The sequence below is a fragment of the Miscanthus floridulus genome, chromosome 4 (genome assembly GCF_019320115.1).
Source record: "Miscanthus floridulus cultivar M001 chromosome 4, ASM1932011v1, whole genome shotgun sequence".
In the NCBI taxonomy this organism is placed as follows: Eukaryota; Viridiplantae; Streptophyta; class Magnoliopsida; order Poales; family Poaceae; genus Miscanthus; species Miscanthus floridulus.
Window position 1 is genome coordinate 112509749 of NC_089583.1, and position 71925 is coordinate 112581673.

Genomic DNA, 71925 nt, shown 5'->3' on the forward strand with positions numbered 1-71925 from the left:
GCCAAACGATATTGTGACGTAGCAGAATGATCCAAATGGGGCGATGAAAGATGTCACTGGCTGGTCGAACTCTTTCATCATGATTTGATGGTACCTGGAGTACACATCAAGGAAGCAAAGGGTTTCACACCCTGAGGTCAAGTCGACTACTTGGTCTATGCGTGGCAAAGGAAACAGATCCTTTGGACACGCTTTATTGAGACCCGTATAGTCAACACACATTCTCCATTTCCCACTCTTTTTTCATACAAGAACGAGACTGGCTAACCACTCAGGGGTGCTATACTTTCTTGATGAATCCAACCGCCAAAAGCTTCGCAATCTCCTCGACGATGGCCCTGCGTTTATCCTCATCAAAGCGACACATGCCACTAGCTTGGAGCCTGGCCTAATCTTCAAGGTGTGCTCGATGACTTCTCTTGGAATGCTTGGCATGTTTGAGGGTCTCCACGCAAAGATGTCTCTATTGGCGTGGAGGAAGTCAGCGAGCGTGCTTTCCTATTTGGAGGAAAGTGTGGTGCTGATGCGCACCACTTTGCCCTTGGAACCGCTAGGGTCTATGAGGACCTCCTTGGCACCCTCTACAGGTTCAAAAGACCCGACTGACCGCTTGGGGTTGGGCACTTCTTCGACGACCTCCTCCCTAATGGCGATAACCTCTTTGGAGGTGACAATTGCCACGACATGTTTGCAACACTCGACCTCGCACTCGTAGGCGCGCTGGAAGGAGGTGCCAATGGTGATGACCCCGCATGGACCCGACATCTTCAACTTCATATAGGTGTAGTTAGGGACGACCATAAACTTCACGTAGCATGGACGTCCTAGGATGGTGTGGTAGGTCCCGTGGAACCCAACCACCTCGAAGGTAAGGGTCTCCATCCTATAATTGGTCGAATTCCTGAAGGTGATAGGTAGATCGATTTGTCCAAGTGGCACGACCTGCTTTCTAAACACAATGCCGTGGAAAGGCACCCTGGTCAGTTGGATGCGTGATTGGTTGATGCCCATGGCATTGAGCGTTTCAGCACACATGATGTTGAGGCCGCTGCCTCCATCCATCAGCACCTTGGTGAGCCACTTCATGTTGATGATTGGGTCGACCATGAGTGGGTATCTTCCTGGCTATGGGACACTTTCCTGGTGGTTGGTCCGGTCAAAGGTTATGATGGACTCCGACCATCGGAGGAAGGAAGGTGTGGCTGGCTCAGCCATATAGACCTCATGGTGCCCAAGCTTCTGGTGGCGCTTGGAGTCATAGGCCACCGACCCTCCGAAGATCATGAGACAGCCATCTAGCATTGGAAATCCACCATCCTTCCCCTTAGCGGCGTTTGTGGCGGGCTTGGGCACCTTCCTATGCTCCCCCTTACTGGAGCCTCCAGAGAAGAACTGCTTCATGAGGACACAGTCCTTGTATAGGTGCTTGATGGGGAAAGCATGATTCGGCATGCCCCTTCGAGCAGCTTCTCAAAGTGGTCCAAGGTACCCTCGGTGGGCTTTTAACCCCCTTGTAGTCGGCAGTGGCCACGAGCGAGCTCTCATGTCATTGCTTGTTCTTCTTCTTATTGGGGCGGTTGGAGCTGCCTTCATCGGTGTCCTTGTCCTGTTTCACCTTGCCCTTGAGTCGGTCAAAGATCGCTCCAACCGCCTCCTCACCTGAGGCATGGCTAGTGGCAATGTTGAGGAGCTCTTTGGTGGTTTGTGGTCCCTTACGTCCAAGCATATAGACTAGGGACTCATAGGTGGTCCCAGATAGGAAAGCTCCTATGACATTGGCATCAACAACGTTAGGCAGCTCATTCCACTGCCGGAAGAAGCGCCGGATGTACCCACGAAGGGTTTCCCTGGCCTTCTGTTGATAGTTTTTGAGATCCCATAGGTTCCCAGGACGCTTGCATGTGCCCTAGAAGTTTCCCACGAAGATCTCCTTTAGGTGCGCCCAACTTTGGATTCTGTTGGGCGAAAGGTGTTTCAACCATGTTCGTACCAAATCGGCTAGGAATAATGGAAGGTTGCGGATAATGAAATCATCATTATCCGCTCCACTGGCCTGGCAAGCAAGTCGATAATCCTCGAGCCATAGTCCAGGGTTTGTTTCCCCATAGTATTTTGGGATGCTGGTTTGTGGTCGGTACCATGGTGGGAAGGCGGCGTTGAGGATGTGTCGGCCAAAGGTCTGAGGTCTCGGTAAGTCGAGGCTCAGGCTTTGGTCCTCGTCACTGTCATAGCGTCTACCACGACGAGGGTGGTAGCCATGGCTAGCCTCCTCCCTCTTGTTGCCACAAGCACGCCTATGGGCATCTAGGGTGTCACACACATCACGATAGAGGCTGAGACACTCATGCATTGGGATTGCGGCACGCGGCCTACCGCCTCGCTACGCCTGGTGGACTGACACTTCCCTATCGGGTCGCTTTGAGGGCGCGCGCTGGCTGGCGTCAAGCTCACATCGTCGGGACAATGAGCTCTTAGCCTATTGCGCCGCCGCACACTCAAGTAGCGTGCGAATCTCACGATGGGCCCGACGATCCTCGGGCGTCATGGGCCCTAGAAGCCCCCGGAGCAAAGCTGCCGCGGCAGTGATGTTCTAGCTTGCCCGGGTGAAGCGTGGGAGGGCTTTGTCATCCTCGATGATCCTCTGGTTCACATCGTGGGCCATGGCACGCACACGCCCACCGTCTCCGTGGCGCTCGATCTCTCACTTGAGCTCCATGCGTTTCTACTCGAGCTAGAGTCGTGCTTCTTTGAGCTCTTGGTGTTGTGCCCACAGCTGCTCTACCCGCAGGTGAGGTGGGGCCCCTGTGTCCCCCTAGACCTCATCGTCGAGGTCGTCTATTGGGGTAGCACCTCCCTCATGGATGCTTTCAATGTATCCCTCAGTGGTACCTGCCATGAAACATTTTTGCGGGGGGTAATGGCTCCCCCTGCTGGAGTCAGAGTCAGAGGGCGACTCCGATTCTCCCACGAGAAGGTTGTGAAAATATTCCACGACGTATTCAGTCATTCCCACGAACTCGTCATTCATAGAGGATGGGGGCGTGCGCTGTGCCATAAGATGGCCAATAGTCTCTACGACGTGGCATAAACCGAATGGGAGCGCTGTCGGGGCGCTCCAGATGAGGTATTCTGGGGAGAGCGGCTCTCTTTCGGTAAGCTATGTCATAACATTGGTGAACGAGAAGGCGAGGCGACGTAGGTCCTCCTGGGATGGTCGGGGTCCTAGGAAGGCGCCGAGCTGGCGCTTCAGCCTCCCGTAATCGAAGCTGAGAAGCTGGTCACTCCCGGGGGCGTGGGCCTCCGGTGCGTCTAGCTACAGCTCCCCAAGCACCTCGACGGTCATGTTGAGGCCAGCAGAGTGGAGAGATTGGACAGTGATGGGAACCTGCGCCAACTCTCCCTCCATCGTAACGATGAAGTCCAAGTTCCTGAAGCGCACGTGCATGCCTGGGACCCAGCTAACGTCATGACTAGCCATCTGAGGCCTGATGTGGACGTCGAGATGTGCAAAAAGCCCCTACCTGATGCGCCAACTGTTGGTGTTTTCAGACCACCAGCGAGTAAATTTGTATTTACGTGTCTGGCTTAGATGGTGTGCTCAGAGGACACAAGGGTTTACACTGGTTCGGGTGGAATGTCCCTACATCCAGTTGGCAACTGCTCGTGTTACCGGCACTTGATTTGCAGTAGGGGTTACAAACAGGTGAGAGATGGAGAGGATCCCAAGTCTCTGGTGGAAGGAGTGAACGGGTGCTGAGAGCTCGATTGCCGCTCAGTTGTGTGCTCGTGTCGTGCTCTTGTGTTCTGATCTCGTCCTCCTCCTTTATGGGGTGCCCTGCTTTCTCTTTTATCGACGAAGAGAAAGCGTGAGTTACAGTGGAGGAAAAAGGAGAAGAACAAGAGAGAGAAGAAGGCTTCCAGGGTTACTAGGTCCTTCTCCTTCATGCGGGTCCTGCTGATCCTGTAGATGTCAACAGGGATGGCTCCATGTCATGGCCCTATTCATCACAGGCGCCATGCGTAGACGTCATCTGCCGGTCATGGTGTTCCACTCCGTCCTGGCAGATGTTGTGGTGAACTGACGCGCCTGTCAGCGTTCATACGAGGGTTAGGTAGAATAGCACCGACACGCCCGGCACTGTTCTTGATGTGAATCCCTAGGTATGGCCCATCATGGTCATGGGTTACATTGGGGGCATGCCAGCCTCTTCCCTAGCGTCAGAGTTTTGACCCAGACCCATACGCTTGGACCTAGAGTGGTTGGTGGCGGTATGGTTCCCCGTTGGACGAGACGAAACCCGCGTCCTTAGGATCGGGCGAGATGGAGCCCGTACCCAAGGGGTTAGGCGAGATGGAGCCCGTGGCTTCGAGGTTAGGCAAGACGGAGCCCGCGGCCTCGAGGTCGAGCGAGACGGATCCCGCGGCCTTGGGCGAGATGGAACCCACGTCCTTGGGGTCGGACGAGACGGAGTCAGCACCCAAGGGGTCGGGCGAGACGGAGCCTGCGACCATGGGGTTCAGGCGAGACCTTTTAATACGTCTCAAGCCATTCGGGGAAATCAGCGTGGGCGCTAACTTCCTTGCTTTGGGTATCCCTAATATCGATACCCTGACACTTTAGTATAAACAAAATTTCCTTCACTGGCTTTTGCACGCCATGGCCACGATGAGCGAAGTGGATGGGTCGCGACAGTGGACGCCCCGTGCGGCGCGGCATGGGGCGTGATGTGGCGTGAGATTGGGGCGGGTGTGGCGTGGGATGGGACGCGGTGGTGAGGCAGAGTAGGCGGGCGGACGACGCAGTTGACACGGCCCTGCGGGCGTACGGCGCGGTGAAAGGAGTAGTGGTCGCGAGCGGGGAAAATGTTCGGGAGTAGAAGATCGGCGCGTTGTCTGTTGGGCCCAATCGATTCGCAGGCCCTGGAACCGAGGCGCCGGGACGCATGTCCTCATCATAGAATTATGGTTTCTACATACGTTGTATTTGATATGCATAAAAGAAATATATATAGAAAAAATAAAATATCTTATAATTTAGAACGGATTTAGTAGGAATTTTGCAACATTTCACGGCATAACAACCACAAGCTGATCCCACTATAATAAAGAATGAATCTGTTCTTGGATGAACAACCCATCCACAAGAGCCCACTAAGACTATCTCCAAGAGTACAGATCTAAATATGAGACCCATTCGATGGTTTAGGTCACGTTGTGGCAAAGAGTCACATACCTAAAAGTTCTCTTTTTCAACAACGAACGCAAAAGACATGGTAATAACAGTTTCTCGACCGTTTTTATCCCTATCTAGGCAACACCGGAATATTTTGTGTTTTCTATAAAAAAAACGAGCTGAGTTTTTTTTTCGAAGTATTTTTGCGTTTCAAAGAGGCCTAGATTTTCACGTTGAGCATGGTCAGTATCCAAATTACGGAAGCACCCTCCAACGCGGCACTCTGCTCTTCCATTCCTGACCCCATCACGCCCGCCCATGTCAAGATCTCAGCCGCCGTCTTCTCCCTCGCTCGCCCCCCCCCCCCCCCCCCCCCCCCCCCACTCCACTAAAACCCTAATCCCTCGCCGCCATGGTTGCTGCGGCGGCGGAGGCGGCGGCCACCTCGCTTCTACTACGCCACCACCGCAACCCCCACCTCCTCCTCCGCGCCGCGATCTTCTCCTCCCGCGCGCTGCCCCAGCAGCCGGAGCTGTCCCCTGACCCGACCGCCGGCGCCCCCGACCCCGCCCCACTCCCCCCAAACCCCAGCACGGGGAGCCCCTTCTACAGCCAGAACTGGCGCAACCCCGCCGCCGCCAATCCTTCCTCCTCGCTTCTGCCCACCGTCGTCGCCGGCAGCCACTTCGGGGCGCAGCACCGCATGGCTGCCTTCTACGATACGCCCGACGCCGCGGGGCTCAAGGAGACGTTTGCCAAGTATATGGCGGAGCAGCGGTGGGAGGACATGAAGCATCTGTTCGACCACTGGGTGCGCTCCCTCGACGCCACCACGGGGAAGCCCAACCATCCCGACGTCGACCTCTTCAATCACTACCTCCGCGCCAACCTCATGTCGGGGGCCCTGCCGCACGAGATGCTCGATCTCGCTGACCACATGCGCGAGTTCGAGCTCGAGCCCAACACTGCATCGTACAACCTCGTGCTCAAGAGCATGGTCGCTGGGCAGGAGTCCGAGGGCGCCGAGAAGCTCATTGAACGGTTAGTGCGCTATTCTTGTATTGGCAGCATTGTCGTTGCCAAATGCACTGGATGAGGTATTCTGATTTCTGTTCCGGCACCTAGTTTATTTACTATACTTTTAGGTGCGGACCTATAAAACTATATAATGGTATAACCATACAAGTATCTGCTGGGAACCTATGGATTACACTGTTGATTTATCTTTTGTGATACCAGGATGTGGTTGATTCCGATGACGGTTGCCAAGTCTGATATGATTACTTGCATAGTTTCCTGTTTTACTTTGGATATTGGTATGTTAATAGGCTAATAGATTGATAGCTTGACCTAAGGTACACGGCATGGTCCGCATATAATTTGGATTGACACACGTAATGATTGGAAATGGAAATATCATGATCTCTCATGCTTGATGTCGGCTGGTTTTGCATTTTGTTTTATGGATGTGTGGAGATTGTTGATTCATGAGGTTCTATGAAAATTGGTTTGCTCAGACTACCTCTATATTATGGATTTGTGATGTGTGGTCGATAGGAACTCTGTATCCTTTACATTACATAGTGTATACTTACTTATTAAAGCGCCTTTTAGGTTGGGTTTTTAATTCCAGAAACTGGTCTTACCTACACTGCTGTAGTTTACTTCTTAAAGAAATATGTGCAGCATTGATATAACAAAGGTAGTATTGGAATTTTTATGCACATTAAATTTCTTGTATTCCTAACAACCTATACTATAATTTGTACCAAAATTTGTTGTTGTTTCAAGGTCACTTTGTGACTCTACTACATTACATTTGACTCTGAAATGATTCTCTATTTGTTGAAATCAGGATGCTGCAAACAGGAACATTTCCAGATGATGAATCCTACAATTTGGTTGTAGGCCTGCTTATTAGGCAGAACCTTGTTGACTCATCTCTGAAGTATTTGGATCTGATTCTTAAATCAGGCTACACGCTATCACTAACTGTTTTCACTGATTATATCCGAGCATGTATGAGATCCGGGAGGTTGGACACGTTGACATCAATTATAGAGAAATGCAAGGTACATATTCTTGGAATGCTTAATCTAGTGGACCTGAGTTATTTGATATTGTTAATTGCAGCTGGTCTCGGTTCTCTGTGTTATTTTTTTGGTTATGCACCTTTGAACCTTTGGCATTCTCATTTTTGGAATATAACCTTTTGCATATTTATGTCAACTTCAAAAATATCTGTCTGCCTTGTTTATGATGCTGTCTTTTTTTTGTACCAGACAACGGATAAGAACAAAGTTTTGTGTCCACAATGGGCCTGGTGCATTGACACAGCAGAAGCTGCATTTGAAGCTAATAATAGCAAATTAGCTCTTTTTGCTTTGGAATTTCTTGCAAGATGGATTGCTCGTGGTGAGAATGTTAATCCTCCTGTTCAGCTGTCAGTTACTGAAGGTCTTGTAATATCAGCTCTGAGTGCTGCTGGCAGAACTTTTAGTACTGACCTCTTGAATGCTGCCTGGTCGCTATTACGGAAGTCCCTGCGCCAGAAAAAGGCACCCACCCCAGAGACATATCTTGCCAAGATCTATGCTCATTCATCAATTGGCCAGCTTCAAAGGGCTTTTGGTACATTGCGTGAATTTGAAAATGCCTATGGGAACTCTGAGGACATTGATTTAGAGCTCTTCTCACCATTTACTTCCTTGCATCCTCTTGTTGTTGCTTGCTGCAAAGATGGCTTTAGCACACTGGATTCGGTACATTCACGCCACTTGTTATACATGATTCATTAAGATGGCCATTTGTACTTTTATTTTGCAAAGTACTCCCTCTGTTCCAAATTTTAAGTTGTTTTGGCGTTTCTAGATACATAGCTTTTGCTACGCACCTAGATATACATTATGTCTAGATACGTAATAAAAGCTATGTATATAGAAAAGCCAGAACGACTTACAATTGGAATGGAGGGAGTAGGACGGAATACCCTAATCGCATAAATTCCTCTCCGCAGGTTTATGTTAAGTTGGAGAATCTGAGTCGTGCAGATCCACCATACAAATCTGTTGCTGCTCTCAACATATGTGTCCATTTGACATGCGAAATTTGTGGCCATTGAACTGACATACATACATGCCTTTGGTACTTGGAAGTGACAGGAGAAGCCTTTTAACTTGTTCTGCAACAATTCCTTCAAATCCATTTGCCCTTTTGTATTGCAGACAGGAGAAGCATGTAATGTGTTCCAGCATGTATTAACTCTTGGTGTTAAGCCAAATGCAACAACATACTCCCTGCTTGTCGATGCCCATCTTGCAAACAAAGATCCAAAAGCTGCTCTTGCCATAATTGATGAGATGGTTTGTCCAAACTACAATTTAAAATGCATTTTCACATGGAAATTTTTTCTCTAATTATGTTCGGTTCAGGTTGATGCTGGCTTCACTCCTTCCAAGGATACCCTAAGGAAGGTTCGAAGACGGTGCTCTCGTGAATCAGACTTTGACAGTGACGAGAAAGTCCAATCCCTGTCTAAGCAGTTCAACTACCGAATGGGTGGTGAGAATCGTAGAGAGATGCTTTATAGCATAGAATACAATCCTGTGTACTGAAGCAGTAAGTACTGGCCCATCTACTGGATTTCACCCCATGTAGTGGTTCTGTTTTCACCCTGACAATTAGTGTTGCATCTTGCTAGTTTTGCTTTCCTGGCTGTTTCACCTGACTTTATATGACGCTGGTGTTCTTTTCATTTTGATAGGCAGTTCGTGCTGAGTTTGCTGGCCGTTGGGAGAGCACGGACATTGTAGCTTGTAAATTACTTGGATGTACCAGGATTCTTAAGCAATTTTCAGTTTCTCAATCATCATTTTTGCTCGCAGGGTTGATGCTAGGACTTGCTAATAAGGCTGTCATACTAGTTGTTTGTTTGAAAATCCGAAAATGTCATTTTTTTTTCCATAAATTGTAGCATCTGCATGGCCCCACTTCTTACGTGACTTCTAGTTGTTTTTTTGGCTTTGTTTACATTTGTAGCTAACGAAGAAGTCCTGGGATGATTGGGTCCCAGCTTATGCTATTCTTGTTCTGGAAATTTAATTATGTGAATGACTACGGCGTGTCCACTAATTTTTCGGAAAGGGAAAATTGTGTTCTTGCCCTTGTCCAGTACTCCAATTGTGATTTTGTCCCTATTTTTTTAACTTTGTGTTTTTGTCCTTGTTATTTTGAACTGAACTGTCTGCTCTTGCTTTGGATGTCCGTCAGATGCGCATTGAATAGATGAATTAAAAAAAAACCAAACCTGAAAAGAAAAGTCCAAATGCCCACACTGCCCGTTATCTGTTTCTAGACTCCACCAAGACACCGACCGCATCAGAGAGGGAGGGAGCGGGCGGCGCTGTTCCAGGTGGCGGAGCGTGCGGCGGCTCGAAGCAGCGTCGGCATCAGGGCGGGCGGAGCAGGTGTGGCATCGGGGCGACTGTGGGCGCGGAGCGGCCTAGGACGCGGGGGCGGGCGGCGGCGGTGCTTGGCGACGTGGACGCGGAGCGGGCCGGGGCGGGCGGCTCTGGTGCCTGGACGTGGCTCCCGGCGGCGCCTGGCCACGACTCTCCGCGGCGCCCGTCTGCGGCTCCCGGCGCGTCTCTTCTCGGCGTGGCTCGGGGCACCCGGCTTTCTTCTTGAAGGTGCTGCAGGAAATCAGGCCGCCGCCCCGCCGGAGGGTGGCGCGTTGGCTGAGCTGCCGGCAGGCGCCTTGGCGACGGATCTTACCTTGGATGGCTTCTTGGCGGGCGCGGACTTCACCGATGTGTTTGTCACGTTTTGTCCAGGTACCTCTGGTATTAGGACTTCTGTTTTCTGTTGTAAAAGTATGATACTGCTGTTTGTGTCCCCATGGAAGATGCGTTGCTGCCAGTTACATTCGTTGTGATACCTGTTGCATCTTGGTATATATATCCTACCTGCTGCATCTTGGTATATATATCCCAGATTGTTAGCAAGACAAATAGCAGCAATTTGTGCCTTTTGTACCATACAAATAGCAACAATTTGTTATTTTTAATAAAATTCCAGTAGGGGGTAAAACCCCTCCTGTTTCATCAAAAAAAAAAAAAAAATTGTGCCTTTTGTTCCATGATGAGGTGCTGGTGTATTGTCTTATTCTGTCAACGTGCTCAATACATGAGGTTTATCAGTTTTGTTCTGGATATCACAATTAGGCGAGCCAACTGCAAGCAAGCAAGATATTTTATATATCGATGAAATCACATGCCTGCTGGCACAAAGGTCAGATCTTGCATTGTTCTTTGTTTACCCACACATTTTCTGGTTGGCCTGCATATAGATGTTGAGCTAGTGTGCTGCAATTGGACTTGCGCTCTGATTATGTTGCAACTCCTTGTTTGAATATGTAGTTTACTAGTTTCCGGGTATATAGTCAGGTGCCTGTCTTTTTAAACATGTGGCTGTGCACAGTTACATGCCCGACAGAGTGGAATCTGCTCATCGTTACATGTGTTGGCTCTTGACATGCTGCCATGTGTTCCATTTGGGCAGGAAATATCTCTAATTTGATGCTCACTTCGTTTGTTCCTTTTCTGGTACATTGTTTTGTTTTTGTGGGGTCTTCTGAATTGTGAATCATGCTTTGAAGCAGCATCCTGTGTTGTGCAAGTGTGCTGCTGTCGTTTGTGCCCTGCGTTCCTTGATTACACTGTCTTTTCACTTGTGTTTCATAAGCTGGATGGTTGTTTGCACGTGCTTTTAGTAGAGCACAAGGGGCAGCACAGGACCATTGGATGTCCTTTCACTTTCTGTGTTTCATTAGTCCTTTGTCTTGTTCAATTTTTGATGCTTTATCTCTGATATGATTTTTCATGTTCTCCGTCCTTGCACAATGTTTCTCCAGTCTGCATATAGATTACATATATGCTGATATGCCACTTGTTTCAAACCAATTATCAATAACTGGCAGCTCATCCTGATTTCCTGCAGCACCTTCAAGAAGAAAGCCCCCAATGGGCACCACGGACGTCAGGATCGATGTGAAGCTCAACAAGCACGTCTGGAGCAGTGGTATCCGGAGTGTGCTGAGGCGCGTCCGCGTCAGGATCGCACGCAAGAGGAATGATGAGGAAGACGGGGAAGAGCTCTACTCTTTGGTCACCGTTGCTGAGATCCCCCCGGAAGGGCCTCTCTGGTCAGGATCGCAGAAGCAGAGGAAGGTGGAGGCGTCACGTTCGGACGGCGCCGCCGACTCGGCGGTCGTGCTGGTGTTGCCTACGACCCGGAGCCGCCGCCCTCCTGCGCCCGCGCATGCGCTGACGGCGAGGAGCCACCACGGGGCTGACCTGCCGGCTCGTGCATGCGGCCGCGGCCAAGCTGCTGGACCCGGGCGCATGCGCAGGCGCCAGACTGGCACTCGCGTACGCTTGCTCTTCCCGCAGCACCGCAAGGATGGCCACGCCGGCGCCTTGCTTCACGGCTCGTCGGGAATGGCCTCCCGACGACTTCCTGTCTTGCTCTGACAGCTTGCCATTGGAGCGTTCCGCACGGCTATAGGTACAGCTTCCTGGTCTTTCTGCGGAGACAGATTGTGACACGTTTATCAGTGCATGTATTTACTTATACAGTTTGTTAACCGATGTTCTACATGCATTCTTATATATTGAAGATTTTTGGTCCCACATAAAAGATTATATCAAAATATTTCTTATGGCGTTACATCTGTCATCATTATTGTTACTAGTGAATGTAAATGAACAAGATGTGGAAGAACAGTTGCTTTCATTGATCTTAGAAATATATTTATATAAGTAGAGGGGTGTCTCAAAGGGATATGACTGTTCTTAAAAGATATGTTCTTTGGAACTAAAATTAACTGTCTAATTCTATCCACTAATCCTGTGCTTGATGGATGAGATCACTCGTGAAGAGACACATGTTCGTCTGTAGACGTCCGTTCCTTGAGATCAATGCAGCTGTAAGCTGAAATTTCTCGAAAAACCCTATGGGAAAAATTTGAGAAATATATGATATGTCATAAAAACTTCTTTAAACCTTATTGAAAAATAAGGAGAAAATAGCATATTTATTTATGATTTAAATAAACCACTATGTCATTGGTATCCTATTAAAAACCCCAATGGAGAAAAATATTGGATATACGACATAAAGATAACTTCCCCCAAAAATCTTTCGGGAAAAATATGAGGAGTAATATAAAGTGATATGCTGCTAAAACTCCTAATAAAAATCTAGTGGGAAAAATTAGGAGAAAATATGACGACATATTATTGGTATTGCCTCTTGAATAACTCACATGAAAAACCTTTTCAGGGAAAAACCATGATTGAGTTGTGAGGGCAATATGCGTCTTTGATATTTTTTATAAAAAAAACCTAATGGGAAAAATAGAAAATATGACACATGCTTAGGTTAATATTACCTCATTAAAAACTTTAACAAGAAACCTTATGAGTAAAACTTATGAAAAAAAGAGTATAATATGATACTAGTACAAGTTAACATCTAGGAGATGTCTCCTCCTGATTCTTACAAATTTCGACGTCGTCGCATACCAATCTTATATAGAATTTTTTTAAACATAGAAGTTGGTAAGGACTTAGTAAATAGTTCAGTGAGATTATCACATGCGGTGATTTGCAAGATGTTTTATTTCCCCACTTTCTTGTAACTTATGGGAAATAAAACAGCTTAGGGACAATGTCCTTAGCGATATTACTCTTTATGTAACCTATTTCCATCTATGTAACATAAGCGAAATTATCTTCATAGATAATTGTAGGTGATTTAATCGAACCAATACCACATGCCTGTTGTATGTGGTTAATTATTCTGTGAAGTCATACACATTCATGTGATGCCTCGTATAGAGCAATAATTTCAGAATGATTAGTAGAGGTCGTCGTCAGAGTCTGTTTAGAAGACTTCATGAAATAGCTGTACCTCCATATAAGAATACAAATCCAGTTTGGGATGGGGACCAGATAAGTAACCAGCATTCGTGTATCCAATTATATTGGGATCATGATTTCTCTTAAAGAATAAACCAAGATCCTTTGTGCCACTAAGATATCTGAGGATATACTTCGCTCACGTCTAATGATGGTGAGTTGGATTTACACTATGTCTAACTAGTATGTTCACTGTAAATGCGATATCAGATCTGGTGTAATTTGCAAGATACATAAGTGCTCCAATGACACTAAGATATGGAACCTTGGTCCCAATATCTTTTCTCCAATATCTCATGGTCTAAATGGATCTTTCTCTATTTCTAAAGAACGAACAACAATCGGAGTTTTGTTATGATATGATTTGTCTATATTGAATTTCTCCAATATTTTCTGGATATAGACTGATTGATGCACTAAAATCCTTGAGGGACGGTGCTCAAGTTGTAAGCCTAGGCAATATTTGGTCTTACCCAAATCCTCCATCTTGAATCCACATGATGGAAATTATATCTTAAATGATTGCATAATTATTTTTGTATCTTGATGATATCAAAATAACCAATATACACAATCATGCTTAATTATACACAATGTATGTTGCGATTTATATTTGGATTCAGAATATGAAGTCCATTGGGACTTATACGTCCGAATCTATCAAATTCATTTGATATGCCAATTATTGAATTTGGAAAACTTCATTTTCACACATACCATGGGGTATGCTATGCTGGGTCTCTACGTGAAACCATACGCTATAAGCTCTCATTGTTCACCACTTTGCTTCTGAAAAGAAACTCTGTGAGAGAAGATATTACTGTGGTAATACTTCTCATCATTAAACAAGAGCAATCTCCTTAATTGCCACCTTTTAGTTTGATCAAATTTGAGTATGAAGACACTCTGTCTAGGACTTTTGGTTTGGATCCAGTAAGGTAAAAAAAACAATATTTGAGGAGTATATGCCGCGGTAATTTATAGTCTTTAAATGATTGATTCGGTTCTTGAAATCAATATAGCATGTGAAAGTGTTAACCCTTTTGGACTCTGAGTCATTTCTCATATGGAGTCAGGGTGTTCCAATGACCTAGGATCAGAATTTGGGTGCACCATTGATCTGGGTGGATTTTGATCCGGGTTTTGAATGCTCATCGATTTTGGGTGTCTACCAACTTGAGGTTGGCTTGAATTTACTGATTTGGAGGATATTGTCCTCGGTATCCTCGGATGCTTACTTGGAGCATTATCCTTAGGAGCGGTCGTACTTCTCCCCCTCTTCTTTGGGAGTGGGAGTTGAATGGTTTTAATTGGTACCTCTATTCTTTCGGACGCATTATAAGTAGGATAAGAGGATTTTGTGACACCCTTATTATCAGTAAATATTTCTGACAGATTCTTTGCAATATGATACAAATATAAGATATTCTAAACGATTAGGTTTAGAATTTTTGGTACGTGGATGTGAGGATTGCTCTTTTGATTCCTAGCATTCTTAATGTGGTCTAAATCTCCCCCTAATGTCTGGAATTGTCCTCAAATGTGATCAACATACGAGCAATTTATAAATCTCCTATAGAGTTACCTCTTAGGATCCCTAATGCTCATTGATGTGTTGGGGTAGTGATATGGGTATGTGAAAACATACTCGATGCGCAGATGGAAAATGTTTGGATGTGGCCAAAGTTTCACGTACATACTGCAATGGAGGGAGTTGTATAAGTGTAGCTTGATGAATTTAAATTAACGATGCTGTGTGTAAGGGCCACATGAAAATAACTTAGTTCTAGTAAATTATAATTCTATTTTAATATGTCATGCAATTTGATTTTCAATAAGAGACTCAATAAAACCATTATTGGTATGGACATAAGGTACTTGATATATAGTACCCAAAAACCAAACTGTTCCATATAAAATGGATTTGATCCCGCATCTAGGATAATTTGCTCTAAATTAAAGATTTTGAGCAATGAGTTTGGTATAATGATGATTCTCATGACTAAGAGACACACCTGGGACTATATTATAGATGCATAAATATGCATTACATAGTGTCTTTATGGTCCATAAAATGGTAAATAGAGTCATATGCATGTTCTTGAATTTCTTCAAGAAATGTAGTGGCTCATATTGATGCTATGACCAATAGAATTAACAATAATTCTGAAGTTATCTTTATAGTTGAATAACTAAGGCAAATGTGCCAAGTCTTATTGACATCAAGAGAGAGAATTATTTGTACGCAACATTGGATACAGGTAATGTATATGTAGTCAAATCCAACTGAGAATATTTTATTTAAGTATTGTTATATCCGTTGTTAAGAGAAAAATACTCCTCTTAGTTGTCATCTTAGGGTTTCCATATGAAAATCACATTGATAGATATCTCTATAATTTTAATTGGGTACATTTTGGAATCAGAATATAAGAATAAATTCATGATTATTATTTAAGTACCAATAGGGAGTATGATAGTAGGACAACCAAAGCCCACTATCATGACATCGCGTCAAGCGATTAACAAAATATTTCTTTGTTTCTATGTAAGAGTTTAGAAATATTTTGCTTCCCTATGTATAGAGTTTGTGATGCAACTATCCACTAAGCAAAATTTCTCTTTGCATTTGGATTGACTCCCATATAGGTCTATATATAGCATGAAGAATATAATAACATTCTTTGCAAATATATAGATTACATACAAGTTAATTAATGGAATATCAAATGTGATGGTACATTATTGTGATATTCAATTAAAATTGATGATAACATTTTATATTACAACACCAAAATGGGACATAGATACTAGGTATCTTTGTAAATGGAAGACAAATTTGATCTCCAAAATGGATCAAGCGAAGTAAATTCGATGATCGTGCTCTCCATGCTCATAAACCCACTTATTAATTAAGTGTTTGGTTGCTACTTGGTTTTTTCATGAAACTTGTTGTGAACAACTGGCCTTCCTGGTGGTGTCAGGTTGAAGATAGAAGCATGCTTCATATCTTTATTGTTGAGCCAGATATTTATGTCCAATGGATTTGTAATACCGATCAATTAAATGTTTCAAGGCATGACATTTCCAAGTTGTGTGGCTGTAACATACATAATTAGGATAAAATATGGTTCTGTCATATTTGGGAAATGCCTTGACCCTAAGGAATGCACGGGGTTGCTACTTCTTTTTGCGTTAAATTTTACCATTAAAGTTCTATGGATGTCATTATTACATGGCATCGAACTTGTTATGATTCTAAAAATTCAATGTACTTCAGATGATAGAGCATCACTATAATGCTAATGATGATTCCTCGATAAGAGTTTATCATACACTTAGACCTGAAGTAATATAGGAATTAATCTAGAATACATTTGGTAAGTAGTGTGCTTTCGTGAAAACGCAATGTTGGGAGATATTTTGGAACAACATAATTATATTCTTAAGTGGACTTAAGATCATAAAGATAAAGTTGTGGCCAATCATAGTTAGCATTGGGCAGAATGACTGTCTTGTGTTGTTTGTATCACTCATTGAAAGCTAGCCATATAGTGCTTATCAGCCGTAGCCGGCTTATCAGCCGTAAAAACTATCGGCTAAATAGTGTCATATACTCATTTTTCGTACCAAACTATGCCAGTGTGGCTTTGATTTACTCGCCACACTTTTTGTGGCAGCCATAGTTTGTCAAAGGTTGGACGTGGCAAACTACGGCATAACCAAATAGGCCATACATCTATAAGTCTGCCATGAATGTGTATCTTTTTTTAGTTCTTTTTAAAAAAAAACTTTAGGGTTTTACGTATCCATAAAAAAGGCTTACAAAGAATATTTTCCCCAATTAAGATGGGGTTGAACGTCTAATGGCTAATGCCCATATCACATATCATCCCTTTGACACCGGTTCTAGTCCTAACTTCACGCTTAGCTTCCGTGGAGCCTTGCCACACACTTAAAATGTAACTGGATACTGGTGGAGAGCTAACGAGATTTACTTCTCCATTTACACTACGAGCTGAAAGCTTAAAAAATGCTCCACCACTTCCCACTGCTCCCCATTCATTTGCCACAGGAATTACTTCAAAATCGATTCTTAGCTGCTCCCCACCTTAGAGCATATCCAAAAGTATCCTATTTCCCTTTCCAATCATTAGTTTTTAGCCAGACGAAAAAACCCTCTACAACAACTCCTAATCCATGCTCCTAAAATTTACGCACTTGGAAAATCCTTCCCCGTCACGGTAACATTGTGCGTAGTCACGATCGCACGGATACTGCTTTCCCGTGCATATCGGTCAGTCAGTCTAAAGGTGGAAGTGTAACACCCTCGGTGTTACATAGTGAATCACTTGCTAAAACATGTCATGAGCATCATACTTAAGTGATATTGCATGTGGTGTGATGGATAGATAAAGCATTGTAACCTAAACGAGTCATAAAAACATAAAACAAAAAGTTAATTCATGGTTTATAAAGTTAGCAAGTAGAGATGTCAACTAATTTTTATTGAACAAAAATGCTATAAAATATATATGGGACACCTTAATAAAGTTTGAAGTACATATTTTGTAGAAGATAGTGTAACTTTTATTTTAACAAGATAATAACGCTAGCTAACATTTCTAATAGCTTAGAAATCAAATTCGAAGCAAATCCAACTCAAGACTTACTCAATTTCTTAAATCTGAAAACAGATTGACAAAGCTATGTTTGGTAATTTATTCTGTAATAAATTAGTTTAGGAGTGGTGTCATTCTTTAGCTCTTGTTGATAGCCTAAGGTGCCCTCTTTAGAGTAGTGAAGGTGGTTTGGGGATTGGATCAACTGTGTAGTTGTTTCAAACGCTTTAAAATCCATGCACAGCGTGTTCTCGGGCTATTTTTCCCGACTGGATACGATCACCATGCCGAGTGGCCTCGACGTCGTGGCTCTCCGTGCGCGCAAGCGCGTGCGCTGTTGGCCAGAGCTGCCCGTGCTCTGGCCACATCACTGGCCGCCTCGGGCTGCCGCCACGTGGAGCCGTGGCTGCCCGACTCGCCACGTCGCATTGCCCCTGCCTGCTGCTGGTGCCGCGCGTTGCTGCTGCCCTCCGTGCCGCGCCACGACAACGCCACTGCCGCTGTCGTCGCATTGCTGCGCTACGCCACTAGCCCGCCTAGACGCTGCACGCACGAGACCAAACTGCCGTCGCCATGCCATTTATGGCACTGCGGCGCGCGGGCCACGCCGACCTCGAGCGCGTGTCGTCAGCTAGTGTCGGCCGTGGTCGCTTCGGTCACATCAACCGCGTCCCGCCAAGCAAGCACAGGGCGAGCCTTGACTGCGTCCCCACCGTCTCCCACCCCTCCCTTGTCCTCTTCTTTGCTGCCACCACCGAGCCGCGCCAGCCCGCCTGCATGCGAGAAGCCATCCCCCATCAATTCCACATGCATGCGCCTGTGCTCTCATGCACTCTAGCTGCCCGCCCCCACCCAGACTTGAACCATCCAAGGCCAAGCTCCAATTTGGAGCTTCACCCCACCACCGCACCGTTAAGACCCGTCACCGCCCTCACCGTGGCCAGCCCCCTCCTCAACGTCTTGAACCGAATTAGCTGCACCACTAGCCCCACCTAGAACCCCTCCTCATCGTGCGCACCTAAGCCACACCTCTACCGTTGCCTCCTCACTGCTGGCATGGCCGTGTCGCTGTGATTTGTTGTCGAGCTCACCACGTGCATGCGGCCAGGCTCGCTCGGGGCATCTTCGGCCGAACCATCACCTCCGCTAGGTCAGTGGTGAGTCCCTATTGCTCACTCGCTATCCCTACTACCTTGTTAATACTGTGGCTCACCAGAACACCGTCGCCATTGCCGCAGGGTGCCCACCATCGTGGAGAGGCCCTTCTACTGCATCTCAGTTCGTGCAGCCACCACCCATCGCTTCGCGTCAAACCCTAGGTGAGCGTCGGCCTCGTAGATAGGTCAGAGTGGGTCCCGTGTGGCCAGCGCAAGCGCTAGTGCCACCGTGCATTGCGCCGGTGCGCGCGGGGATGGTCGAGGACCATATCGTTGTAAAGGAGGAAGATTGCGAGGGTGTTCTTGCAAAGTTGCTATCTATAGGAATAGTGCAAACAACGCCGTGCGAATACTAGGTAGCGCAGGGGCGTCTCTGCAAAAGCGCTAGCGCGTGGGCTGTCTCCCGTCGTGGGATGGCCCATATGCGTGGGTTGCGCGTGCGCCCGCGCTGCGCGCAAGTGGGCCAAGTTCGCATGGTTGTGGGCCGCACTGGTGAATTCGTTTTTCCTTTTCTTAAGGAATTAGAAATAGCTTTATGTTTTAATTTCTGAGCTGAACTTTGAAAATTAATATCAATTCGCATAGGTGTCCAAAAATTGTGAAATAAATTTTGTTGAGTTCCTAAAAATATTGTCTATCTGATGGTATGACTAGATTATGCAGGTCTGAGTTGATGCTAAGGCTTATTAAATCATTTGAGAGTGTTTAACATTATTTAGGTTAATATTTGTAGGAATTTTTGTGGTAAATTGGTAATAGTTTTGTTCATGAAATTTTTATAGTAGGTTCATTGTATTATTATGTGCTCACTGTAATTTTTGTGGCCCAAGAATAGACCGAGAAATAAGATAGTTAGGTGCTCCTTGTTTTAGTATACGTTAAATCGTTAATAAAAGAAAAAAATGCATTTTAGTTGCTAAGATAATACTTGAATGTCTTCATACCTATTTAGTGAAAAGGATGGGTAGCTTAGCATCTTAGTCATTAGAGTTAGCTTAGTAGCTTGGTAGATGTATTGTTATTTTAAGAGTTGCTGTTGTCGTAATACTAAGTGTTGCATCATCATTGCATGCATGTAGAGAACGAGTTGGTGGAGTTCGTGTCCACGGGCGAGTAGGAGTACGAGGAGGTGATCGAGGAGTACGAGGAGGAGGTTCTCGTATAGGAGGGAGCCTCGGAGCCACCAGTGATTGACCTTGCTGACACTGTGCCTGCCTAAGGCAAGCCCCGGTGCATAACTCTTATTTTGAATAATCACTGGATATATATATGTGATGTGTATTTACGTTACAGGCTTATTGTTGAAACTACATGTATAGATATACCTACCTATGAGTCCTACTAGCTTAGGTCGAGTAGCTGCTATGCTTAGGTTTTTTGGTAGCGTAAGTAATCTGTTGTTACTCACAGTAGGTAATTATTATTACTGCTCTCATAACAAATTGGTGAAAGGAAAATGGAAACCGAGCAGGGATATGGTACGGGTATTGGTGGGTGTAATAGGTTGTCCCACGACCAACGAGGCATAGCTTGGTTACACTGTTTTCCCTGTCTATATCGGTAATAGGCTGTGGATGGTAGTCAGGTCACATACTTATTATCCTGAGCACATACTTGTTTATGGAAGCGGGAAGGCTCGTTGCTCTCTTGTCGTTGGTTCTGGCTCTTTTCTGACCGACTGATTGGGGGTGGGGATGGTGGAGGTCTAAGCACCACACTGAGTCCAGAACTCAAGTGTGGGGGCTTGGAGTCCAAGTTTGGACGGAGACCTAGACCCCTTGATAGGAGAGTGGTGGGTTGGTCTTGCTTGTGCCTGGGGTATAAACGGGGCGTGTATTTCGGTGTACCCAGCTGGGATACATTGGTTTGTAAATCGCCACGTGATGTGGTACGACTTGGCTATGGTCTAGCACCATAGTAAGAACTAGAAGATGAAGGATGATGAATGGATCTGATTGCTCAACTCATGCTTGAAAGTAGAACAGATGCTTACATAGAATGATTAGCTAATGAACTAATCATGATTGCTAATAAAACACATACCTAAGGATTCACTACTAGTAATGTTTTTCGTAAAAAGGGAAACCCAGCAAACCATAAAGCTTATCATATCCTTTGGAGTCGAGAAATTATTCCTACTAGTTGGGTAAGTCTTGCGAGTGCATTGTGTGCTCAGGGTTTATTTACCCTTATTGCAGGTGCAGCTTGAGGAGTGACTGTTGTGTGGAGGATTCTTCTGGTAGGCAAAGACGGATCCTTGTATCTTATCGTTAGATGTTTATTTCAATTCCGCTGTTTAAATTCCGCACTCTGAACTTGGTATTATAATAATGTATTTTCGAGAACTCTTGTTGTATGAAATGAACTAAGTATTGTAAACTCATACTTATTATTAGATTCTGGATGAAAAATGTGGATTGTTCGAGTTCTCCCTTGGGGTGTGCTCGACTGAAACCGTTCGATGTAGCTAGCTTTCGGGGGTGCTTAGTGTCTGGTGAAAGATGAACGCCTCTGGAAGCGTGCTATTTCGGACGGTTCTGCCACAGGAAGGGTGTGAGAAAGTACAAGGAGTAGGAAATGGTTCCTGATGCAAATGTACGAGAGAAAAAGAATATATAAAAGTGGTTATGATAATTTAGAAGATAATTTTGAAATAGTATATGATTTCTAATGTAAAATTGTCTTCTATATTTTAGGAGCGGATTATTAGGAACTCTTGGAAATTGCCTTCTTTTTTCCTCCCAACATCATTTTAGAAGTTGCAAAACTACATGTTTTTAGGAGAAAAAATAGGATACTCTTGGAGATGTTCTTACTCTCCACTAGAATCACTCCTTCGAAGAATCAAGAAGTGAAGCTCAAGAATCAGGAATGAGAGCTCTACCAAAGTGGCACGTTCTAAAATATAAGATGTTTTAGCTTTTTCTAGATATATTACTTCAATTAGGTATCTAGACATAGTTTATATCTGCATAGCAAAAGTTATATATTTTAAAAAGCTAAAACGTCTTATATAATTTGGAATGAGGTGAGTAATTCTCAGTGAACTTGAAATCATAAGTTTTCACATTTATTCACAAAACATGTACGAGAGCATCTCTCCTAAGAACATTTTCATTTATTATTCAATATAGAAGAAACTACATAGAATATATTTTGATTTTTTTAACAAAAGATTATTACATGCGAATTTGTTGACCATACAAGTTTTAAACTGCACAGAGCATTTCAGAAATGATCTACTTGAAAAATGTTCGGCACGGTTGTAGTAGGAACTTGGACATGTAATCGCTGCGAAGAAAAAGCATTCGGTTAGAATACCCAATTACATAACAATGTTACTCATTGCTATTTCTAATAGGTATCACTTCAATTAAATGCCACATAGGATCTTTTTATTGACGTGGAAAGTAACTAAATTGGAAATAGAAGAAAGATGTATCTCATGCAAGATAGGAGTGCAACTTTAGTAAAAATGTATTACCTTCTAAAAACATATCTATGCCATGTTTCCATTTCCATATAAACAATACGACGCGGATTAATTACTTTGATTTTTTAGAGCACACAAGGAACAACAATATGATACATGCGTTAGAAATATCGTTCCAGACATAAATTTAGAACACAAGTATCGTCGGCCAGATGGTCGACGGTTTAGAATCGGTGCGGATCGGGCGGTTGGGCATCAGGTTGAGGCTTGGAGTTAAGGGAGGGTTCTTCCAGTGGCAACGAGTGTTGGACACAAGGATTTCACCTTTAAGCTCGCTGTAGACGAGGACGGTGACAAGTTCCTGCCATTGCCCGTTGCCTCTGACAGTTGTTACGTGCCCGACTGGTGCAACGTGGCGGGGCCACCTTCGCACTTGGGGACCTTGTAGAGGCATAGTAAGTGCCTTTTTTTAGTTCTCAAAATTTTGTAAAATTTTTTAAGATTCCTCGTCACATCAAATCTTTGACGCATGCATAAAGCATTAAATATAAATAAAAAATAAAACTAATTACACAGTTTAGACGAAATTCACGAGACGAATCTTTTAAGCCTAATTAGACTATGATTGGATACTAATTATCAAATAACAACGAAAGTGCTATAATACCATTTTCCAAAAAAAATCGTCAACTAAACAAGGCCTAAATAGCGAGGACATGCCCCAGTAGTTGCTGGTGTTTGCGTCGGTGGAGAGCGACAAGACAGCCTCTTCGGTCCGCACTCAGGGACAACGACGATAGGTGGAGCCAAGTGGAAGAAGGCGGAGATACAATGAAAGATGTTGTGGGATATGGCTAGGCGCGGTGACATGTGCGTGCATGCTTCGAGGACGAAGAGGGAGTGGATGAGGAAGAAATGGATGGGTGGCTTGCACAATAAGAAAGGGATATTTTGGTCTTTGCACGTGACCTCTTCATGTTCATAGGTTAGAATGTTGGCGACGTATCAGGTGTAAACCAACTAACCTATGTAAACCTGGAAACTACCAATCATGATGCTGATCCAATCAATAGGGTGAAAGGTGAGATTTTTTTTACGCTTAAGCCCCCCACCCGCCGTCCTTTTTTTTTTGCGCTTAAGCCCCCTCACCCTATCCATTGGATCAACATCCAGTGATCCTGATTGGTAGCTTCCAAGTTTACACAGATTTATTGGTTTGCACCAGAATGTTTCGTGTACCGGCAAATTGGCAACAAACAAGAAAAACTCCTCCCACTATTACCGGTGGCAATTACATAGATGCCACCCTACTAATTGAAGGAGCGGAATTCGTAGGAGGACAAAAAAGAAAAAAACAAATATCCTAAAAAACACTCTTTCTGGTGGCAAAAAATCGAATCGGCCGTCCGCCGTGGAAACGTAGTATAATGGTGACATGTGCGTGCATGCTCCAAGCACGAAGAGGGGAGAAGATGAGGAAGAAATGGATCGGTAGCTTGCACAAGATAAGAAAGGGATATTATGGTCTTTTCGTGTTCCTAGGTTAGGTGTTTCGCGCATCGGCAAAATTAGCCACAAACAAGAAAACTTCTCTCCCAATTACCGGTGACAAATACATAGCTGCCACTCTACTAATGGCTTTTGTTGGAGAAAAAAACAACCTTTTTTCTAGTGGTAAAAAATCTAATTGGTCGAAAATCATACCGTGCGGAAACATGTATAATTACCGTGCAATTGTAAAGACTGGCACAGCTGGGCGCGCTCCGCTGCGCCGGTTTCTCGTCCAGACCGGCCAATGTGGCAGGACATGCGAAATAACAAATCTAAAGTTGGTAGGTCATTTCCGGGTAAGTGAGCAGAATGATAGCTTGTTACATAACATGAGATATGATTAAAAAAGCATGTGGCTAAAAGCTGTCAAAAAAAAAAAAAAACCATCCACGATTCACAATGAGCACTAATTGGATGGTATTTATATAGGCTGAACATGGTGGCTGAACAAAAGTGGAAAAACGGAAAGTTTGCAAGCCACAACACTCAAATCAATGATATACAAACTCTTCAGACACCGGTACGTTCTGACCTCAGAAAAATGAGAATATTAATACACTGTTATCATATTTTGATGCGGCAAACGTGGCAGCTGTTGAGCTATGATCCAAATTCAAGTTTGGGCCGAAGCAAAGTGGCCCATTAGTGTTAAGAGGGACTACATCATCTATTAGTTCCGTATTGCTAATAGACGAGGGTGTGGGGTTTTTTCTCCCTATATATACAGACCACCTCCCTCATAGGCATCATAGACTTGTATACGGGAAGGCTCCTAGGTTAGGGTATCCCAAGTTGTAAATCTCCGACGTTTGTAACCTCGCCCGTTGTTTTTCCCTTCCACCTTGGGAGGGTTTTCCACGTTAAAATCTCGTGTCTCCTGTGTTTGATCTACTGTTCTTCGTCGTTTATATTGCTTATCGTTTATAGCAAGTGGTACCAGAGCTTGGTTCTGGCACAATCTTCGAATCTTGATGAGGCGCTGGATGGTTTCGGAGGAAAAGGGCAGAAGTCATGGACCGCTGAAGAGAAGCGGAAGGATCGTAAGGCTCTGTCTCTGATTCAACTTCATCTACATAATGATATTTTGCAAGAAGTGCTGCAGGAGAAAACTGCCGCAGAACTTTGGCTCAAGCTGGAATCGATCTGTATGTCCAAGGATCTAACCAGTAAGATGCACGTGAAGATGAAGTTGTTCACGCACAAGCTGCAAGAAGGTGGTTCGGTGATGAACCACTCATCGATCTTTAAAGAGATCGTTGCCGACCTAGTGTCGATGGAGGTAAAATATGATGATGAAGATTTAGCTCTTCTACTGTTATGCTCACTGCCTACTTCATTTGCAAATTTTCGAGATACCATACTATTAAGCCGTGATGAACTAACTCTTGCGGAAGTATATGAGGCCCTCCAGACGAGGGAGAAGATGAAAGGTATGGTTCAGTCTGATGTGTCATCCTCCAAGGGCGAAGTGTTACAGGTTAGAGGCAGGCCCGAGCAGAAAATCTACAACAACAACAACAATAATCGAGACAAGAGTAAGAATGGTAAAGGCCGTTCGAAGTCCAGAGGCAAGGATAAGTTCTGCAGGTATTGTAAGAAAGATACTCATGTCATTGAGGATTGTTGGAAGCTGCAGAATAAGGAGAAAAGAAACGGTACGTATAAACCGAAAAATAAATCCGATGGTGATGGTAAGGCCTCTGTTGTCTCCGCTGTTGATAATTCTAATTCAGGAGATGTTCTGATTGTTTTTGCTGGTTGTGTTGCTGGTCGTGATGAATGGATACTTGATTCTGCATGCTCGTTTCACATATGCTCTAACAGAGATTGGTTCAGTTCTTATGAGTCTGTGCAGAGTGGAGATGTTGTGCGTATGGGAGATAACAACCCCCGTGAGATTGTGGGCATTGGCTCCGTTCAGATCAAGATGCATGACGACATGATACGCACACTGAAAGATGTGAGGCACATACCAAGGATGGCTAGAAATCTCATCTCCCTCAGCACACTTGATGCCGAGGGGTACAGACACTCCTGTTCAGGTGGAGTGTGTAAGGTATCAAAAGGCTCTCTCATTTATATGATAGGTGATATGAACTCTGCAAAGTTATATGTTCTTAGAGGAAGTACTTTACATGGTTCCGTCACTGCTGCTGCTAGTTTCTAATGATGAACCAAGTAAAACTAATCTCTGGCATATGCGTCTTGGGCATATGAGTGAACTTGGTATGGCAGAATTGATCAAGAGAGACCTGCTAGATGGCTGCACTGTGGGTAAGATGAAGTTCTGTGAGCACTGTGTTTTTGGTAAGCACAAGAGGATAAAATTCAATGCATCTGTTCATACCACCAAAGGTACACTTGATTATGTACATGCTGATTTGTGGGGGCCGTCTCGTAAGCCCTCTTATGGTGGTGCTCGTTACATGCTTACCATTATTGATGATTACTCTAGAAAAGTATGGCCTTATTTTCTGAAAAGTAAAGATGATACTTTTGCTGCTTTTAAAGAGCGAAAAGTTATGATAGAAAGGTAAACTGAAAAGAAGGTAAAATTGCTTCGTACTGACAATAGCGGTGAATTCTATTCGGATGCTTTTAATGATTACTGCAGGGAAGAAGGCATTGTTAGGCACCACATCATTCCGTACACTCCTCAGCAGAATGGTGTAGCTGAGCGCATGAACCGAACGATCATCTCGAGGGCTCATTGCATGTTATCCAATGCTCGTATGAACAGGCGTTTTTGGGCTGAGGCTGCTAACACTGCCTGTTACTTGATCAACTGGTCACCTTCTATCCCACTTAATAAGAAAACTCCCATTGAGATATGGTCTGGTATGCCTGCTGATTATTCACAGTTAAGAGTTTTCGATTGCACTGCTTATGCTCATATTGATAATGGAAAGCTAGAACCTAGAGCCATTAAGTGTCTGTTTCTTGGTTATGGTTCTGGAGTTAAAGGATATAAGTTATGGAATCCTGAAACTAAAAAGACTTTCATAAGCAGGAGCGTTGTTTTCAATGAATCTGTTATGTTTAATGACAGCTTGTCCATAGATGTTTCACCAGTTGGTTCTGATGAGGAGCAGGAACTATGTTAGCGTGCAGGTGGAGCACGTAGATGATCAGGAAACTGAAATTGTTGATAACAATGTTCATGATATTGTTCAGCACTCACCTCCTGTTTTGCAGCCTCAAAATCAGTCTATTGCTGATCGTAGAACAAAGAGGAGTTGTGGACCTCGTCCACGTTTAATTGAGGAATGTGATATTGTTCATTATGCCTTTAGTTGTACTGAACAGGTTGAGAACATTCATGAGCCGGCTACATACACTGAAGCTGTTGTTTCTGGTGACCACGAGAAGTGGATTTCCGCTATGCAAGAAGAGATGCAGTCACTTGAGAAAAATAGGCACATGGGATGTTGTGCGCTTGCCTAAACATAAGAAGGATCGTTCGTTGCAAATGGATCTTCAAGAGAAAGGAAGGTTTGTCTCCTAGTGAGCCTCCAAGATTTAAGGCAAGGTTAGTAGCAAAAGGTTTCAGTCAGATTCCTGGTAGTTGATTATAATGATGTGTTCTCTCCAGTTATAAAGCATAGTTTAATTCGTACATTTTTCGGTATTGTTGCTATGCTGAGATTTTGAGCTTGAAGCAGTTAGATGTAAAGACTACGTTTCTTCATGGAGAGCTAGAGGAGGAGATATACATGGACCAGCCAGAAGGATTCATAGTACCTGGTAAGGAGGATCATATTTGCAAATTAAAGAGGTCCTTATATGGTTTAAAACAGTCTCCTCGTCAATAGGTATAAAAGGTTCGATTCTTTTATGATGTCACATGGTTTTAAGAGGTCTGAATTTGATAGCTGTGTGTACATTAAATTTGTTGATAGATCGCCTATATACTTGCTGTTATATGTTGATGATATGTTAATTACTGTCCAAGAGCAAGAAAGAAATCACTACATTGAAGAAATTATTGAGTAGTGAGTTTGAGATGAAGGATCTTGGTGCTGCTAAGAAGATTCTAGGTATGGAAATTACAAGAGACAGAAATTCTGGTTTGTTATTTCTTAATCAGCAAAGTTACATTAAGAAAGTTCTTCATCATTTCAACATGCATGATGCAAAGTCTATTAGTACTCCTATTGCTTCCTTCATTTCAAATTATCAGCTTTATAATGTGCTAGTACGGATGAGGAATTTTAAGTACATGTCAAGAGTTCCATACTCTAGTGTTGTTGGTTCTTTGATGTATGCCATGGTTTGCTCTCAGTCCTGATTTATCATATGCTATGAGTTTGGTTAGTAGATACATGGCTAATCCTAGGTAAAGAACATTGGAAGACTGTTCAGTGGATTTTCAGGTACCTTCGTGGTACAACAAATGCCTGTTTGAAGTTTAGGCAGGACTGATAAGGGACTCACTGGCTACGTGGATTCAGATTTTGCTGCTGATTTGAATAAGAGGAAGATCTCTCACAGGTTATGTGTTCACTATTGGTGGTTGTGCTGTGAGTTGGAGGGCAACATTGCAGCCCAGTTGTTGCCCTGTCTACCACTGAAGCAGAATACATGGCTATTGCTGAAGCATATAAAGAATCAGTTTTATTGAAAGATTTGTTTGCTGAGCTTTGTGGAGATAATTCTTGCATTAATTTATTTTGTGACAATCAAAGTGCTATATGTCTCACTAAAGATCAGATGTTCCATGAGAGAACGAAGCACATTGATGTTCAAATACCATTTTGTTCGCGATGTGGTCGCGCAAGGTAAGCTGAAGGTATGCAAGATAAGCACACATGATAATCCTGCTGATATGTTGACAAAGCCAGTTCATGTTGCTAAGTTTGAGCTTTGCTCAAGCTTAGTTGGTATAACTGTTTAGCCCAAGAGGCTATTTGGCACCGGAAGTATTTCTTTGTTGTGTTCAGGGTGAATGTTCGTTTTATGCTACAAGAAGGAATTTGTCTCAAGGTGGAGTTTGTTGAGCTATGATCCAAATTCAAGTTTGGGCCGAAGCAAAGTGACCCATTAGCTTTAAGAGGGACTATATCATCTATTAGTTCCGTATTGCTAATAGACGAGGGTGTGGGGTTTTTTCTCCCTATATATACGGACCACCTCCCTCATAGACATCATAGACTTGTATACGGGAAGGCCCCTAGGTTAGGGTATCCCAAGTTGTAAATCTCCGACGTTTGTAACCTCACCCGATATAGTGAAGATTTGCTGGCTGGTGTCCATGGTTTTTTCCTTCTACCTTGGGAGGGTTTTCCACGTTAAAATCTCGTGTCTCCTGTGTTTGATCTACTGTTTTTCATCGTTTATATTGCCTATCATTTATAACAGCAGTCGTACGTATGCCGCCTCTCGCTGTGGTGCAGAGCATTGTGTTGACCATCCTATACATACCAAACTTTTAAGCCATCTCAGATGTAGCCTCCGAATTATGTGAGAAAGTAGGATGCTACAAATGATGAAAAAAAAGATTGTGTTTTACTTTCAGTAAATAATTATTAGTCTCACGTAAACTAAGAACACCATAAAAAATGTCAACGGAGTATGTACCTAGATACTTAAGAACACTGTTCACCTAAATGGTTGTTTAGCCCGTTTAAACACCGTGTAAACGCTACACGGTGGTACGCCGTTTTCGTTTAATCACCCGTTTACCCCGTTTAATTGGCCGTTTAGCCCGTTTAATGGGACGTTTTGCCCGAATAGTGGCTAAACGATAGGTGACCGACTGTTTACCGTTTAGCGTTTAGAAAAACACTGCTTAAGAAATATATAATTCATGGAATCATGGTTTACAGTATAAGTATAGCAATAGAAAAACAGCAGCACATGAACAGTAGTATATCCAGCAGAGGTAACTGGGAAGGTACAAAATCAAAACTACAGAGGTTAGCCACCATATCAGCAGAACAACAGGTGCACAACACAAATAGATTGCAGAGCTGACAGTCATATTACTGAACCTATAAGAGCAAACACGGAAAGAAAAGGCTAAGTGAGACTATGAAGCAGCATGGTTAGATTGTCCATCCTGACTGGTAGGTAGATGGGTATTATATGATAAGGATAGGGCCTATATAAGCAAATAACCAATTGTTACAGGATAGAAGAACGGAGTACACCGCATTGACTCAGTTCATAGATAACTATGTGTTATGCAGGGAGGATTAATGTGCCAAGAAAAGATGCTAGGAGTTCTCAGTAGGATGCGTATCACACTTGTTAGAACAGATAGAGCTCAGCTCGATTTGAACATTGGAAATTAGCACGATTTGAGCATTGGAAATTACCTTTAACTTTTAGTTAACACAAAACTGGGGTTCAGAACCGTGATAGTGTGGTTTCAGGCATTAAACATTCCCATGCTTCAAAACAGTGAAGAGTTTATTCCAATCTTTGCAAGGGACATGAAAAAATAAGATGTCCTGTTCCAGGATGATGCAGTCCTGTACGTCCTGTATAACCAATTCGAGTGTGACTCCCTAAAAAAAATATTGTACAAACAGAAAAGTTCTTTGATCTGTAGTGAGACTATGTAAGCAATCATCGAAATTGGCAGCATGCAAATCAACAAAACTGACAGACATTTAAACACAAACTAAGGATCTCCATTGGTACACTGAAAATGTTAAAATATATCCTTCCTGTGACTACAAAATGGCTCAGTAGGCAAGGATAGTGTACCTAACAGGGAAAAACTAATGAGAACGTAACTACTCTCTTGTAGAGGAAATGGGCAACGTGGTAGGATTATTAATAGCAAAGAAACTTGAATCATATCTTTCTATTCTTTATATTGTAGGAGACACTGAATGGACCATATAGCTATTCCAGAATCCAGGTGCTAAATTTTCAGTCATCACGATGAGAGGACACATGAAGTTGACTGCCTGGAATGCATTTGGCTATAAGAAATTTGTACACAAAATAAAGAAATAGAATAAAGTTAAATTAGATGTGAGGTAGCAAATTCCAATTTAAATTTAAGCAAACTGAGTGAACATAAAATAGAGGAGCACCTACAGTGCATTTGGTTAAGAGGTCCATAAAGATAAAGTAAAATTCTAATTACGCTGGCAGCTGTAAGCAGGAAGAATTTTGACCTGAGAAAATTTGTTGTTTTGAGATTTGATGGCTGCATAAAAAAATAAAATGCATGTAACAATTAGAAGAAGGGCGGGCCTGGTGCAAGCGGTAGAGTCTTACCACCTATGACCGGAAGGTCCCGGGTTCGAGTCGCGGTCTCCTCGCATTGCACATGCGAGGGTAAGGCTTGCCATTGACACCCTTCCCCAGACCCCGCACAGAGTGAGAGCTCTCTGCACTGGTACGCTCCCTTTTTTTATGTAACAATTAGAAACTGAACATATAAGCTCCTAATGGAAATCTAAAAATGATAGAAACATTGGCATACCTTTATAGTTAGTTTATATATGAAGGGACGACCAAACCTTAGAGGGGTTGATTTCCATTCAGATGTGAGTTGGAGAACTTGGCATGATATATTTCAGTCATCTCTCTTTATCCAATCTGCAAAAGGGAACCATGGGATTTGCATGTTGCTAGGTGTTTTATCAGCATTAAACTGTGAATAAATAATGGTGGCAGAAGAGTTGTTCTTTTAAGCATCATGATACGGCACCTACAATCCAATTGATTTTACATACTACCTATTGCTGTAACCTGTGTTAGGTTGACCTCCACCAACTTGGCCCAACGGCCAATTGAGCCCTTGATCCGCGCCCTGATCGGGGGCGCCCAACCGTTCCATGGTTGGTGGGCCTCCGTCGCACAACACCATAAAAAGGGAGGTGGGGGGGGGGGGGGGGGCCGGGGCACAAGACACGAGATTCACCTGCGCCGCCACAACCTCACCTACATCCTAACCCTAAGCCGATCTAGAGAGGGGACGCTGCCAGCGACGGAAAGCACCGCCGCCTTTGCACCGCCTCTCTACGACCGCACCTCCACCGCGTCACCGACACCGACGCGATGGCTAGCTCATCTTCCTCGAAGGCGGCTGATGGTTTGCTACCCCGCATCCCTCTCTCTCTCTTTTCTCGCACTAGATCATGTTCTAGGTTTACTCCATATCCTAAATGTCAGTTTGACCCACTAGATCTATGGCTAGTGGATCGTGTTAATCTATCGACCTGAAGAAGGTAGAAAGAAAAGAACTATAACCTAGTAAAATTCCTTATATTCCAATGTGCACATTAAAAGGCACACTAACCTTAAAGTCTGGTGTGCCTCTCTCTTCAACGGAAGGGTACGGCTGGCCAGCCTAGTTGTTGGGCATGGAGGAACAGCAGTAGGACCTCTTCCTCTCCAGTTGGGGAGAAGAACAGTAGGGCCTTGTGAGTATGTTGAGCATCGGTGGTCGCTTGAACCGGTGGCAGCAGTTAATGTGACAATCTGCTAAAACCCTAGTAGAAAAACTAATCTAGTTCGATAAAAGGCAGGCTGAGATTGGGCAACTCGAAGGGAGGCTGAGATCAGACACCAGATCGAGAAGGAGGGGACAGGAACCGTAAGTGGTGACGTAGTCGAGGACGTTGGCCCCCGAATCTGCCGGCGCCCCCAAACGGCGTCGCCGTCCTGATGCGCCCGCGCAGCCACCGTCGGAGCCGGCCGTCGCATCCGCGCACGACGTGGCAGGGGGTGAGGTGGGAGGAAGCCACCGGCAGGGCCAGGCAGTTCATCTGCTCGCGCCATGGGCGGGGGAGAGAGAGAGAGGCGAAGATGCGGAAGCGCCGAGGTGGCGTTGAAGAGGCGAGGCTTTTTTTTTATTATTACACCATGTTTTAGTTCCACCAAAATCTAAACTTTGGCACTGTAAAAAAAAAAGATTCTTCGTCACATTAAACTTGTGGTAGATGCATGAAGTACTAAATGTTGATGAAATTAAAAACTAATTGCACAATTTGATTATATTTTATGAGACGAACGTTTTAAATCTAATTAATCAACGATTGAACAATTATTACCAACTACAAACGAGAAATGCTAGTGCACCCTGCTACGGGCAATCGGGCGGCGCCGATTCTGCAGGAAACTAAACGCGGTGTTCGACAGACAGGCAGCGCCGCAACGGAGATTTTGTTTTTTTTTTATTAACGCGAAGAGGCAGGTGGTTGGAGGACGTGGCACGAGCACGCAGGCGAATCTCCGTTGCGGTTGGCATGGGACAGTGCCTGATGGCATACCGTAGTACATGAACAGTGCGTGGCGCAGGTATACCGTATACATGAACAGTGCCTGATGGCATGGGAGGCCTCCCATTTTCTTGTGGTTGAGGGAGTACTTATAAAGAACAGAGGCGTAAAACCAAATCCCCAATCCTATCACCCCCAATTTCTTCTGGAGCTACATGCGGAAAGAGCGTTTCCAGCTTCGTACTTGTTTAGTTCAAAAAAAAAAAATTGCTACAGTAGTCATCATATCGAATCTTACGATACGTATATAGAGCATTAAATGTAGACGAAAAAAAACTAATTGCACAGTTTGATTAGAAATTACGAGACGAACGTTTTGAGGCTAATTAGTCTATGATTAAACATTAATTGCCAAATAAAAACAAAAGTGCTACTGTAGCCAAATTCCTTAAATTCACAAACTAAACATGCACTTCATTGCAAACAAAGCCAAGAGGAAAATTAGAAAAGGGAGAGAGAGAAGGGGGAAGGGGAGCGTGGGAGGGGGAGAGCAGGGGGGCCATGACGAGGAGCGTCGGGACATAGCAAGAGGATAAGATAGAATGAGACAGGATAAAATGATCGTATCTGATAAAATAGATAGGGTCAGAAACTTATAAAATTAAAAAATATGAAATAGAAAAATAGCATGAAACACAGTTGATAAGGGCAATTTGATAAAACCTATAAATTTAAGGTATTCTAGCGAAGCTCACTCCGACAAAATTCCCTTTTTCTCATCCTATCACCCCCAATTTCTTCTGCTCCCCCAAAACATAGATCCGTAGCCTAGCCGCGCGTGCTTCGCAGAAAGATCGAGCGGAAGGCGGGCAGGCCGGCAGCAGGCGCATAGATGCAGGGGTGAGGGCACGGGCGGCAGCGCTTGACGGGCGACGAGTAAACCCTAACGCTTTGATCGCGGGCGGCGGCGTCTGAGCCACTCCCGAGTCGATCCGCCGCCATGCCTGTCAATCCTCCTCCCCCGCCGCCTCCTGGGTCGTCGTCGTCGGCTCCGGCGGGGGCCAGCTACTTCCCGCTCCCTTTCCACCTGCAGCAGCACCAGCCGCCGCCGCAAATGCCGCCGCCTATGGCGGCCAGCAGCTACCAGCAGTACCAGCAACAGCTGCATCAGGCGCATCAGCTCTTCCAGCGGGACGCGCAGACCATCACCCCCGAGGCGCTGCAGAGCGTCAAGGCTGCCCTCGCCACCAGCGACGTCCTCGACCCCGCCGCCGCCGCCAACGCCAGGCCCTCCGATCCCTCGACCAGCAAGAAGCCCATCCCCCGCCGCGCTGCCGGACAATCCTGGGAGGATCCTACCCTCACTGACTGGCCCGAAAGTATAACTTATTAATTCAGTTTCCTTTGTTTTATGCCTCACCCTTATTTCGTTTCCTTGTGTCTCAACTCTTAACAACTTGCAGACGACTACCGGCTGTTCTGTGGAGATCTAGGCAACGAAGTTAATGACGATGTTCTCTCCAAAGCATTCTCACGGTTTCCATCCTTCAACATGGCAAAGGTAAATACCCCTTTGTATCCAAAAAGCTTGTTTGTAGCAAAACTTGTTCAACGATCCAAATTACTGTATCTCGGGTTCTCTAAAATTTGTTATGCAATACCGACTGTCAAATTCTTTTAGAGTTTATGGAATAAGGCTAACTAAAATGCTCAGGCTTTTAATTCTGTCATTAGCTGATAAAATGCATGGCTCAACGTGTCCAATATGTAGTAGAACTATCATTCAAATGTAGTTCTGCCTCACAAGTCAAAAGTTATGCAGATAGCCAGATAGTCTCGCCTGAAATGACTAACATAGGTAGGTAACATTTACAGCCCGCATGACGTACTTCAGAGGCTGATAGGGAGTTTATTGGCAAATTCATGGCTTAGGATAGATTCTATGGGAATGTATATGTGCAGTCTTGTCTGAAATGACTAATGTAGGATTGTAGGTAGATAACCGAAGATAGCTTTTACATCCTGCATGAGATACTGTTGAATCTATACCCCCAAAATGATTAATCTGGTTAGATTATTTCAGTAGCACACGTGAGGTCCAACTATCTAATCTTTAGGTATGAACTATGGTATGCGCACCGTAGCATTTAAATAGGAAGTTGCTTGTTGATGAAACCATGCCTTGCACTACTTCCTCTGGTTACAAAATGAAAGTTTTTCGTCAGTTCTGTCTAATTGGTTGTGCTAAACCTTTGCTACCATTCTCTATAGATATTCAGTTTAGGATGCGTAGATTTGTCAAGAACAGTACTTTACTAATGTAATAATTTAACTGAATTTTGCGTGAATATAATTGTAACAACAGAAAAGTAACAGTGGCATCCAAACTCCAAAATGTCCTGTATGATTGGAATGAGTAAATTCATGAATACTTTAGATCTGTCAAGGTTACTTATAGTAGGTAAATGATGACATAGAAAAGATTTTGTATAATGGACTACATAAATCTGTAAGCCGTTCAGATGTACTAAGTTCCTTAATAGTCACTAGTAAGGTGTAATAATTAAGTATGGAAGAAGTGAGAAGGATTGGCAAGCATTAAAACGGATTTTCCACTGTTGCCAAGGGACTATATAAAGAAATGAGAAATCCAAATCAAAATAACACTGATTTCTGCAAATGTTAGCAGTTTACAGAACATCATTTCTGCAAATGTTAGCAGTTTACAGAACATCAGCGATGCACATAGTGGTACTGTTTTCTATATAAAACTTTGTATGCATTGGAGATAACCAGCAGTTAGAAGATATTTTCTATGGATCTTTTCATAGTAATATGCTACTTCATGCTAGCTAGTTCTGAGAATTGCATTAATGGCTGTTTGTTAATGACTTATCACATGAAGTAGCAAAAACCAAAACAAAAGCAACGGGGTTCGTATAAGCTTTTGCATCCCTGAAGAAATTTGTAGTAACAATCTACACTTTGTTGAACTTGTTCTCTGCTTCCTTTTATGCTTATAAATCCTTTCGCCTAAAGGAGCATAATCTACCTGATTGAGAGAGAAGCTAAGAGATTAACAAACAAAGAAATCCATATGCTGAGTTATAAGTAGCGGGGCTTATGTCAGTCATTATGTGCAGCATTTGGCATGCATTTCTTGATTTTATACATTCTTAATTTGCCTTTGTACTCTTTATTTCAGGTTGTTAGAGATAAGAGGACTGGCAAAACTAAAGGTTATGGATTTGTGAGCTTTTCAAACCCTACTGACCTGGCTGCAGCAATAAAAGAGATGAATGGTTTGTATCTCTAATATGTTCTGCAGATTCAGTTGCTGCCACTTGTGTGCATATTTTGGTTGACTGTTCCCCTTGTAACTTTTGAACAAACTTCTTTCAGGAAAGTATGTTGGGAACCGCCCTATTAAATTGCGTAAGAGTAACTGGAAGGAGAGGACAGATGTTGAGGCTCTGGAAAGACAAAAGGTACTTGTCTGTTTCCTTCTTTATGCGTGTTCCTCTCCGTGTGTCCTCTAATTTCGTCCATGCTTTTCCATCCTTCAGAATCATGTCCAAAGGAAGCCTAAAATTCCCAAGAAGAGTATTCTTCACAAGTAGTGATATATAGGCTCTACCGAGGGTGAAGGCCAGCTCATGGTAAGTTCCTTCTCAGTTTACATGTTGGATTAGCTGTAAACAAATGCTGTGGCTTAATATGGTTGGTTTTTAGTGGTTCTTTTTTTTTTTCCAAATTCTGTATAGTGTTCTATTGAAGGGCGGGCCTGTTGCAAGCGGTAGAGTCTTACCGCCTGTGACCGGAAGGTCTCGGGTTCGAGTCGCGGTCTCCTCGCATTGCACAGGCGAGGGTAAGGCTTGCCACTAACACCCTTCCCCAGACCCCGCACAGAGCGGTCCCGCTCTCTGCACTGGGTACGCCCTTTCTGTATAGTGTTCTATTGTTTGCACATGCTGCAATTGTACCTTTGCTTTCTTGGGCTGAACACTAGGCTCAGCATCTATCTTGTGGTTTGCCATTTGCAACTTTTTCATATAGCAAATAATGGGTATGCAGAATAATGATATGGCATGTTTGCCATTGTTAGTCCTACTATATAGTACAAAGAATATAGCTAAGCTGGTGATTTTGTGTAGATTCTATAAAATTAAGAAAGTGATGCTTATGGCACCCCAGTTGTGCCTTTATTTTTGGAGCACCTTGTCATGTTTTGTTTTTTTTTTTCCGTTTCGTTGTGTTTCATCTACCATGTAATTGAGGCCTTCAGAACAGGTGTTTTTAACGGATGAAATGATCCTTGCCATCTATGCTGCCCATATACTAGGCCAGCGAACCACCAATTTCCTGCACCCATGCCATACTAATTATTACTGTTCAAGTTGTACTTTTCTTGGCCTCCCGTAGTTTTTTTATGGTTTGAACTGCACTTTCTCTCTGAGTTGCATCAAAGGAAAATTTGTGTTGTCCTTCCCACACAAGCAATTAGGTCGTAGACACAACCTGTCCATCTAAATGACCATGGAGACCTGATGATCCTTTGTCTATGTAGTTATTCAGTGGGTTCGGCTGGTCCGGTCTTGAATTGTTTTGGCTTGTTTTAGCTTATTCTTCCTCATATAACACTATTTAAACATCCACAACCATCCGAGCTACAGTGCCCAAAGGTGCCAGCCGAACGCACAGATTATATACAATTTGCCGAGGTCTGATGGATGGCTTATATGTTGTGTATGATGCAGTGCTGCTGCGGTGCTGCCTTGGGATGATGCTACTTCTGGAATCTCTTCACTCTCTGCACTACTCGTGGCGGAATCACGCAAGGGCTGTTGTTTCATGGAAATTGGCAACGAGCTGCCACTGCCTTTTGGTCCCCATGCTTAGGATGGGGTTATGGGGTTGTGGGCTTGTGAACATAGAGTTAGTGTTAAGTACCACCCGACGCACTTTGTGCCCCGTTTTACTGTTCCCCCTAGTTGTACGTTTACATGGTGTTCATTTGAGATGTTGGAGTAGTGTCATGACTACTGACTAACGAGGCCTTGGCATTATCAGATGGCTTCCTTGGTTGGGAGCTGAACAAGAACCAAATGGAATTTTCAGTTTGGGTTTCAGCAAGTAATAGCATGACGTGTTGGACTATCTGTCTCTTTCTTTTCACTGGAGTCATGACTTGGGCGACTTGCTCCAAGGACAGCCAAGGCCCAAGAGAACATAAGATCGATCGAATGCAGCATTACCATCGACTAATCATAAATGTAAATTTTGCTCGAGTCTTGGCGTTTGTGTTAGCTGGGTTCCACCAATATAGCTCAATTGCTTGAGGCTACGTTTAGGGCGTGATTGGTAGGCCGAATCGTACCGTCTCCACACCGTTTTGATGTCTGACTTCATTCATGCGGTGTGTTTGGTTGTTCTCCTCGTCTGTATCTTTTCATTCATCTGTCTTCCTTCATCCCGCATGACTTCATCTTCTCAATTTTCACTTCCCTCTCCATACAGGATGGCTTGATTCAGGCATAGCGCAGGGACCCATGTGTCATACACTCAAAACTCCCATCCATGCATGCAACCAAACGAGTAGTGCAGAGACAACCAAATACGACTGAGTGCACGGTTTGAGCATGCATCTCACCATCCTAGATTGAGTGCACGGTTTGAGCATGCATCTCACCATCTTGGACCGGCTCTCCATCCCGGCTCCCCTCACCAAAGCAACCAATCACGCCCTTAGTTTGGGGACAAGAAGGTTGCGCTTGGTTAAAAAAAATGGGAGAGGTTAGTTCCATTTCAGTTTTTCTGGAACAGAACCATCTCATATTTGTGTTTGGTTGAAGGAATGGAAGCGTCCCTATGACATCTTTGTGTTTGGTTAATGTTCCTGTTTTGCATTTGGTTTGGTACATGGGACGGGGAGGGAGATCTTTTTCTGGAATGAGATCATTTCATGTTTGTGTTTGGTTGAGTGAGAATGTCCCCGTTCTGTATCCTTGTTTGTGTCCGTGTTTTGTGTTCGATAGAAGGGACGTAGAGGGAGAGGATATATGATCATTTTAAGGGCCTATTCGGCTGGCATTAAAGCCGACTGATAAGCCGGCTGAAGCTGTTTTGTTTTATGTTCGGTAGAAGGGACGTAGAGGGAGAGGATATATGATCATATTAAGGGTCTGTTCGGCTGATATTAAAGCCGACTGATAAGCCGGCTGAAGCTGTTTTGTTGTGAGAGAAAAATACTCTGATAAGCCGGCTGATAAGTTCAAGCGAACATGCCCTCAATCTGTTAGACAGCTAAGTGGGGCCCGCATGTCATCCTCCATCACTGTCTTCTTTGTCCTTCACCCGCAAGCCGCTCTTGCCTCCGATTGCCATGACCGCCCCCGCCGGGCGTTCCTGGCCTCACCCTCGCCCTCCATGCTCCATTCCCCCTTTGCCCCCCTGCGCGTCATGGCTTACCACGATGCGAAGAAGAGTTAAATGAGGACGAGGTGGCCTGCTCAAACTTTGGGGATGTTTGGACTCAAAATCTGGAGAGAACATTTTCTTACTTCGTCCCCCGTGTCTCCAAATCAATCAGTAGATGAAGGAAGATCTCTCACCTTGTATCTGTCCTGCCCTAACCAAACGCTACCCAAGTGTTTCACCCTTCCATTTTCATCATATCAACAGCATCCCCTCTGTTCGCCCTTGGCAATAAAATTGTTGGCAAATCGCTCTTTTGTAGCATCTGAATCATAATCGCGATACGACTCTTTTTTTATATATACATTCCGTAACAAGATTATTGGTGAAGCACATTTAGGCAGCATTTGTGGACTTCTCTTTAGAGCCAGAGAAATTATTGTCGCTTTTGAACATCAAATTGCATAACAGCAAAATCAAACATACTTAAAAAGAAAAAAAAAAAGCCTTCCTGTCCTAGGCAAGTTGGGGCAGGCTAGAAAGACACTTCTACATAATTCACAGATTAATTTGATTTGTATTGGCAATTTATCCTCCTTTTTTTCAAAAGAAAAATTGCAACTGTGCTGCTATTGTTTCATGACAACACTGCATCTTAATGAGTTAATGACAGAATCAATGATGATACTCCAACAACGGTGAGACGAAACTACAGGACCAAAGGTGAGTGCAACCGACAGCATTGCAGAGACATAATAATTCAGTTATGGAAGGGAGTGATCAGAGATTACAAATCATCAGAGTTGTCTAAATATGAAGACCATAGGTTCCCCCTATGATCTAAGGTGGATCTGTCCTTGCCTTCATCGGTACCCACTTTTTCGTATTGAAAGTGACAGTGGGCTTACTAGGGTTCTTCTCGCTTCTCGGCATCATCCTTCAGAGATTGAATGACATCCTCCATAGTGTTGTCTGGACAAGCAGAAACCGAAACCTCCTTAAGATTAGGAAGGAACTCTATACCAGAAACCTCTTGGATGGAAGCTTGTTCAAACAATGACAGTTCTAGCTTTTCAAGCCTAGGCAAGGCACCTTCATGAAATCTTGCCCTCCAAGCTTCAAACATGGCAAGATGAATGACAAGCAACTTAAGAACTGGGAATTCTGATGCAGCAACAGCAAATTAGGTTTCAACATATGCACTGTGATGCAACCGAAGGTAGATTAGGCTAGGCAACCGTGCAAGCACCTCCAGGTCTTCCTTTGCACTTAGTTCGGTTGCACGAAGGGTTAACTCAGTGAGGTTAGAAAGAGATGGGAACCACTTCGGTAGTTTTCTTAACTGACCACGAAAGTCGACACTTCTCATAAACAATGGTGGTCTTGATAATGAATCAAGAGAATTGAAGTTTACTGTCCCATCAGGACGCCAAAGTAATAATGAGCATAAGCTGCTACTTATATTCTCAAGTGCAGACATCAAGGATGCCCAGCTGTTGTCATCATCAACAAACATCATTACCCCAAGCTTCCTCAAACGAGATAATTTCCCCAGCTCACTAATGGAATGGGAAGCATACTCTGTGATTTCTACCTGCTCAAGTGTTTCAAGTGCATCCAAATTGCCAATTTTGTTAGGGACATGCAACCCCCAAAACTCAGAAACAGGCCACAATCCATTGCGATTGTAAAATCTTCTCCCTCCAAGTAAGTTTATTAAGTGAGGAAGATAGGTAATGCCTGGAGGCAAATGCTTGACACCCGTTTCCCTTATATCCAGAGTCTCCAACTTCTGCAGGTTTCCTATTTGTGCGGGGAGTTCCATGATGTGCGATTTTCTGAGACTAAGATACTCCACAACTGAAAGAGGCTGCATACATTTTTGAGATCTCTATTCCTCAGAATTCCATAACCTTCTAAATCTAATATTCTCAATAGTTTCATCCAACCAAACTGCAGTGTTTCTCCACCAGAGAATATGCTCAAGGACCGGACATGGGATAACATCTTTCTTGTTGCAATATCTTTCATGTCTCCACTGTGAACAGATAGTCGCCGAATTTTCTCTTGTGGCACTGAAATGTGCTGTTCACCTACCAGAGTGATAAAATTCTCTTCAATTGACCTTGACACAATAATCTCTAACATCACGTCATGAACTCGTAATGTTTTGACCTTCCCAGTAAAGCTCTCGTCGAAGTAGCTTTCTGCCACTTCAAAGACACTAAGTCCACGCTTTTCAGTCACAAAGCGTTCGGCTACCCATCGTCTCAGTACACTTTTCCTTCTGATAATATGGTCCTCAGGGTAAACACTTAAATATAAGAAACAAGTTTTCAAGTGGTAAGGAAGATCATTATAGCTTAGCTCAAGTATTTTCTTCAATCTCTCAAGTGATGGACTAGTTTCAAGCTCCGATCCAAGAGAGCTATAAATTTGCTGCCACTGATCTTTACTTAGCACTGGCTTACTGACCAAGAGACCTGCTATGCTCACTATAGCTAAGGGTGCACCCCCACATTTTCCCAAGATCTTTTCTGAAATTTCCTTTAAGTTATCCGGGCGATTAACTGTACTGCCAAATATCCTTTTAAAGAACAAGTCTCTGGATTCATGATCTGTGAGAGGTTCGATTTCGTAAGCTCGGTCATACTCATGGAAACAACAGGTGTGTGCTACAGCTCTGATTCACGTTGTAACCAGTATTCTGCTACCATTGTTTAGTCAGGCAGAGAAAATCGAATAGCTTCGCATGCAGCTATGCTCCAAACATCATCAAGAACAATTAGATATATCTTGTTTTCCAATTGCTGCCTCAGCATGCTTGCAAGTTGCCCCACGTCCCATGCTTCCATGCCCTTGAGAAGGTCTTCCAAGGATGTTTCACTAGCTCTCGGCTCATGAAAACCCTTTTGATAAACTGGCTGGATAATTTGTCTGAGAATGTGTCTCATCAGCATCTTGACATCAAATCTCTGGGACACAGTTACAAAAGCATGACATTGAAAACGTCCACCTTTTGCAGATAGACTTTGGTATATTGTCATAGCAAGAGTTGTCTTTCCCAAACCACCGAAACAGAATATGGATATGACTCGCAATTGTTGTAAGTTTTCCTCCATCAACCATTGCACAAGATTTTCCTGGCGTGGTTCAATGCCTACAAGCTGTCTTCTCTCTGGAAAGAGTGCAGCTCTGTGAAGATCGAGATCTAAATGATTAGCTGGGGTGTCATAAGCAGCTGTGCTGTTCCCAGCAGCTCCAAACATGTGATGATTGCCATTATACCTGCAGAAGTTAATAGTTGTAACAACAGTACAGAAAACAGCTAGTTTCTTGGCCATATGGAAGCATATTATCAAAGTACTAACGAGGATAAAAAAGGATAGTGTTGACTTTAGTTGATAAGTATATATCTACAGTATATGCAGAATGATGCAGGAACTTGATGCCAAGCATGCAAAGTTCATTCTACGAGGTAAAGTTTTTGACATTATACTCACACTGGTAAAAAAGTTCATTAAATACATAATATCATTTATTAGGAGGCTTTATCAATCTATACACTTCTACTTATCTCGACAAAAAAAAATCTATATAATGCCCTTGTTATCTCACATTTACAAGTTATGCATATAACTGGATTGAACAGCAGATAATTCTTGCAGAGCACATGCCTTTTTTTGAAAGAAATGGTTTCCAGTGCTGGATGAGCTCTAAAATAATAGCCATGTTGAGATAAGGGATGACACCTTTTCCAGCAATTACTCTCAATCAGTTGACCATCAAATACAGTTTTACCCTGCCATACCTCTTGGCTTCTCACAATGAACATAACGTTCATCTAATCTTAGAAAAGATTTCTTTTTTGAGGAATCAGGAGGGGTAAAAGTAAAACCCCTACTGATTTTATATATCAATAAAAAAGATAAAGGTGCAAACAAAGAAAAGGTCAAATTAGAGATACTTTAGGTGTCCTATTCCAGATTTGCCATTGTGTTAAAAAAATGAATCCTTAATAAAAAGGGTAAAAGAGCAACAGCATGGAAGCTGTTCATATTGTTAGAAAGTGAGATGGTGCGAGTTACCTTGAATTTCGGTCACTTATATCTCTAGCGCGCATTTTAAGTTCATGGAAACTCCGCCTATGGTGGGGCGTCTTTGGTGTCCTAGCATAGCAGGTCCCAAGCCCTGGTAAAGGAGGAGGGTTGTGTTAGGCGTGGCGAGCCAATACAAAAACTTAGCCACTTAAATGGAGATGAAACCCGAAGGAAAATCGTTGGGGCGTAACCCTCTTAGCGACGCGCCATATCGGAACCCGGGTATGGTGTTAAATGGGCAAGGGCTGGGTTGTCACCCCCGTGACGCGCCGTGTCGTGATCTGGACATGGTGTCAAGTAACCAAGGATCGGGTCGTCGCTTCCTTAGTGGCGCGCTACATCGGCGCCCGGGTGTAGTGAAAAATGAGCAAGGGTCTTCGCATCAGAGTCGACGGGTGCGAAGGGTAAGGAAGCTAGTCGAACCAACTAGGATCCGTTTAGGTAGTTGGAATGTAGGGTCACTTACAGGTAAGTTAAGAGAATTAGTTGATACCGCGACTAGGAGGCGTGTAAATATATTATGCGTTCAAGAGACTAAATGGAAGGGTCAGAAGGCGAAGAAGGTGGACAATACAGGTTTCAAGCTTTGGTACACAGGGACAGTCGCGAATAGAAATGGAGTAGGAGTTTTGATTGATAAGAGCTTCAAGAATAGTGTGGTGGGAGTGAGAAGGCAAGGAGATAGGATTATCTTAGTCAAGCTTGTCGTTGGTGATATGGTCTTGAACGTAATTAGTGCGTATGCCCCCCAAGTAGGCCTCGACGAGAGTGCTAAGAGACAGTTCTGGGAAGACTTAGATGGCCTGGTTAGAGCTATACCTAGTAGTGAGAAGCTTTTTATAGGAGGAGATCTTAATAGGCATATAGGTACTACAAGCGCAGGTTTCGAGGCAGTTCATGGAGGTTTTGGGTATGATAGTAGGAATCAGGAGGGGGAGGAAGTTCTAGACTTCGCGGTAGCTTTTGACCTGATGATAACCAACACTTTCTTTAGGAAGAGAGAATCTCATCTAGTGACCTTCAGTAGTGGACAACACTGTAGCCAGATTGACTTTGTCCTCGCAAGAAGAAAGGACAAACGAGCATGCTTGGATTGCAAGGTGATACCAGGGGAGTATGTTGTTTCTCAACATAAGCTTTTAGTGGTAGATTTTCATTTTCAGGTGCGTGCCCGTAGGGATAAACAAGCTAAGATTAAAAGAACAAAGTGGTGAAACTGAAAGGGGAGACGTCAGAGGTATTTAGCGAAAGGGTTATCAAAGAGGGCTCTTGGAAGGAAGAAGACGACATAAACAATATGTGGGACAAGATGGCAACCAACATTCGGAAGGTAGCCTCAGAGATGTGTGGAGTAACCAAAGGAAGGGGACGCGAGGCTAAAGATACTTGGTGGTGGAACGAGGAAGTCCAAAGGGCTATTAAGGAGAAGAAAGAATGCTATAAACGCTTGTACCATGACAGGAGTGTGGACAACATAGAGAAGTACAAGGTGGCAAAGAAGACTGCAAAGCGAGCTGTAAGTGTGGTAAAGGGTAGAGCGTACGAGGATCTTTACCAACATTTGAGTACGAAGGAAGTAGAGAAGGACATTTATAGGATGGCTAGGGTTCGTGAGAGAAAGACACGGGACTTCAACCAGTTAAGTGCATTAAGGATGAAAGGGAGCATCTCTTGGTAAAGGAGGATAAGATCCGACATCGATGGCAAGAGTATTTTGATAAATTGTTCAATGGTGAGAATATAGGACACAACCTTTCAGTTGGATGACTCTTTTGATGACACCAATAGGCGCTTTGTGCGGAGAATCCAAGAATCTGAGGTCAGAGAGGCGTTGAAAAGGATGAAAGGAGGTAAGGCGATGGGACCGGATGGTATCCCAATCGAGGTGTGGAGATGCCTCGGGGACATAGCTGTAGTATGGTTAACCAAGCTGTTCAACCATATTTTTCGATCGAACAAGATGCCTGATAAGTGGAGGAGAAGTATATTGGTACCGGTCTACAAGAATAAAGGGGATATTCAAAGTTGTACAAATTATCGGAGAATTAAGTTGATGAGCCATACTATGAAACTATGGGAGAGAGTTATTGAGCATCGCTTGAGAGCAATAACGCGGGTCTCTATGAACCAATTTGATTTCATGCCCGGAAGGTCAACCATGAAAGCCATTTTCTTAATAAGACAAGTTATGGAGCGGTATAGGGAGAAGAAGAAGGATCTACACATGGTTTTTATTGACTTGGAGAAGGCTTATGATAAAATAACAAGGAATGTTATGTGGTGGGCTTTGGACAAACATAAAGTCCCAACGAAGTATGTCAGGCTCATTAAGGACATGTACAACAATATTGTGACTAGAGTTTGAACAAGTGATGGAGACACGGATGACTTCCCGATAAGGATAGGACTACATCAAGGGTCAGCTTTGAGCCCTTATTTGTTTGCTTTAGTGATGGATGAGGTCACAAGGGACATACAAGGGGACATCCCTTGGTGTATGCTTTTCGCGGACGATGTAGTGCTAGTTGATGAAAGCCGGACAGGAGTGAATCAGAAGCTGGAGTTATGGCGGGAGACTTTTGAGTCCAAAGGTTTTAGACTTAGTAGAACTAAAACTGAGTATATGAGATGTGACTTCAGCACTACTACTCGGGAGGAGGAAGATGTTAGTTTGGAAGGTCAAGTAGTGCCTAGGAAGGATACCTTTCAATATTTAGGATCAATGCTACAGAGGGACGGGGATATTGATGAAGATGTTAGCCATAGAATCAAAACAGGGTGGATGAAGTGGCGCAAGCGTCTGGTGTCCTATGTGACAAAAGGGTATCACAGAAGCTAAAAGGCAAGTTTTATAGGACGGCGATTAGACCTGCTATGTTGTATGGTGCAGAATGTTGGCCTACGAAAAGACGACATATTCAACAGCTAAGTGTCGCGGAAATGCGTATATTGCGTTGGATTTGCGGTCATACAAGAAGGGATCGAGTTCGGAACGATGATATACGTGAGAGATTAGGGGTAGCGCCAATTGAAGAAAAGCTTATCCAACACCGGTTGAGATGGTTTGGACATGTGCAACGGAGACCTCCAGATGCACCGGTGCGTGGTGGAATCCTAAGTCAGGATAGTAACGTGAAGAGAGGCAGAGGAAGACCGAAATTGACTTGGGTAGAGGCAATAAAAGGAGACTTGAAAGGATGGAATATACCCAAAGACTTAGCCTTAGATAGGAGTGCTTGGAAGACAGCTATTCACATGCCTGAACCTTGATTGCTTCTGTTGGGTTTCAACTCTAGCCTATCCTAACTTGTTTGGGACTTAAAGGCTTTGTTGTTGTTGTTGTTGCTGCTGCATTTTAAGTTCATGGATTTGTTTGGCAATCCTATGCCGCAACCTGGTGGTCAGCAATACGTGAGTCATCCTGCAGAAGATCGCTACAGGGCCACCACTACTATGATTGCCATTGCTGTTGCCAAGGTGGTGTTCAAATTCATCAATACAATCCTCCACATCATATGCAATCTCACGCACTTGCTTCATCCAAATCTTAACTTGCTTGCGTTGTTCATTTCTCTCAGCAAGGTCCTGAAGGAAGGCTGTCATGCTCTCTAGCTCATCCTTCAAATATTGCAATTCACTCCGGAAACCACCTAGAAGCTGGGTTTCTTGCACAGGAAGTGTGCCCAGCTTCCCCAGGAGAGTATGGATGGCACCTTCTGCAGCACTAACAACCGCACGCTCCATTTCTCTAGCAAAAGATCGAACAAAACAAGAGCTGGGAAAAGTAAAGAAAAGAAAACCAAACCCTATTTTGTTATTGGGACCTCACAATGAAAGTTCCTTCAAAAAAAGAAAAGAAAAGAAAAGCTGGATGAAAGAACAAACCAGGTTATAACCCCTGCTTCTGTTTGCGTAGCCTCAAATGAACGCTGGGTGAGAGATATGGAGATCTGAATGCCTGTACAGAGTCTCTTAGAGGAAGAGTAGCCCTGCTTCTTAAGAAAGCATATCAGAGTCAACTGAATGCATTGCACATCCGAATGGTTCTTAAAATCAAAAAAAGAATGCTGGACTTTCCTAAAAAAAGTGTGAATAGTTGACTGAATCCGCTATTGTTTATCTAGTATACTTGTTTTTAACGGAACAATATGTTCTGCCATACTGCAGCCTGTGATAGAATTGTAATTCCTTTTTCTTGGGCTAACCCTGGAAGGGTAGCTATATCGGAGTCATACATGGGCCATATATGGGCCTTAATACACACATACTCCAACACCCCCCCGCAGTTTGAACTACCGTCACAGCGGAGTTGCAGACTGGACATGAAAAGAAGAACACACACGAGCCCCCCCACAGACGCAACTAGCCACCGGTGATGTTGAGGCTAGAGCGAAACTCGGAGAATGTGGAGGACGGGAGGCCCTTGGTGAAGATGTCGGCAAACTGGGAGGCGGTCGGGACGTGGAGGACCCGAACATCGCCGATGGCGACCCGATCGCGGACAAAGTGAAGGTCGATCTCCACATGCTTGGTCCGCTGGTGCTGAACAGGGTTGGTGGAGAGGTACACCGCACTGACGTTGTCGCAGTAAACAAGCGTGCTCCGGGAGAGGGGACTGTGGAGCTCGGCAAGAAGTTGGCGGAGCCAGGAGGCCTCCGCCACGCCGTTAGCGACAGCGCGGTACTCCGCCTCGGCACTGGAACGGGAGACCACCGGCTGGCGCTTGGACGACCAGGACACCAGGTTGCCGCCCAGAAAAACAGCATAGCCGGAAGTGGAGCGTCGAGTGTCTGGACACCCGGCCCAGTCGGCGTCAGTGTAGACGACGAGATCGGTGGAGTGAGACCGGTGGAGTAGCAGGCCGTAGTCGACAGTGCCTCGGAGGTAGCGGAGGAGGCGCTTGAGAGCAGTGAGGTGGGGCTCTCGGGGATCATGCATGTGGAGGCATATCTGCTGAACTGCATAGGTGATGTCTGGCCTGGTGAAGGTGAGGCACTGAAGTGCTCCTTCAAGGCTCCGGTACGCAGTGGGGTCTGGTACTGGGTTGCCCGCTGCCTCTGACAGCTTGGCCTGAGTGTCAACTGGAGTGGAGCAGGGCTTACAGTCAGTCATCCCAGCTCGCTCCAGGATATCAAGAGTGTACTGTCGCTGGTGAAGAAGGAGACCGGTGGGACGAGGCTGAACTGTGACGCCGAGGAAGTGATGGAGCACACCAAGATCCTTCATAGCGAACTCCTGTTGAAGAGAGGTGATGATACGCCGGAGGAGTGACGGACTGGAGGCTGTGAGCACAATGTCATCAACATAGAGCAGCAGATAGGCAGTCTCAGCGCCGTGGTGATAGATAAACAGAGAAGTATCTGACTTTGCCTCCACGAATCCCAATGTCAGCAGGTAAGCAGCAAACCGAGAGTACCAAGCCCGAGGGGCCTGCTTGAGGCCGTAGAGGGACTTGTTGAGCCGGCAGACCATATCAGGACGAGAAGAGTCAACGAAGCCCGCAGGCTGGCTGCAGTAGACTGTCTCAGTCAGAGTACCGTGCAGAAAGGCATTCTTGACGTCGAGCTGGTGCACGTGCCAGGTGCGAGAGAGAGCCGGTGAGAGAACCGTGCGGACGGTAGCCGGCTTCACCACTGGACTGAACGTCTCATCGTAGTCGACGCCAGGGCGTTGAGTGAAACCCCGGAGAACCCAGCGAGCCTTGTACCGATCAAGGGAACCATCAGCCCGCCGCTTGTGTGTCCAGATCCACTTGCCGGTAACAACGTTGGAGCCAGGCGGACGGGGCACCAGATCCCATGTCTGGTTGGCGAGGAGTGCCGCGTACTCCTCCTCCATCGCGCGACGCCAGTGCAGATCTGACAAGGCGGCGCGAACGGAAGAGGGTACAGGAGAGACCTGCGGCTCGCCTGGCATCGCTGCGAGAGCCAGGGGCCGCAGGGTACCAGCCGCGTACCGCGTCACCATAGGGTGAACATGACGCGGGGGTCGGTGCAGGAGAGGCGGGTGGTACACCGACTGCGCGACACGGGCAACCAGGGGCGGAGGTGGCGGCGTAGGTGTCGACGGCGGAGAAGAGGCCACCGGTGGTGACCGAGGCGGCGACGGTGGTGGCGGGGCCGGCTCCGGATGCAGCGGAGCCGGACGCACTCGGCGGTGGTAGACACGCACCGGCTGTGCGAAACGCGCAGCAGGTGCTGAAGCCGAGGTCTCCGGACCCGCGCAGGGCGTAGGGCCAGGAGCAGCACCGGAGTCCAGCGCCGCCGGACCCGCGCTGGGCGCAGGGTCAGGGGCCGCACCAGAGGGCGTCGAGCCGGAGCACGGAGCCGGCGAAGGGCACGGTGGAGTAGTACCTGCAGGACACAACGGCAATGGTGGCTGGTCCACCGTGTCAGTGGGAAATAGGGAGAAGAGGTCAAGGTCGGTGGTGGAGGGGGGTGGGGAGGTGGTGGAGAAAGGGAAGACGGACTCGTCAAACACCACGTGGCGAGAGATGAGGATCCGACGAGAGGTGAGGTCAAAGCAACGGTACCCCTTGTGATCCGGGGAGTACCCGAGGAAGACACACTGAGTCGAACGGGGAGCCAGCTTGTGGGGAGCAGTGGCAGTGGTGTTAGGGTAACACGCACACCCGAAGACACGAAGGTGATCGTAACGAGGGGGGGTACCGAAGAGAGCGTGGTGTGGAGTGGGAGCCGGACAGGCAACGGAAGGTAGGCGGTTAAGGAGGTAGGTGGAGGTGTGCAAACTCTCAGCCCAGAAGTGAGCAGGAAGCGAAGCCTGGAACAGAAGGGTGTGCATGGTGTCGTTCGTGGTGCGAATCATGCGCTCAGCCTTACCGTTCTGGGAGGAGGTGTAGGGACATGACATGCGTAACTGCACACCGTGAGAGAGGAAGAAAGCACGAGAGTTGGAGTTATCGAACTCACGCCCATTGTCACACTGAACGGCCCTGATGGTGAGGCCGAACTGAGTAGACACCCAGGCGAAAAAGTGGAGAAGCGTGGGGAATGCATCAGACTTAGCACGCAAGGGAAAAGTCCAAGAATAATGAGAGAAATCATCAAGCACGACAAGATAGTATTTATAGCCAGAAATGCTCATAACAGGTGACGTCCATAGGTCGCAATGTACAAGATCAAAAATATGGGTCGCATGGGAAGAGGAGGTAGGGAAAGGAAGACGAACATGACGGCCCAGTTGGCATGCCTGACACAAGTGCTCATCGTGAGCCCGAGTACATGGTATGTCGGAACTACGACTAAGCTGGGTCAAAGCATTACGGCCAGGATGCCCAAGACGCCGGTGCCATGTAGTGGATGAAGTGGTGGCGGCAAAAGCAGCTGACGAAGCGGAGGGCGAAGCGGAGGAAGCAGACGCAGGAAACCGAAGGGTGTAAAGGGGCCCCGTGCTGTCACATCGGAGAAGAGGACGCCGGGAAGCCAAATCCTTCACAGTAAGACCAGATGAGTCAAATTCAACAGAACATGAATTGTCAGCTGTAAAACGACGAATAGAAAGGAGGTTGTGAACCATAGAGGGAGCAACAAGGACATCCGGAAGACGAAAAGAGTCCATGAGTGTGAGCGGCACCCACGGAAGTGACAGGAAGACACGAACCATTGGCGACCATGATAGGACGAAGGGTGGGAGGAAGGAGGATGAACAGAAGAGAGTATACCAGGGTTGGGGGTGGTGTGGAAGGTAGCACCCGAGTCGGCGATCCAGTCTGGGCCGACTGGAGGAGTCAGGGTCATGGTGCCGAAAGAGCGGGCCAAAGCCGTCGGGTCCCAACCGACAGGCCCTGGCGTGGTCCAGGTAGGTGGAGCCCACGGCGACAAGAACGGGGCGACTGGGACGGCGCCGGTGAGCATGGCCGCCGGTGGACCAGGCTCGCCCCCGGGAGCCCGGAAGGGCCACATGGAGATGCGCCCTGACCAAGGGTTGTTGAAGGAGGGCCAGGGTGTACCCCGTGGAGCCGTCGGAGTACTCCCACAGGCCAGGGCCCGCACCACGCCCCCCCCCCCCCCCCCCGCGTCGACGACGGCCGCCACGGCCCCCCCCCCACCCCCGCTCGGCCCGGGAGGAGGAGGACCAAGAAGGGACGACGCTGGTGGAGCGGAAGGACGTGGCGGAGGAGTGGCGGCAAGAGCAGTCGAGGGAGACGAGGACCCCGGCAGCGGGTAGTGACCCAGGCGTGATGCCCTGAGTGAGCTCCTCCATGACAAGGTCGTCACGGACCTGGAGGAAGGTGGGAAAGGGCCGCTGCCGGGTAATCCTAGGTGCGGAGGTGGCTTGTACCGCTCGTTGAGGCCGCGAAGGACGTTGAGGACCAAGATCCGGTCCTCCACGGCCCAGCCAAGGTCACCGAGGGAGTCTGCCATGGTCTTCATCTTCCGGCAGTACTCGCCAACGGAGAGGTCGCCCTGGACGAAGGTGCGGAAGCTTGCGTCGAGACGCAGGGCCCGGGCTTCGGCGTTGCCCAGGAACTGGCCCTCGAGCGCCAGCCAGGCCCGGCGGGCGGTGCTCTCAGGGGTGCTGCGGACGAGGTCGTGAAGGTCGAGGGAGATGGTCCCCAGGATCCACGAGAGGACGATGCTGTCGAGACGCAGCCATGAAGGGGTTCGAGCCGCAGGCGGGGCGTCGGTGAGGACGTGGTCGTCGAGGGCGTAGCGGCGGAGGATGAGAAGGACCAGGTCCCGCCAGCGGGCGTAGGAGGGCGACTCAGGGTCGAGGACGAAAGGAACCAGGCTCCGGATGTTCTGGACACCACCGGCTTGGTAGTGCAGCTGCGCGACGAGGGGATCAGCCGAGTTGGGCCAGAGAGCCACTGTAGGGGACGGACTGTGAAGCAGACGAGGTGGCAGTGGTGTCGTGGTACAACGGATGGACGAGGAGTTGCTCCGCCTCGGCGATCTGACGGGCCAGAACATCGGCCGCATCGCGCTCCCGCTCCCAGGCTTGGGCCGCCGCGCGCAGGCGTGCCTGGCCCTCCGCGGCAGCGGCCCGGGCGGTGACTGAGAGCCGCTGCGAGGGCGGAGTCCGGTGGAGGCGCTGCGTGAAATGGCAGAGGAGGCGGGGCGGGAAAAGGAGCCTGGAAGTCCGCGCGCGCGCGTGCGGCGTCGTCGGTGGAAGCCCGCAGCCGCGCGAGCATCTGCGCCGCCCGCATCCGCGCCGGGGAGGCCCGCATCCGCCCCGTCCGCAGCCGCGCCGCCCGCATCCGCGCCGGGGAGGCCCGCAGCCGCGCCGGGGAGGCCCGCAGCCGCGCCGGGGAAGCCCGCATCCGCGCCGGGAAGGGCCACGGCGGCGAGAAGAGAAGCGGCGGCGGTGGCTGGGTCTCCGGGGCGCGCGCGGCTCGTGATTTGCGCCCAGGTGGAAGGAAGAGGGGGGAAGCAGTGGAAGTAGGAGGGAGGGGGAGGAGGTGGTGGGCCACCGGCCATGGCGGCAGCGGCTGCCGGCGGCGGCTGCCTGCCTGGCGGCTGGGAGAGGGAGGAAAGGGAAAACATAAGCTGATACCATGATAGAATTGTAATTCCTTTTTCTTGGGCTAACCCTGGAAGGGTAGCTATATGGGAGTCATACATGGGCCATATATGGGCCTTAATACACACATACTCCAATAGCCTGCAGGTGCATTGAAAATTTGAAAGTCACTGATATGTGGTCCAGGTGGGAGAGTGAGCCCACATGTCAGCAACCTTCAATGCACCTACACGGTACCTTGCAAACAGGCACACTTGGATACCCACCACAAGTTGCACAGGGGTGTTTGGTTCTACCTCCTAAACTTTAGTCGCTAGTCCCATCGGATGTTTGGGCACATGCATGGAGTATTAAATATAGACTAATTACGAAACTAAATACACAGATTGAGATTAATTTGCGAGACAAATTTTTTAAGCCTAATTAGTCCATGATTTGACAATGTGGTGCTACAGTAACATGTGCTAACGACGGATTAATTAGGCTTAATAAATTCGTCTCGCGGATTACTGACGGATTCTGTAATTTGTTTTTTTATTAGTATCCGAACACCCTATGCGACATCCCATGTGACATCCGATGAGACACCTCTTAAACTTTAGTCCCTGCATCCAAACACAATTTTGAACACAAACAAGGCATTCTAAAAGAACCTGTGCCAATGATAAAAAATTGATCGGAAAACCCCATACAACACCAAAGTTGAACAGCGAACAATTTTTGAAATATGAACAGTGACACAAAAGTAAGGAATAAAGTGCAGTTAGGGCCCTAAACTTCCAAGGGTGTATAAACTTTAGAATTGCACAATTGGATTGCTAAACCTGTGTGTTCCTTATGTTGTTCAATGATGTGAAACTTTTAAGTACCCGACAGGTCTAATGCAGGCCCTAATAAATGAAATTCCAGGTGGGGATCCTCTCCCCCTGTTTTTCGCCTTAAAAAAATAACTGTGTCTTTTTTTTTTCTCTCGAACACGCACGAGAGCTGCGTATCATTATATTAAGAAGAAAAAGGGGGGGGGGGGGGGTGGTTAGAGCCGTATACAGATCACACACCCACACACGAAACACTCAGTAGAACTAAAACTCACGCGACTAATAAAACTTTAAATACCAACCGGCGCAAGGGCAAGGAGATAAGACACACCTCGAGCCCTAGCCAAACTCCAAAACCTCAACTCCTCTAAAGCTAGTGATATAACCAGTCAGAGAAGGGGAAATGCCGTTGAAAACACACCGATTGCGGTCAATCCAGATAGCCCAAGCACCTAAGATGATGACCGAATATGGGAAAGACGCCAAATATGGGAATCATCAACTTCAGGCTGCAATATTACGTTAGAGACTAGATCCCAGAGGTTGAGGTAATCAGCCAAGACGACAACAGACAAGGCCCCTCAGATATCAGTAACCCATTGCAAATCAGTCAAGGTGTCAAAAGCAGTCCTTCTGCTATAGCCACTCTTCTAGGCACCAATTCAACTAGTCTAGGTGCAATCTGGGCAATACTCTGTCCATGTAGCCATTTATCCTTCCAAAATAATGTATTTCTTCCATCTCCCACCTCTGTAGTGACTGTGTGTGTGCCTCAATACAGATGCATATCCAACTTAACAAGCATATGACAAAATGTCACATAGATCATGTAAAGTTTGCAGAGTAATATAAAGGGAGGCACAATAGAACTTGAGAGAAGACATGCAAAATACCTCTTCAAATGAAAAACACCAACATTCCCGACTATAGATCATGGTAAAGCTTAATTCTATGCTGAACCACTCACTAATGAGGCAACATGGCAAGAACTAATGACAGAGTTTGTATTTATAGTGTAATTCTTGCTGACGTCAGCAACAATATTGATCTTTCTAGTATACTTCTTGCTGATGGTACAGGTTTTCTTGCTGATCTTGGGTTGTCATATATTACAACACCAACCATGTCCAAATTTAGTCATGCACTGCCTCATAAAAGTACAATTGCTCAACTTTCCCGACTATCCTAACCAGTGGCGGATATAAGCCTAGGGCCACTATGGCCACGGCCCCAGGCGTTGGCCCATTTTCTCTACACTGTAGCACACTGTTCCAAAGAGGCCCAATTAATCTACCAAAATGAGCCCATGGAGTGGCCCTAGGCGTTGGGCCAGTCCAGCTCCGCCACTGATCCTAACCTATATATCTGTCATAATGCATCCTGTTCTACTTCCTCCCATGCATTTTTTTTAAGGTTTGGAACACCCACTCGAAAGTTGGTATTCTTTCATCCTTTAGAAGCATATTCTACTTGCGTGCTAGACTCCAGAATAAGCTATGTATTACTCCCTCTATGTCAACCTTGATGTCTCAGTGGAACTGCAGGTTTTGCGCCTAGCAATATGTGAAGAACTATAAGAGCTTGTTCATGTCATTTGCATGTTCCACCCACACATTCATTGCTTCCCTGCAGACTATGTATTTATCACCAATCAATATAAATGATTTTGTATCTACTGTTTTTAAACTAGTATTATTATCAGTTATCACTTACCGGTTCTCCAAGTCATGTTATGTTACGGGTACGTTCTTCTCTCCCCATACATCTCCTAAATGATGTTATTTAACCTTTTGGCTTGGCGCGTCACATGCTTGCACTTCATCAAGATATTCATATAACATGGGATTTGTATTCTTGTGCACCCTCATTTGTTTTGTGTTCGTAGATTATTGGAGCGAGTCATGGTTCTGATCCAAGTTTGATGGCTCTATCACCATTGATTCTTCATGTGTGTACAACTGTTTCTTTGCGGTGTATCTGTTTGTGCGCCATGACACAGTTTTCATGTCGTCAATCTTGTGTTTGTTGGTGCCATCGCACATATACCATTGGTGACGCAGCACGGTATGGAGCCAGGTGCTTGTACTAATGGAGGATCCGTGGCACACATGATCAACCCCCGATAAACCTCAGCATCTGATTCACTCTTCTATGTGACATCAGTGGGGCTGAACAAGGGACATCAATGTTAGGGCTTGTTTATCTTGCTAGATCGTTTGCCTTGGCGACAAGTCTTCGTGTGAATCGGCCCTTCCTCTTGAAATGTTTAGCTTCGGCATTCCATCCTGTCCTAACTCCATTGCTTTTCACACGAATGAAGAGTTTGCCCACAAAAGAATAACTAAGAATCGGGATTACCGTTTTGGGATGCACAAGGTCACGCAAGGTGAATGCCGCTGGATTGAAGGTAGGGGCAGTGTATGGTCTATTGGCTGGCTTAGGAGCACAGGTATGCCACTACCACTAGTAGCGCGCGTGCACACACACCGGAGGTAGAAGGTGGTGGAGAACAGAGCAATAACTTACACATTGACACAATGCAAATGGTGCTACCGAATTCTGAATTCAGGTGCAGCTAGCCTCTTATATTCCTTATATCCTTACAACAAAATCAAATTGAGGTAAATGAGGTCACTACCTACCACTACCAGCTACAAGGCCATACTGGCCATACTTCTACCTACTTCTAGCAACTACAACATTCTTTAGCAGGCTGCTGTCACTAGACAGACAAGCCACTGCCAGCATGGGCACAGAGGTGGAGCTGATTAAGCTTCTAGATAAGCAACATCAGAGTCGCCGTGGTACAAGCCGGCGTTTGCTAAGGAGGCACAGAGCAGCTACAAAAGAATACAAATCTATTTGACTCCCATCACGGCCTCTATCGACACTTTTCATTTGTGCAGGAGCGCTGTGGACTATCTGGAAGACGAGGAATGACACGGCGATCAACAAGAAGGTTCTCACTTCCCCTAAAGTGATCATCTTCAAGTCCTTGATGCTGATCAAGTCATGGCGCCCGCTGCTGAAATCGAAGTTGGAGCCGGTAGCAGAAGAAATGATCAACCTGCTCTCATCTAATGCGCATTAGCTTATCTCGTAGTAGTGTCTTAGTTCCTTTCCCTTTGTGGTGGTAGCTTTTGTGAAGTATGTCGTGTGAAAGAGTGAGCTATCTGTTAGGTGCTTTAGAGCTCAGCTCCCAGGTTAGTCGAGTTAAGGTTCGAAAAGGAAGTCGAAGTCTGTAATCTTCTTTACTGTTGCACTCTATCTTGTAAACTGGAATCCCTAGTATCCGGACTAATGGGTGTTCGATACGCTTTCTAATAAAGCTGGGCGAATGCCTTTGGTCTAAAAACGGCCTCTATCGATTTTTCTCAACAAAACCCAAATAAAGCAAACCTCATGAAAACCACACTGACTAGAACCTTCAAGCTCTAATATTTTGGCATCAAGTTATGTTTCATAAACAAATCTTATTTCTAGAAGTGTACCTTGCAACACAAGGATTCCTTTGTTCCTAGCAAATACCCACAAAAAATAATAATAATAAAGTTTAGGTCCAAAATTAGGACCAATATAATAATACCTTTTTTGGTGAGGACTCCAAGAATGAAGAATTAGGCTGCCATATAGCTGATCTTTGCGTGTTTCTTCCATTAAACTTTAGAATACGAAGATTAGACATTGCTATTGGCAAAGAAAGTCACTGGAAAAGAAATGATAAATGAGACAAAACAAAAGTAAAAGGAACTACTATTGACTAATGCTACCATACCACAATCATATTGATAAAAAAAAAAACTACTGCGGTGCAAATGACTTGATTCAAACTTGCAAAGCTGCAAACATAGCATGAATGGATCATCTAAAAGGAAATACTCAGATCATCCCAATGCTAATCCATTTGACCCTTAGAACCACAAAGACGAAGGCAAGCAAGAATTATTTGCATTTTCCTCCACAATAATACTACATGAGTAGATTATCTAATATACTTACTTTGATGTACAATACAACATCACAAGCGCCTAGCTCCTGAGATGATGATTGGGAACAAACATCCTAAACCGATTTGAGAAGTCCATTCATTGCCATCCTTCTCCTATCCCTGGTGGTCATGTGCTCACCATAGGCTGACAAAATGTCTGCAAGATCAATTACTCCAACCTCCCTCAATCTCTTGCCTACCTCTTCAAACATTACTGCCCCCTCCTCATTCGAGAAATAGTACAGAAACTTGTTATAGTCAAATCTCGGCACGTCTACCCCACCCCACATTGTCCTCTCTACAAACTTAGTCGCCTCCAATTTCCTCCCAGCTTTCACCAAGCCACCGACAAATATGCTCTCAAAATTCACCAATGGATCCCTCCCCTTCCGACCCCTCTTCCCAAGGTGTCCCTGAAGCAACATGATGTAAGTGTGCATGTTCGGTTCACATCCCCTGGTGATCATCTCCCTGAATACCTCGGTGGCCTCCCCTGCTCGGTTGATCCTCAGCAATCCCTTCATCAACCCATGGTAGAGAGCAATGTCCTTCTCCTTAACGCCATGGAACACCCTGTATCCTTCCCTCACTCTTCTCCTCACCATCAGCCCATACACCAAATCTCCCAGCACCTCACCATCCACTTCCAGACCTCGTTTTACCATTTCTGCCAACACCATGTACGCGCCCCACACCCTCCCTTCCTTGCACAGCCAAGACACCACCGCGCAGCAGCAGCCGCCTCCTTTGTCCGGCACTCCGCTCCTCCGCATTCCGTCGAACATCTTCATGGCGTCGCCTACGCGGTTGTTCTTGAACATGGTTACCACGATCTCCTGGTACGCCGCGGCACCCGGCTCGAGGCCGCGCTTCTCCATGCCATTCCACACCCTGCACGCGTCCGCGAGAGACCCCGCGCGGCAGTACGCTACGACCAGCAGGTCGCAGCACCTGCCGGTGCGCGCGACTCCATGCCGGTGCTCGGCGCGCTTGATCGCCTTCTCCGCGACGTCAGGGAGCCTGCACGGTTCCGAGCACGCGATCTCGGTGACGAACGTGAGGACCCGAGCGCGGTGGCACTCGGGGAAGAGCGTCACGAGCGCGGCGACCTTCCCGACCTCGCGGGCGGGGGCGAGCCCCCGCACGGCGGAGAGGAGTGCCGCGGCGGAGAGGAGGCTGCGGGGCAGCGAGAAGAGCGTGGAGTGGAGCAGGTCGATGTTCCCGGACTTGGCGAGGACGTCGAGGAGGCGGGCGGCGGTGGCGGGGGAGTGTGGGAACCCAGCGCCTCCGCCTCCGCCGTCGCCGTCGCCGGCGCCGCGGTGGAGGGTGGAGAGGTGCGCGAGGAGGCGGTGCACGGGGCGCCAGGAGAGCGGGAACCGCGCGGAGGCCTGGAGGAAGAGCTCGCGAATGTCGGCGGGCAGCGGCAGCGCGGAGAGGCGGCGGCGCAGCGCGTCGTCGGGGTCGTGCTGCTGCTGGTAGAGGATCGTGCAGAGGCGGAGCAGCAGCGCCGGGTCGGTGGGCTTAGGCACGGGGGCCGGCGCGGGAGACGGCGTGGAGGTGGAGAGGTGGCGGCTGAAAAAGAGGAGGCGGTGGCGGGGACAGGGAGGCATCGTATGGCTTCGGTCGTTGGTGATCCGACGAAGGGCGAGGCGGTCAGGCGGTTCAGCGACTTCAGCCTCAGAGCGCGAGAAAACGGCGCGGATGCCGGCTGGGCACAGTGCCGTGCGAGGTGCGATCGATCGAGCGGAATCTGGGCCGTAGGATCGTGTTTTGACGTTAAGTGCACAGCGGCTTGTGGGAGTTGGGCCGTGTGGCCCGTGCGCGTGTATGGGCCTCATTTGTGCATTGTGGGTTACACGTCCATGGCTCGCGAATGCTTTTCTGTATGATTTAGCCCACGGGGGAGGAGAAAAGCTGCACCACTTTGCCTAAGCTACACTGTGGCAACAGGACCTAGAACCTGTTCGCAGATTGATTTCTGGTGCTGAATTATTGTAAGAGGAAAATACTGTTGGCTGGCTGATAAGCCCTGGCTGAAACCAATAAGCGAAACAGACTGCTAATATCTCAATAGATTATTAGGATAGGAAATGGATGCATATTAGGTGCGACCGTGCAGGTGCCAAATCATACTCATCGGTGTCTATGTACATGAAAATGGATAGGATACGGATGGATATAATTGATATTACATTTGTTTTTATATTTCTGTTTAGATTTGGAATTCGAACACGGATAGTGTCAACCATACCAGATTTGATATCGATATCTTAAATATACGATTTGATGTGAACCTTTCTAAACGAATTCCGATCTCGAATATGATCGAAAAATATCCATGCCGTTTTCACTAGTACTAACCAGTAATAATTGAGCATGGGACAATGGCGCCACTGTTCTAGGCAGTCAAATGGACTATGGAGGATATTGAGTGGATAGAGTTGGAAAGTAGGCAATGACGTTAACTATGGTCTATGGCAGTAGGAGGGACGAGTTGCCGCGGATGTGTGGTAGGGTCTTATTGGAGCTCGGAGCTTTTGCCAGACCCTACCACATTCACGATAATACATCTCATCTAGATCATAGTAGCATGTGTGTCAGTTAGAGGGTGCAAGGGCCGTGTTTGGGTGGCCGATTTCAGCCCAACTAGAACACCCCCCCCCCCCCCCCCCCCCCCCCCCCCCCGCCACCCCACCCACCCACATGTAGCTAGCGCACTATTGGTTGGTTGTGCTAGCCAATTGCACCTGTTCTAGGCCATGCAAAACGGGCGCCTGATGCTCACTCTGTGGATACGAGAATTTTTCTCGTTTCTGTTGGATCAGGATGCCATGGTGTAGCGTACTTGCGCGTGAGATGCCGGATGAGAGAGTACTATTGCACTAGTGCGGGACAAGAGAACTACCAAACAACGTCTCCTTGTGGCTTGACTAAGGCCTTGTTTAGTTTATTTTTTTAAGTTTATTCTCTATCATATCAGATGTTTGAATATATGTATGGAGTATTAAATATAGACTAAAAAATAACTAATTAAATAGATTATAACTAATTTATGAGACGAATTTTTTAAGTCTAATTAGTTCATGATTTGACAATGCGGTGCTACAATAAACATATGATAATGATAGATTCATTAGGCTTAATAAATTCGTCTCGCGGATCACTGATGACTTCTATAATTTGTTTTATTATTACTATCCCAATACTCTCATGTAACACTCCGACGTGACACCCAATGTGATATCCCTAAACTTTACTCACTGGATTTAGACATCACCTAAGGCCTTGTTTAGTTCCTCTCCTAAAATTTAGTTCATATCCCATCAGATATTTGATACATACATGGAGTATTAAATATAGACTAAAAAATAACTAATTATACAGATTACGAAATAATTTACGAGACATATTTTTTAAGCCTAATTAGTCCATGATTTGACATTGTGGTGCTACAGTAAAGATACAATGAACATATGCTGGTGACGGATTAATTAGACTTAATAAATTCGTCTCGCGGAGTATTGAGGACTTCTGTAATTTATTTTATTATTACTATCAAATACTCACATGTGACACCCCGACGTGATATCCCTAAACTTTAGCTCTGAATTTTAACAAGGCCTAAATAAAAACAATAACCGAATAACAAAAGTTGTACGTGCTAAGCCTGGATCTCTGATACAAGCGAGGCTCACTCAACATGAAACCAAATGGGCCTCATCGCTTGGAGGAATTCTGGAGGAATTTGGATGGTTTGAAGGAATGCTGGAGGAATTTGTGAGAGAAAATACTATTCCGAATGAAAAAAGAAGCGGATCAAAGTCAGGTTTAAGGTAAACCACTTTAAAAATATATAAAAACAGTATTCTTGACTAAAATTCTACCATATATATACAATAAGACACATGTCTACATACCATAAGTCAAATACAACTCCTTCAATTTACTCTAACTTTACTATTTCTCCAACGGAGACGGTATACTGGAGTTTCCATCCAACGCCGTATTCAGATACCGGAGGCAGCTCGCAAGAGCAACTCTAAGAGAACATGTATCCGTGTTGTGAAATCCATATTTAACTATTTTAGAAAGAAAGAAGAGTCCATATCTTATATTCTAAAATAACAAGCCATCTATTCCGGAGATATCCAATGCTAAATACCACACCAGCACCACTAGCCTCCGCCTCCCGGGGCGTATTCCCTCACGCCGCTGGTAGTTGGCCCTTTTGAAAACACATGGCGTGGAAAATATATAGAATGGTAACCGGAAAGGCTATTGGAATTTTCTCTCATTTGAGAGGTTTTTATTTTAGAGGCAGGCTAAATCATGAATACAACCATCTAATTTTACACATTTTCTTGGAGTTGCTGTGACACTGAAGCGCCGCCTAGCTAAACAGCCCCTTTCCAACGACATGCAAAACATCGATACCTTTAAGATTTCGTGCAAGTTGCAAAGAAACGACGTGACGCAATCAGGCAACTCTTGCTGCTAAACAAGATCCTCTGCAGTCACGGCAGCGACTGCTCTCTACAGGTCAGGCTAGCATCCGACTGTTCACAGAGATCCAACGGCAACCGACTCCCACCAGGCTTCCTTTGTGTCTGAGTCGTCGAAGCACCATAGCGTTGTTGCTAGCGTTTTTGGCGCGAGGTGCGCATGCTCTTCGGTTTCTGGCGTGAGGGTTGAGCGGCGATTTTCTTGAGCCCGGTGGTCACTGCAAAGAGAGATTCAGGAGAATAATTTAGCCGTCTTCCAAATTCCGAGTGTCAGTACATGCTTCTCCTCTAGCTCGGCCTCGTCGACCGGCACCACCTTCCTATCGCCGGCCTTGGGCGGTGGTGCCGAGATGGTGACGAGCCAGAGACGAGCAGCGGCGGCGGCGATAAACAATCCAGCCTCCAACCGAGGTGAAGCGTGCGACGAGCGTGGTGGCTAGCGCGGGGCCAACATTACGCCGTTGTTGTCCTCGTCGTCATGCAACTCATTGTCACAAACCCATGGTTCTGTTTGCGTCACTATTACAAAAATGATTTATAGCAATACCTCTTTTTCTTTATAGGGGCGACTCTATATTAAGCCGCCTCTATAAATGATTGTCAAATAAGCCGCCCTTACAAATAGATTTGTAGGGGCGGCCGATATTATCAGCCGCCCCTACAAATGGACCGATTTGTAGGAGCGGCTCTATATCCAACCGCCTATTGAACAGACCCTACAAATAGACACCGAGTATTAAAAATTAAGCACTAAAATTCAAAATTTGTAAATGATCCTCGGATGAAGAAACAATCAAAATGAAAGTTGTAGATCTCGAAAAGTTGTGAAACTTTGTAGTTGACAACTTTTTGATCTGAAAACATTTTGTCAAGGAAAATTACGTTTGAATTTCTAAAAATTTAGAATTTTAATTTTTTAAACGATCTCGGATAGACAAACAATAAAAATGAAAGTTATAGATCTTGAAAAGTGATGAAACTTTGTAGTTGACAACTTTCTCATTTGAAATCATCTTGTCATAGAAAACTACGTTCGAATTTCTCAAATTTGAAATTCAAATTTTATAAGTGACCTCGGATGGAGAAACTACCAAAATGAAAGTTGTAGATCTCGACAAGTTATAAAACTTTGTAGTTGACAACTTTTTCATTTGAATTAGTTTATGACCTCAAACAATCAATTTATGCTCAGTTTTGTATAATATGTGGGGAACCAAAATGGATGGTAGACACAATTGATCATGAGGTGCACTGGTGCAGTGGTATAGAAGTTTGTCCGCGAGGGAAAGGTTGCGGGTTCAAATCCCGGCCTTTTGCAAAGTGTGCAAAAATCGTGAAAAAAATGTTACAACTATAGAGTGGATGGTGATTGCTGATGGGGATCTTCTCGGATTAAAAAAAATTACTATTTTTTACCTCTTTTTTGTGATTTATGGAAATTGATTTGTAGGGGCGACTGATAACACCAGCCACCTCTATAAATTGATTTGTAGGAACGATCTAAAACCGCCCCTACAAATACATGATTTGTAGAGGCGTTTGGGTAGGGGTGGCTGGGCAAACTGCCCCTACAAAATCTTTAGAGCTGCCCCTGCTAATGTTATTTGATGTAGTGTGCATGAATTGAAGTAGAATTAGAGTCACAAGCTAGTTTCAGGAAGAACAGAGCATATACGATTGAAGTTTTAGTTATTCATCTTGCACAGCTGATATGAATGCTTCACATTTTGTGTAGTATCAGGAAGAAACAATTCGAACAAATTCTAAGCACTTGTGCTTCCTGTCTAATTTTCTATACAAACAGCCATAGGAGGAAGTGCAGCTTTCCTGTACAAACAGATTTCACCACATATGTAGCTTTCCTGCACAGCCACCTAGAGCTCGATCATCAGGGACTGCACCTAGAGGTGTGCGTATCTCATCACCGAGCAGGGACCGAACATGGCACAGACGGCAGGCGCACTATCGGCGTCCACGAGACCAGCAGGCTACGCGAGGAACGCCCCTGCGAGGCTACGACTACGGCTGCGACAGAGCCGTCCAATTTATTCGATTGAGTTTCTATTTAATATGTTGATTCGCACATACTTTTACTTATATAAATCTGGTAGTCCGTCGAGTGTCATGAAAGACCTCGGTAAATCCACATTACAATCAAGATCGCCATAGATTAAGCAAATACATATCACATACACGGAGTTACAGCGAAAATAATATTTACAATTGAGTTCACAAATAATAATATATATTGCCAAGTTTATAAATATGATAGCTACAACAACATAGCTTTAAATTGGTTATAATAACGTAAGTCTCAAATACACTACTAGCATAAGTAACATCCTCCAATAATAGCATATAGACGAGAAATAAATATAGAGTCGTCGAGCCCACCGACGGTTAGCCACCATCTTCAGCAACTGAAAACTTCACCTGCAACATGGTGGGATAAATCCTGAGTACTCGAATGTACTCAACTAGACTTACCCGACAAGAGAGAAATAAAAAGACTCTCAAGGGTATGCAATGCTTATTTAGTGGAGCTGTTTGGGTAGCATAACTTTGTGTTTACACCAAAATTTGAAAGAAGAGTCACAGGGACTCGAAAGCTCCCAAGATCATGTCATCAAGGAATCAATTACGTGCAGATCGGAACCAGCTGATTCGAATGCAGCACTGGAATTGACTTTCTTCAAGCAGCGCCAGCAGATAACGACAAAGACTACGATCAGCGCCGGGACAAGACATGTTGGATTCTACAAAAATGGAAAGATTAGAGTCCAAGTTATCTTAAATTAGGAATATTTTCTTTTAGGGCCAATGATTGTGATGAGTCGTGCTTAGATAGGAGTCATGCGTAGGTCCCGGATATAAATATCAAACCTCGGCTATTATAAAAAACACACAATCAATCAAATACCAGTTATTTACTTTTTCGACTTCGGCCACCCCTTAGGAGCAGGAGTAGAGTAGATCTCGACGAGTTCTTCAGATTGCGTTTATCCCGTTCTTGCTTGTGTTTTCGATTTGCTTGCAGGAAAGCCTTCTCGGCGAGGTCAATCGCGATCGCGTGGTTGATAACCAATGGAGCAGTGGTGTAATGGTTGCGGGGTCTGAATTAGTCTTGGTTTGAAGCCTAGATCATGAACATCGAGTCTCCACCAATCGACGCTATCATACCTTTCAGAAGATCGGGCCTAGTCTACATCAAGGTGTCCACACATTTTAGCCATTGCAAACACTAGAATAGCTTTGCGAGCATGGAGAGAAGACTCAGATGATATCACAAGAATTCTTCCAACCGCAATAGCTGGTCCTCTTACTCGACAAGGCGCTAGAATGAGCAACATAATCACCCTATGCACAAGAATTTTTCTAACCGCTCAAGATCTTCATAGCAAAAAGATAAACCATGGAGGATCCGGTGGAGTCGTAAGCACTCGAGGGGGCAGATAGAAGAGAAACATGGTTGAATTGTTGAGTTGCTCTCGCTAGGGTCGGATAGACATTTTATAGCTGGTCTGGAAAGATGAATCCAAGTGCCCGTGAAGCAATGATGCTCTCGTAAAAAGTTTTGAAACATGGGCTCATGAGCTGACATAGGCGACAACAAACTGTAGACCCTAGATCAAGATTCTCTACCCATGACTGCGGACCTATCGGGGATATAGACATAATAATTTTGGAATAAAATTACTTTTATCCCAAAATTGGGGGACATGTGTTTACACCAAAATTTAGAAGAAGAGTCATAGGGACTCAAAAGCTCCCAAGATCATATTATCAAGGAATCAATTGCATGCAGATCGGAACCAGCTGATTCGAATGCAGCACTAGAATTGACTTTCTTTAGGTAGCGCCAGCAGATAACGACAAAGGCTATGATCAGCGCTGGGACAAGACATATTGGACTCTACAAAAAGGGAAAGATTAGAGTCCAAGTTATCTTAAATTTGGAATGTTTTCTCTTAGGGCCAAAGATTGTGATGAGTCATGCTTAGATAGGAGTCATGCGTAGGTCCCAGGTATAAATATCAAACCCCGGCTATTGTAAAAAAACACAATCAATCAAATATCAGTTATTTAAATTTTTGGCTCCAGCCACCCCTTAGGAGTAGGAGTAGGAGTAGAGTAGATCTTGGCGAGTTCTTCAGTAAGTATGGCTGCATCAATCCGGTCGACCTCCACTAATTGTCTATAAGTACTATCATGGCTTATACCTATGTTCGTACGGCTGCATCAATCCGGTCGACCTCCTCTGCTACTCTAGTATAAGTTAGTTATCGACTCTTGTCTAGTTCAAGTAAGGCTGCATCGATTCGGTCGACCTCCACTGCTCGAACTAGATTAAGGTCAAGTTATCGGTTCTATCTAAGGGTGTTGTTCCTTCGGATAGATTCATTACGTTACCGATATTGTTTATTGCTTCTATTATTTATTTAATTACAGCAATATCACTTTGCCTGATTGTGATTGAACTAGATCGGTCTTATATCTTATTTAACCCATCGTTTGCTAATCCAAATTTGATCTAATCTGCACTTTAAACGATGAGTTATGTTTTATCGGCTGTTTTATATCAATCTTAATTGTGCATAGCGTACGGTTAAGATGTGGCTGATCTTGAGTAGATCTATTGGTTAGCGAAAACCGTTCCATGACCCATTATCACGGCCTATGTGATTCTGCCTCTCACCCCACTGTTAGCACCATAGAGTGGGGATTATTATTTGGTAGATCTGTTCCTGAGATGATATGATCTTAACTGTGCGCTATGCCTAAATCGGCTGTTTTAGCCAATATCGAGTGCTTTCACGAACAGTTCACATCACGAGACCGTTGAAGTAGCGATAGGTTGAAAGATGTGTTAGCCCCATGATCTTATTATTGTATTATGGCCTGCATGATTCTGCCTCATGCTCCACTGATATTAGTAATAAGTTAGGATCGTCAAGTCTATTGTTGTTTCTATGGCCTGTATGATTCTGCCTCATACCCCACTGGTCATAGCGATAGATGAGATCTAATATGTTCATTAGATTTATCTTTATTAAATGGTTGAATAATGATGAACTGTTTCTTTTATAAAAGGGGTTCAGTTACTTGTAGTCATTAGCTCAGTATAAACTAATTATTATTAATATATTATTGCCATTGACCAATATTTATCTAAAAAATAATATTCATCTTAAACGATAACCGATTCTTCTTATACAACCCCATGAGTTTTAACTAATTTATTCTTATAAATATGCTAGAATCGACTGTTTAGTCCATCTCCTTTCATATCAGCTCTCAGAGCCGCACATTTAGGACTGTCTGGCAACACCGGCATGTTCCACCCTTAATTACTGATAAACTTTTTCTTCTTGTCAATTACAAGGTCAAATTGACTGACACATCTCGGGAGGAGTGCACAGGATTGACCATCCCTATGCTGAAGCTAGGCGGATCTCTAGCTCCATCGAGTGGACCCTTCCGGCTTGCTCGTGTGTCCTCGGCACGGGGCAAAAATTCTGTGTCGACACATGTTTCTGGCACACCCAGTGGGACCCCACAATCATCATGGCGGTTCACCACAACAATGACATCCTTATGATACATTATGAAGATCTACCTGATGGAGATAAATATGTCATCAGCAAAGCTATAGAAGAGTTTCAGAACAAATATTTGTTGTCCTACACCAAGACATGTGACAACATAATTGTTCAGAAATTTCTACTACCAAGAGTTCTATTGCACGGGTAGACAGATACAGCCAAAGCTGAAGACAGGCATTTCTTTACGAAAGTTGTAGACAAATCTATTCATGATGCCATATCAAGCCATAACGAAGCTTTCTTGGACATATTCCACAACGCCATGAAAGAGGTGATTCATGGATTTCTAGTTGGTCAAGGTGGACCGGTCTATTACAATATTCTAGATCCATTGACCCAAGAGACTAATCAAGTTGGTACCAGCCATTAAGGAGCAGCACCAGCTGGTAATGGTGATGTCCAGGCAGTTGGTAATGGTGATGTCCAGGCAGTTCAGGGTTTATCTAAACAAGCTTAGAGTACTACTATGAATCAGATACAGTATAATCCTAGACCACCAGTACATCATGTGCAATAGCCGATGGGGCAAGGTTAGAGCCAGATGATCAATTTTGGCATATCAGGTCATATACCATCGTCGGTTCAAAAAATAGCACCATTAATTCAAAGGATCCATAGAAATATAGATCCTCATGTCTACAATCAGAGACTTCAAGCAGCAAGCTAGCAAAGGACCCAGCAGATAGAGATTCCACAAGGATATCACTATGGCACAGATTATAACACTATTCACATAATTTTAAATCCAAGGTATTAAGGCACACGAGATTTCAATCCACAGATGGGTCAGCAAGTACAAAGGAATCCAAATTCACATGCTGACGAGTTGTTGAGGGTGACTGAGATGATGAATAATCAGTTTGGTCTAAAGCCAAAAGGGTTGACCTTGTCATACAAACACCCATATCTAGAATGGTATGATTTGGTCGCTCTTCCCACAAATTATAGACTCCTAGAGTTCGCTAAGTTTACTGGCCAAGATAGTACAAGCATGATAGAACATGTCAGTCAGTATCTTATGCAATTAGATGAAGCATCAGTTGAGGATGTCCATCGAGTTCATTTCTTCTCCTTGTCCTTGTCAGGGCCAGTCTTCACTTGGTTTTCATCACTACCAGTCAATTTCATTGCCAATTGGGCTGACCTAGAGAAGAAGTTTCATACATATTTTTACACTAGGACTGGAGAAAAGAAGATTACCGATTTGATAACTATAAGACAGAAGACTAATGAATCGAGCATTGAGTTTCTTTAGAGGTTCCAAGAAACTAGGAACTTGTGCTTCTCATTAAACTTGGCTGATGATCAACTAGCTGCTTTAGCTATTCAAGAAATGCTGCTAATGTGGAAAGAGAAACTGTTGGGACAAGAATTTGATAACTTGGGTCAATTGGCTCAACGAGTGGTAGCGCTCAATAGCCAATTCTATAGTATGCGCAGAGATACCCGATTTCAGAAGAGTACCACAGTGGCTGAGGCTTACAATCCAGACTCAGTCGATAACGGCTATGAAGATGAAGAAGAGGAGGTTGCTGCGGCTGAATGGAATTGGGGCAAGAAAACAGTAATGGTGCCAAATCCTTGGAGAAGAGGAGTTGAGAAGAGCTATGACTTTGATGTCACCAAATCAGACAAGCTCTTCGATTTCTTGCTTGAGAAGGGGCAGATCAAGTTGCCCGATGGTCTTGTTATGTTGCCCCCTGATCAGTTGAAAAATAAGAAATTCTATAAGTTCCATAACGCTACTTCTCATTCCACCAATGAATGCAGAATTTTCTAGCAGCATATACAGATGGCTATTCAGCAAGGAAGGCTCAAATTTGACACGCCTCAGAAAATGAAAGTTGATGATAATCCTTTCCTAGGAGATCAAAACATGATTGATGCTAGACTGATCAAAGGAAAAACTAAGGTTCTAACATTGACCAAATCAAGAGAAGCTAGAGCAGTCGATCCTAAGATGCAAATATCAGCTGACGAATACAGAGAGATTAGGAGGCATCACAATAAGCAAAAGAGTCGATATGAGTAGGGAGGAACGTCAAAAGCAGGGGCGACAAAGCTGTGAGTTACATCTCAGATTCTATTGAATAAGTGGCAATGGTAGAAGGAAAAGGATTATCAGCATTGGTTAAAGGATCAAGAATACCAGCGTCAACTGGAAAAAGAGAGATACGAAAGGAAATAAGCTGAATCACATTGGAATTGTCCTTTCTTCTAACATTGCTGGAATGAAGGTTTAAAGTTGCCTACCAGATATGACCGTCTAGAATGCAGTAATCAATATTGGAAGTTTAGGCAATCTCAAACCAACCACCGGTCTATCCATGCTCCAGATGTATATCATAATAATAACATGGATCGGCGCTTAAAAATAAAAGTGTTCATGATCGGCTTGGAAAATAAGTTGTTGACCAAGACTGGGCTGGGTATGAAGAAGAAGGCAATGAAAGAAAATATGTTTGGCAGGAAGACCAATGGTGTCTAGGAGGCTTAACAAGAAGCCAGAAGAGAAGGGTGCAATGCCTAAGGAATAAAGAGATAAAACAGGCTCAAGCATCCGGCAAGCCTCTAGTATGGCGTGCTAAGCAAACAGCCGATATAAAGCAACCATCGGCCAATATCCAAATGACTTTTCTATTGCCATCAGAATTCAGAGTCAATGGTGAAAGCCAACAGCCAATCCAAGCAGTCGACTTTGAAAATTTATCTTAATGGATAATCTAATAGATGGTACAGATGGTAAACTAGGACATGGCTTCACGTCGGTCGATGAATTGGAAGAAGTAGATATTGGTTCTAGAGATAGACCTAGGCCGACGTATATAAGTACTAAGTTGGAACCAGAGTATAAGCAGGAATTAATTAATTTATTAAAGGAATTTAAAGACTGCTTTGCTTGGGAATACTATGAGATGCCTAGTTTAGACCGGTCAATTATTAAACATCGGTTGCCAATCAAACCTAGATATCGTCCATTTAAACAAGCTCCAAGGAGATTCAACCTGAACGTACTTGATGACATAAAAAGGAGATTGAAAGGTTACTAGAAGCAAAGTTTATCCGACCATGCCGATATACAGAGTGGATATCGAATGTTGTCCCTATAGAGAGTTTGCATTGATTTTAGGGATCTGAACAAGGCCGCACCCATGGATGGTTATCCAATGCCGATAGCTAATATGTTAGTGGATGCAGCAGCCGGGCATAAGGTTATTAGCTTCATGGACTGCAATGCAGGATACAATCAAATTTTCATGGCTGTGGAAGACATAGCAAAGATCACTTTTAGGTGCCCTAGCATAATCGGTCTGTTCGAGTGGGTTGTGATGACCTTTGGTCTAAAGAATGCTGTTGTAACTTATCAAAGGGTGATGAATTACATTTTCCATAAGTTGATCGATAGAATTATTGAAATCTACATCGATGATGTGATGATAAAATCCAAGGGGTACAAAGAGCACCTAGCTGATTTGTGAGAAACTCTGGAATGCACAAGAAAACATTATCTAAAGATGAATCCTAATAAGTGTGCTTTCGGAGTGTCAGCTGAGCAATTCTTGGGATTTATGGTCCACGAGAGAGGAATCGAAGTTGGTCAAAAAAGCATAAAAGCAATTGATGTAGCAGTTCCCCTGACTACTAAAATAGAGTTGCAATCTCTGCTTGATAAGATCAATTTCATCAGAAGATTCATTTTAAATTTGTCGAAAAGGATCCTGCCATTTTCTCCCTTGTTGAAGTTAAAAAATGATCAAAATTCAAGTGGGGTGACATACAACAAAGGGCATTTGAAGAGATAAAAGAATACATAAAGTATCCACCTGTGCTGGTCCCTCCTCAGCATGGTAAGCCTTTTAAGTTGTACATATCGGCTGATGACAAGACAATTGGATCGACCTTGATGCAAGAATTTGAAG

The 71925-nt window shown here is 45.0% G+C and overlaps 4 protein-coding genes and 2 pseudogenes across 4 annotated transcripts; 3 read left to right on the forward strand and 3 right to left on the reverse strand.

Annotated features, from left to right (window-relative positions):
* Positions 1–5558: 5558 nt before the first annotated feature.
* Positions 5559–12013, forward strand: LOC136550355 (pentatricopeptide repeat-containing protein At1g26460, mitochondrial-like; annotated as a pseudogene).
* On the forward strand, positions 9534–12013 carry LOC136550356 (uncharacterized). Its single transcript, XM_066541905.1, has 2 exons — positions 9534–10005; positions 11171–12013. Exon 2 carries the CDS (start codon positions 11194–11196, stop codon positions 11701–11703), a length of 510 nt encoding a protein of 169 aa, XP_066398002.1. The 5' UTR covers positions 9534–10005; positions 11171–11193; the 3' UTR covers positions 11704–12013.
* A 21857-nt stretch (positions 12014–33870) lies between these two features.
* LOC136550357 (uncharacterized) lies at positions 33871–38256 on the forward strand. The gene is made up of 6 exons (XM_066541906.1): positions 33871–34476; positions 34561–34658; positions 36303–36399; positions 36500–36585; positions 36664–36756; positions 37855–38256. Exons 1-5 carry the CDS (start codon positions 34098–34100, stop codon positions 36715–36717), a joined length of 714 nt encoding a protein of 237 aa, XP_066398003.1. The 5' UTR covers positions 33871–34097; the 3' UTR covers positions 36718–36756; positions 37855–38256.
* Positions 38257–40298: 2042 nt separating this feature from the next.
* On the reverse strand, positions 40299–43306 carry LOC136550358 (disease resistance protein Pik-2-like; annotated as a pseudogene).
* LOC136550359 (putative pentatricopeptide repeat-containing protein At1g26500) lies at positions 42663–59543 on the reverse strand. Its single transcript, XM_066541907.1, has 3 exons — positions 57912–59543; positions 57499–57618; positions 42663–42799 (listed from the first exon to the last, which is right to left on the reverse strand). Exon 1 carries the CDS (start codon positions 59508–59510, stop codon positions 57975–57977), a length of 1536 nt encoding a protein of 511 aa, XP_066398004.1. The 5' UTR covers positions 59511–59543; the 3' UTR covers positions 42663–42799; positions 57499–57618; positions 57912–57974.
* LOC136549099 (disease resistance protein PIK6-NP-like) lies at positions 46930–47355 on the reverse strand. The gene has a single exon (XM_066540398.1). The coding sequence runs from the start codon at positions 47353–47355 to the stop codon at positions 46930–46932; it is 426 nt and encodes a 141-aa protein (XP_066396495.1).
* Positions 59544–71925: the final 12382 nt, after the last annotated feature.

Bases quoted from the DNA above. Each gene is read 5' to 3' on its own strand.
- LOC136550357 (XM_066541906.1), top strand. From the start codon at position 34,098: ATGCCTGTCAATCCTCCTCCCCCGCCGCCTCCTGGGTCGTCGTCGTCG. The intron at 36,400-36,499 runs GTTTGTATCTCT...AACTTCTTTCAG, and splicing joins AGCAATAAAAGAGATGAATG to GAAAGTATGTTGGGAACCGC. The intron at 36,586-36,663 runs GTACTTGTCTGT...TCCATCCTTCAG, and splicing joins AGGCTCTGGAAAGACAAAAG to AATCATGTCCAAAGGAAGCC.
- LOC136550356 (XM_066541905.1), top strand. From the start codon at position 11,194: ATGGGCACCACGGACGTCAGGATCGATGTGAAGCTCAACAAGCACGTC.
- LOC136550359 (XM_066541907.1), bottom strand. From the start codon at position 59,510: ATGCCTCCCTGTCCCCGCCACCGCCTCCTCTTTTTCAGCCGCCACCTC.
- LOC136549099 (XM_066540398.1), bottom strand. From the start codon at position 47,355: ATGGAGCGTGCGGTTGTTAGTGCTGCAGAAGGTGCCATCCATACTCTC.